A 60,983-nucleotide genomic window follows, 5' to 3' on the forward strand; every position below is an offset into this window, starting at 1 on the left:
ACCTTAATAGGAGAGGAAGTGCCTTGATACACCATCAAGTTACTACTGTAATTTGATATACCATGGCTGGTTAATATCCAGGGGAGGTCTGAAGAGAAAAGAAGGAGGAATGGAGGCTGGGGGAAGAAGGGGCAGTGTGGGAAGGGTGAAGAGGAGAGAGGGAAAACTGTGGTCAGGATGTAAAAACAACAAATAATGAAATAAATAAATACAAAAACAAAGAAATAAAAATATTAGTACAGAAGCACTTAGACTAGACGGTCCAAAGGTCACTATACAATAGGGACCCTGATTCAATGTGGTAAACAGGGAAAATCTACTACTGAAAGTTGTCTTTCAACTTCCACAGGAATGAAACATGTATGTACCCATGCATTCCCACACTCCCACATGCATATACATACAAAATATATAAATTATATAAGAAACTTTCCAGTATATTTAGAGGTCAGAAGTTGTGTTTTCTTCAGTTCTTCTCTGGCCCCTCATTAGCTCTATGTTGGGGAATATTATTTTAAGGTATATTACTTTTGTTTATATTGCATTTATTTTTAACTCTGTGAAGCTGTGTTATTGTGCCTGTCTAAAACACCTGATGGTCTAATAGATTGAACAGCCAATAGCAGTTCAGGAGAAAGGACAGGCAGGGCTGGCAGGCAGAGAGAATATATAGAAGGAGAAATCTGGGAGGAAAGAAGAAGCAGCCAGAGAAGGAGGAGGACCCATGGGCCAAGCCATTCAGCTACACAGCAAGGTATGGAGTAAGACTAAGATTTACAGAAGTAAGAGAATGGGAAAAGCCCAGAGGCAAAAGATAGATGGGGTAAGTTAAGGTAAGGAAATCTGGCAAGAAACAAACCAAGCAAAGTCCAGATATTTGTTGCTTGGGCCAAAGAATACCCTCTGGGGAGGGGAAGAGAAGGTGTGGCATCAAGGACACAGACATGGGGAATCAGGTGAAAGGTAACCGGCAGACTTGTGTATTCAGTAGTGAGGAAAGCCTTATACACCCTCCTTCCAGCATTCAGGCTGTATCTCAATCTGGTGACATTGTGTGGTCATCCCTCACTGGCTGGGCATGATCCAGAGCTCCGACAGTGCCTATTGCTAGGCCCTCAGGCAGACTCCAGGTTGGCTCATAAGGAAGTACATATGTGCATGCCTTTGCAGCTGGTTTGAGCCAATTTCCTTGATCCTATGGGCCTGTTCTACTACAGACATTTATAATTAAGAATAAGCTTTTATGTGTGACTTATTTGGGAGGTGGGTTGCAGGCCCCCAAAGAGATGAAGAACAAAAACAAACAAGTTTGATGTACCAACATACGGCTCAAATATCCCTAATGCCTGAAAAAGTTAAAAATTTGGGAGGGGGATGGAACACAGCTCCTTTATGAAAACCTGCTGTACAGTAGAGCACTTAAACAACTTTTTCCAAGCTAAATAAAAACAAAAAAAATAAGTAAAAAAATGCCTGCCACAGTACAGGTCACCAGCATTCTATAGCTGGGAAGTTGAATGTGGTTCCAGATCAAACAAAACTCAAACTGGGCCACAAGCTTTAGGCTTAGCTCTTAAGAACCTAGAAGTAACTGGGTGGTGGTGACACACGCCTTTAATCCTAGCACTTGAGAGGTAGAGGCAGGCAGATCTTTGTGAGTTCGAGGCCAGCCTAGTCTACAGAGTGAGATCCAGGAAAGGCACAAAGATACACAGAGAAACCCTGTCTCAAAAAACATAAATAAATAAGTAAATAAATAAATAAATTAATTAATTAATTTAATTAAATTAAATTAAAAGAACCTAGAAGCAGGCAAAGCCAGCCAAAGAGGGCCATGCAGAGGACCCAGGTGCACCTTAGCAGTCTAAAGTTTACTTGTGTGGTTTAAAAAAAAAAAAAGTTAAAAGATATGAAGTAAAGCAGGTTCAGATGAAAAAAACCCTCTAAAAAGTTCCAGTGTGCATAACAATGATGTAGGCTTAAGAAAGCAAAAAAAATGAGTATAGTCATAGAAAGAAGTAAATAGTTTAAAAGTAATAAAATAACATCTTTAAAAAGAGAAGTAAAATAATAATAAAAAGAATAAGCCATGTAAAGATGAATAATACACAGGGAGTCTGAATCTTGTATGTTATTGTGTTGATTTGGAATTTTTTGAATGCTAATGAGCAAATAACAGCTGCTGGCAGACATGAGCTTGTGAACAGAATTGCTAAATTGAACAAATCTAGATACTTTAGGAATGGCTTAACATTCAAAAAGAAGACAAAAAATATATTTGTCAAATGGAAATCAAAAATGCTTTGGAGTTTTATTCCCACAGGAGGTAAGAGCTGTGCATTCCTTAAGGAGTAATACGAAACAGGTTTGATTAGGGAAGACTTCCTAAACCTTGACAGGTGATATCTATCAACAAAGATTATAACTGGTCTTCCCAGGACTTGGCCATTATCTCAAAATTTTCTCAGGGACCCATTAAAAAGATGCCTCTGCCTACAGACAGCAGGAAGCAAGTCTAGAGAAATCTATGCTCACATTCCCAAGAGTTAGCAAGTGTGGGTGGTCTTTGGTTATTTTGTGGGTTATGGATGTTTGTTATCATTTAGGGCAATGTAGTGTATTGATACAAATTTAAAGTTATTTTTGTTATATTGTATTTGTTTCTACTCTTGTTTAAAGGATTTTTGTATATTGATAAAAATTTAAGGTCATTTTTGTTACAACACATTGTATGTATATTTCTATTTTTGTTTGAGGTATTGTGTCTATGCAGTTCATTTGAAAATGTAGGGTGAAGTTCTAGTTTTTAAAAGCTATTAGTGGTAGTCATTTATAACAATCAAAATTGTAGATATGTTAGGTATGCTCTCCAGATTATATAGAGATATATATTTAGATAGATAGATGGTCTTCAAAACTTTCTAAGACTTACAGAATTTGGCATTTAAAACGTTTTGTTAATTTAAGGTTTTTCTGGACAATCAGACACATCTGCTCCTGGCAGCAACTATTTACTTCAGAGATGATAAGCATCAAAGAAACTCCTTATGGAATTTGCTTTCAATGTGGCAAGGCTAGCCATTTGGGTAAGAAATTGTTTTTGCCTGGACTGCTTGACAGTATGTTGTATAAACTGGACATGCAGAACCCACAGAAATGTCACCACTGAACTTGGCCCAAACAAGGCAGGATGATCCTTCAGAGTTCTTGCTTCACAGAAGAAACTGCCATACATTCTGCAGGACACAGAGGAAAGTGACTGACAAACTTTACCAATACAGGTGGGACAATCTTTCAAATTTCCTGCTTCATTGAAAAGTCTACCAGATACTATGGGCCTGTAGGCTGAAGATAAATGCCCCAATGTTGCAGAGAAACTTTGGGTGACTGTCTAGGCAGTCAGATGTCTCTGTCATTTCTAGAGATTTTGGAAGTTGTTTGCAGTGCACATTTTGTTTACTTAAGTAATATTATATCCTTCTAGGGCCTTTGATGGAGTTGAAGACTAGATAGTTATAGTTTCACTTTTTTCTTAGATATAATAGAAAGTAAATTAGGTATAAAATTTTGGATTTATTAAGATAGGATAGGTTATGGGGTATTTTCTTTAAATTTGCCAGACAGAAATGAATTGGAATTCAATGCATTGTGAATGTAATCTTTACTTGATAATTATTCTTATTGTATAAGTCTTCCTATGTTAAAGTTAAAATATTTAATTTTTGTTTAGAAAAAAAGGAGGAAATGTTGAGGAACATTATTTTAAGGTGTGTTACTTTTGTTTATGTTGCATTAATTTTAACTCTGTGAGGCTGTGTTACTGAGCTTGTCTAAAACATCTGACGCTCTAATAAAGAACTGAACAGCCAATAGTAATTCAGGAGAAAGGATAGGCATGACTGGCAGGCAGAGAGAATATATAGAAGGAGAAAACTGGGAGAAAAGAAGTAGCCAGATAAGGAGGAGGACCCAGGGACACAGCAAGCCATGGAGCAAGAGTAAGATTTACAGAAGTAAGAGAATGGGAAAATCCCAGAGGCAAAAGATAGATGAGATAAGCTAAGGTAAGGAAAGTTGGCAAGGAACAAGCCAAGCTAAGGCCAGGCATTTATAAGTAAGAGCTGGGTGGTGGGCCTCCCCAAAGACTAAAAAACAAACAATAACAGCTCTATATTGTCTTTCCTTACAATTGCTTCAGGTACTGAGTTGTTCTTTTATTTTAATCCTATACAAATTTTAAGACTGCTTTCTCTATTTCCATAAATAATTACATTATCATCTTGATTATTATAACTTTGATTCACATGCATCTTCTAACATTATTAGTCCTTGTAATCCACTAGCATTAAAGATCCTTCTCTTTGCTGTGTCCCCTTAAGCTTTTTTCATTAATGTTTGATAGGTATCAGTGTGCTGACCTCTCCTGTATGTGGGTAAATATATCCCTAAATACTTTATTTTATTTTGTGTAATAAAATGTTAGACATGAAAATCCTTGGTTCCTGATCAAAGATCTGACAAAGGTGGTGTAATAAGGAAAACTTGTCAAAAACATGAGGAAAATGATGAGTGAAGCCATCACTGAATTTCTGTAGATGTTTAATGGCTTTTAGAACAAATTAAGGAGTTTTAAAAATTTCAGAATTTCTAGGCTTCTGGTGAAAGCACACAGTTTTTGTTTTGTTTTGTTTTGTTTTTTGAGTTATCGCCAAAATGTTTGGTGGATTATAAAGTTTATGAATAAAATCAACATGTGAATTTCTAGGTCCATATTGTGAATGAATATCCCATACTTAAGGAGAACAACCTTTCAATACTATGTCTAAAACATCCCCACCACCCACGAGTTACTCCATGAGCATCTCTCCAAGTATAGCCCTCAGAATCTTAGTTGTAACCACTCTTGAGGTGACTGTGATGTAAGAAACACTGGTTTCCATATCCTTTCACGTCCTTTCAGCTCTCACCTTGTGACTCCAAGGTATATGATATTTCTACTCCTAAGATGTTTTCCTATTTGCCTTATTTTAATTTTTCAAAAGAGATTTATTAGGCATGCGGGGCAGAGATGATATTAGTCTAGTCATTTTATAATTTATCAACAGGTGAATTATCAGAATTATCAGGCTGTATATACTAAACACATACAACACAGTACATGCATTTGTGTAAGTGGCTACAAGAGGATATTGTTTATTATATATATATATATGAAGGACAGCTCAGAGAATGCCACAGAGAAGGCAGAAAATACACAGGTATTCTGAGACTACACAAACCTGAGATAACAAAGCCTTCTGAGGCCCTTGTTCATTTAAAATATGAATTTATAAGAGGGCAGCCATTATCCTGTTCTATCTCATAGTTATTACCATATATACATTGTTTTAAGCATCTCCAGACCAGTTTGATTGCCCACTTTGGGAATGAACTCTTCCTCATAGGTACCTTGAGAACTGGAACAGAAATGTGGAAGACGTTGGGAGTTTCCAAATAATGAGACAACATTGGATTGGCCTCAGAAAAGGGATATTAAGCACAAGTGATCTTGCCTGGTGTCCACTTCCTTAGAGTTGTAAAGTGGATGCTCAACAAACTTGTCACCTTTCATGTGCTGACCTATGTAGCTGAAGAGCTTTTCTCTCCGGTCCCGCCAAGTCCCGTAGCTCACATATAAAATAAACACACAGACACTTACATTATTTAAACTGCTTGGCCATTAGCTCAGGCCTATCATTGTCTAGTTCTTACTCTTATATTTAGCCCATTTCTATTAATCTATACTTTGCCATGTGGCTCGTGGCTTACTGCTACCTTACATCTTGCTTGTCCTGGCAGCTCCAAGCAGTCTCCTGCTCCGCCTTCCTGTTCCTTCAATTCTCTTTTCTTTTAGTCCCGCCTATACTTCCTGTCTGGCTACCGGCCAATCAGTGTTTATTCATACAGAGCAATATCCACAGCAGACCTAGGCAGGTGAAAACAGTGGTCATTCTTGAAAAAGCAGAGTTTACATACATTGATCTTTTTGTTTGTTTGTTTAAAGGTTCTGAGTGGTGCATCAGGCACAGCATGCACAGGACCTTCTTGGGCAGACCCTGTGATGTGACTCTGTTAGCCACATAAGTCTCTGCAGTTATCCAGAGCCAGGCCGTTCAGAAGGCAGTCCAGCACCTGTCAGAAAGACAGCCTGACCCATGAGGGCCAGCACTTGTCTGCACATTCTCAGGCTGTTTGTCAAATTATGTTATAGAAACACCTTCAGCCATTTCCCTGATAAATATAAATTTCTTCATTGGCTACATTTACAGTGGTGATTTAGAGCCTTTATAAATAATCACCTGGGGCAAATGGCCCGATAGTTGATGTCTTAATCATCTTCTGAAGCTAGCACTACACACTATGCGTGCTTTGGCTTCCTGCCTCAGCTCAGAAACATCACTACTAACACAAGCATGATTTACAGGTGATCTCTCTTTAATAGGTGGGAGACTGTGGTATAATTGAGGCCTTGGACTGTGGGTCAAAGGAGACTGCTTTGCTCTCAACGGTGTTGTAAATTAGTTGTGGCAGCTCAATCATTATTGCAACTGCTCCAGCCTCAGTTTCCTTGTCTATAAAGGGAGGAAGTTGCAAGATGTAGGTCACCTATCAACTCTGATTTCAACATTTCCATGGGTGCCTTCTCTTCACAGATAGTGCAACACCCATCCAAAGTTGTTGTTTCTTATCTGTTCAAAGAGAAAAAAAGACCATGAAGATTTCTTATATTCTAATTCACTGATATATCCTAACATGAAGTATCATATTTTTAAAACATGCAGAGGGCCAAGAAAATCAATTCATGTGTACATATCTATATGGAAATATATACATATATGTCACACACATACTGGTGTATAGTTTTCTGATTGCTTTCTTTCCTCCTTGGTTTCTCTTTATGAACATAACCCCGAAAGCACCCTTTCTCTTTGGAGTACTGTTTCTGAGACATCCCATACTTGTACCCATTTACATGGTTTCCTATAAATTATTTTTCCATACTTTTTTGTTTCTAAAGAAAATTTTGGTGTTAGAAACTGAAATCCAAATACATTTAAGGTAAACATTCTGTAGGCAGAGACTACTTTGTGCTCTGTTTACTGTATATTCAGCTCCTAGAATAGTGTCTGAAACTTATAAGGGGTTCCACAAATTTTGCTGAATGAAACGTATGATTTAGTCATGTTTATAAAGAAAGGAAAAGAAAAAAAAGTGAGTAGCATATCAGGTCACCTATGCTGGATTCAGGTCTCTGACATTGGGCTCCTGTCAGCTGACTTCCTCCGTGAGGAATGGGCTGCCATAAACTGTCCCTGGCCGCTGGGCGATGCCCTATGAGTTATTATAGGGCAGAGATTTCTCCATCACCGTGTGTCTGCTCAGCTGAGAATCCTTTATGGATTAAGCAGCCTATGATAACCTTAACATGATGGACAGCTGACTATTACAAACCATCATATTGACACAGAGTAGGATAGAAATGGAACTAACTTTAGCAAAGCATAAGGGAAAGTCCAGGGAAGTTATGTTTTCTTTCTTTCTACATTATTGTATGAAAACTCTTCTGGAAGACATTGTGACTTTGTTCAGAAAAACAAAATGTAAGGAAGTAATATAAAGCATGGGAAATCAATCAAAGGAACAAAATTTGAGAGTTCAACCTCTCTGGAAACAACACAGACACTGTGAAGATGTGGGGTGGGGCTGGATGTGGTTCTATGGTAGAGTGCTTGTCTAGGATGTACAAAGAATGTGCTAAATAAAGTAACCAGAGCTGGAAAGACAAAAAAGTGTATCTTTGCAAATACAACTTGAACATTTTCCATAAAAATAATATATCCAGAATTTTGTTTGGAAGTTTTTTTAAGAAGTACATATTTATTTATTTTTAGATTCTGACTTCTGAATATCAAGAATTTTGTTTGGAACTTTAAAAAAATACTGTGGTGATACTTTAATTGTGCTGAAATGTGATTTTATTTGTATGTTAATAAATAAAGTTTGCCTGGAGATCAGAGGTCATAGTGAGCCAGGGACAGCAGTTAGGTGGTGGTAGCCCATACCCTTAATCTGATCACATGACAGGCAGAGTCTCTGTGTGGTCAAGGACACAACCAAGCATGGTGACACAAACCTTTAATCTCAGTACCAACCATAGAGACCTGGAGGTCTATTTAGACAGGCAGTGATGAGGAAGTCATGTGGTTGGGCTTAGAGCCAATGAGAAAGCAGAACAGGAAAGCAATATAAACACAAGCCAGACATTAGAAGGTCTCTCTTTGGGGGAAGCTACTTCTGGTGGTAAGCTAAAGCTAGGTGGCTCTTGCTCTGATCTCTATAGCTTTAACTCTGTATTTGGCTCTGTGTTTCTTATTTAATAAGACTGTTTAGAAATTTGTCTACAAAATACTATTTGTTTGTTTGCTTGCTTTTAGAACCCTACCTCTGTTTACCTCCTTTCTCTCCTCTTAGTCCTTGCCCTCCATCTTCTCTCTGCCCTCATGTTCACTCCTCCTGTTTCTATTCGAGGAGGGCAGGCCTCCCGTGGATATCAACTAGCCGTGGTATATCATGTTGAAGGCCGGACAATACAGCCTAGTATGAGGATAAGGGTCCCCAAAACCAGTAAAAGAGTCAGAGACAGTCCCTGCTCCCACTGTTAGGAGTCCCAGAAGACTACCAAGCTATACACATGTAACATATGTTCAGAGGACCTAAATCTGTCCCACACAGGCTCCCTGGTTGTCCAGTCGGTCTCTGTGAGCTCCTATGAGCCCAGGTTAGTTGATTCTGTGTTTTTTTTTTTGTGTGTGTGTTTTCCTTGACCCCCTGACTCCTACAATCCTTCCTCCCACTCTTCTGCAGGATTCCCTGTGGTCCTCCTACTGTTTAACTATTAGTCTCTGCTTCTGTTTCTATCAGTTGTTGGATGAAGCCTGTCTGATGACCATTGGGCTAGGCAGGGATCAATCTATGAATACAGCAGAATATCATTAGGAATAATTGCATTTCACTGACTTTTTTTTTTTTTTTTTGCCAGTTGTGTTTGGTTCCAGCCTAGACCTCAGGGATATCCCACCTCTGCTTCCTGGCCCTCCAGTCATTGTCATGGGTGAGCTCCCTCTCATAGTATGGGTCTCACGATGGACCTGTCATTGGTTGGCCACTCCTACAATTTCTGTATCACCTATACCCCAACACATCTTGTAGGCAGAGCAAATTGTAGGTTGAAAGTTATGTGACTGAGTTGGTGTCCGAGTCCCTCCACTGGAAGTCTTGCCTGGTTCCAGGAGATGGCCAGTTCAGGCTCCATATCCCCCATTGCTAGGAGTCTTAGCTAGGATCAGCTTCAAAGATTCCTAGTAATTTCCATTGCCATTGGTTCCTAGTTCATCCCCTAGATGACCCCCGATTTCAGTTGTCTCTCCTGTCCTCTCAACCTCCATACTTCCCACACCTGATTGCTCCTGTTCACATCCTCCTCACCCCTCCTCCACTTACAATGTTTATTCTATTTCCCCTTCCCAAGGAGATTTGTATGTTCCCCTGATGAGTTCTCCTTATTACTTAGCTTCTCTAGGTCTGTGGATTGTAGCATGATTATCCTTCAACATACAGCTAATATCCACTTATAAGTGAGTACGTACTATTGTCTTTTTGGGTCTGGGTTACCTCACTTAGGATTTTTTTTCTCTTGCTTTATCCATTTGCCTGCAAATTTTGTAATATCATTGTTTGTAATAGCTGAGTAGTACTCCACTACGTAAAGGTACCACAATTTCTTTTTCCATTCTTTTGTTGAGATACATTGAAGTTGTTTCCAGTTTCTGGCTATTATAAATAAAGCTGGCTGGGCAGTGGTGGCACATGCCTTTAATCCCAGTACTTGGGAGGCAGAGGCAGGTGAATCTTTGTGAGTTCAAGGCCAGCCTGGTCTACAGAGTGAGACCCAGGAAAGGCGCAAAGCTACACAGAGAAACCCTGTCTCGAAAAACCAATATATATATTGGTTCATTATATATGGTTCATATATATATGAATGAAGCTGCTTGCTATGATCATAGTCAAGCAATTGTCTGTGTGGTATGATGGAGCATCCTTTGGGTATATGCACAGGAGTGTTATAGCTGGGTGTTGAAGTAGACTCCCAATTTTCTGAGAAACTGCCATATTGATTTCCAAAGTTGATATACAAATTTTCAGTCACACCAACAATGGAGAAGTGTTGCCCTTTCTCCACATCCTTTCAAGCATGAGCTGTCATTCTGACAGATGTAAGATCATATGGTAGTTTAAATGTAGTTGACCCCCCATAATCTCACAGGGAGTGGCACTATTAGGAGGTGTGGCTTTGTTGGAGTCGGTGTAACCTTGTTAAAGGAATTGTGTTACTGTGTGGGCAGGCTTTGAGTTTTCCTATGCTCAGGATGCCATCCAGTGAGACCATCGACTTCCATTTGCCTGCAAAATATAGCACTGTTTGCTCCAGCACCGTGTCTGCCTGCAAAACACAATGCTCCCCATCATAATAATGTACTGAACCTCAGGAGCTGTAAGTGAGCTACCCCAATTAACTGTTTTCTTTATGAGTTGCCATGGTCATGGTGTCTCTTCACAGCAATAGGAAACCCTAACTGAGACAGATGGAATCCCAGAGTCATTTTGACTTACATTTCCCTGATGGCCAAGGATGTTGAACATTTCTTCCAATGCCATTTGAGATGCCTCTGTTGGGAATTCTCTGTTTATATCTGTACCCCATTTTAAAATAGGATTATTTTGTTTTTTGATGTCTAGTTTCTTGAGTTCTTTATATATTTTAGAAATTAACCCTCTGTCTGATGTGGGGATAGTGAAGATCTTTTTCCATTCTGTAGGCTTCATTTTGTCCTATTGATGGTGTCCTTTGCCTTACAGAAGCTTTTTGGTTTCACGAGGTCCCATTAACTGTTGATCTCAGTGCCTGGGCTATTGGGGTTCTGTTCAGGAAGTTGACCCCTGTGCCAGTGCATTTAAGGCTATTCCTCACTTTCTCTTGAATCAGGTTCAGTGTATCTGGTTTTATGTTGAGGTCTTCGATCCACTTGGAATTAAATTTTGTTCAGAGTGGTAGATATGGATCTATTTGCATTCTTCTACATGTTGTTAGACCAGGACCATTTGTTGAAGATGCTTTCTTTTTTTCCACATTGTATAATGTTGGCTTTTTTGCCAAAAATCATGTGTCCATAAGTGTGTGGATTTAAGTGTGTTTTTGATTAGATTCCATCAATCCCTCTGTTTGTTTTAGTCCTGTTGGGAATTTTATATTTTGTACTTTTTACAGAATAATATAGTGTTTTAATTAAGAATAATCAGGATACTTTAACTGCACGTTTCTGTCTTAATTATAGTTTATGGCATACATGTATATCTCAGTCCCTGATTGTGTGACAGCACTCTCTATCTTTCCATTCAGCATGCTTCTAAGATACTAATGTGCTTCTTCTGATAGTGGGGCAGAATACAGAGTCTCTGGCTCATCCTTGGGTTTGGAAAATTAGACAGTCTCCCCATGCCCTGCAGCTTGAGTTGTCTCTAAGAAGAATTTGCTCCCATGTGACTTCTATTCCTTCAGAGCTTTATGGCAGACAGGCCCTGGACCTTGAGGCCAGCTCTGCAAACCTCAGTCCTGTATGTTTACCTGGAATACCTCCCCCTGTCACCAATATCTCCTACCAGACTCCTTTAAAGAATCTTAGAAGTAACGTTCATTAGGACTTGATTTTGGCATCACCTCAGGATGTTTCTCTGCCTCCCCTCCATGATCAGGGTCCTCCTTAAGACCCAGGTCAAAGGTGGATACTCAGCATGTCCCCAGTTCTTCCTAGTACACTTGTCTTGCCTTAGGATATGGAGACAAGAGCTGTGGTTATCAATGAAGATGCTAGAACCATGGCAGCAAAGATTGAACTCTGCCTGGGAATTTTCTGCTGCAGGAAACTAGCGAGTTACTAAGTGATTCTGTGCCTTTCTTCACAATATAACCTTCAAAAGAGGGAAGTGAGGGCTGAATGAAAATATGGGACATGTGAAGGTAGTTTATGAATGCTGGTAACGGCGGTTCAGGAAGCAGGAAGGACACCCTTGCCCAATGATTACACGGAAAGAACACCTGCATGATTTGTGAAGAACATGACCTAGTTAAGGATAATAAATGGTGCATTATTTATTAGCAAGAAAGGTTCTCAAAATGTACCTTCTTAATTACTCCTTTCGAGACTGGCATTAACATTAGACTTAATAGAACCTTTATAAGTTCATGGGAGAGTGATTTTCTTAAATGAAAAATGATAAAATAAATGTAAACAATTAAGATCCCCTGAGCAAGATAAACCTTTGGCAGCCATTCTTTTAAGGCCACATTATTTCAAGATGAAAGTTGCTAAAATTTTCACCAATTTCTAAAATTTCACCTTCTATGAACATGATGCATGAACAATAATTATTTATTTATAGAATTGATAAGTATGGCTGACATCAATAATCAGTAGATCATTTTAGGTAGATAATGTACCTCTAAAAAGAAGGCCAGATGTTTCTGTACCTAGAATATTAAAATAGAACTCTTTCCATCCCAAAGAATACCTCATCTCTGGAGCTGGCGACATGAATGTCCTTACAGAGCTAAGGGCAGGCAGGCTAAAACTGTGTACTGAACGTTTTCAGCTTCAAAGTCAGATTGTCATATGGAATACTGATAACAATTAGCTTCAAATTTCACATAAACAAGGAACATTTTACTGAGGAAATACTTATCAGCTATTGAAAAGTTTTTAAATAAGTGTGCTCCTAATACTGGATATTTTTAATGTCAGTATATCTCAAATATTTAAGGGGACATATTTATAGTCAAATCTTATTCATTACTTATTTTGAATTTCAAATTGAACTGGGCCTCTTGTATATTTATTTGCCAAATCTAGAGTCCTACTCCAAAAGTCAAATTTCTCTTTCACAGGCTCTTTCTGTTAAGTTTCCTTCTATGACCCAACTGGTTTGGAATACTTGAAGATACATTGGGTATGTAATTCTCTGGCCCATTCTTAGGCAAAATCCAGTCTCTGCTGTACTTCTCCCTCTCTTCATTCTTCCTCACACAGCTTTTAACTATCTGTGATCCTTAACTCAATTCCCAGTCATATAGTTTAATAATCAAAACACATAGTCACTCCACACTCATTTCACCTGCAAACCACACTCATCTTTTCTACAACCCTCACCCTTCCTCCCTCAGCATTCCCTATTTCTAAAATGCACTCTGTGATTTCTGATCCTCGGACTTGCTCAACCACAGTGACACCAGTCTGCCCTTGACCTTTCTAGCAGCAGGCACATCTATGCAGTTTCTTCACTTTTTTTTTTTTTTTTTTTTTTTTTTTACCTTTCCAAACTATTATTTAGCCTACCCTTTACTTTGCCAAACCATAGAGTCTTGGGAATCTTCCACCACCCCATCGTTTTCCTAATATCTCTATCTTTCTTCCTAAATTCAGGAACTCATGAAGAGGATAATGTCTCTAAATTACATGATTTTCTGACAAAAAGAAAGGTGGATAGCCCAGCAAAAAAAAAAAAAAAAAAAAAAAAAAAAAAAAAAAAAAAAACTCTTCATGAAAAATTATCAAGGAAAAATAGCTAACAAAAACCACAAATACTGACTGAATAGTATGTTATAAGTATAAAAAGAGATAGAGAAAGTCACAGAAATGTTTAGGTAGGACCCATACTGTAAATGTGTCCCAATTTAGTTGTGTATTAGTGCCAATTTTGTATAACTATTTTTATATGCACACAACACCTTTACATGAATATGAAAAACAGATGGAGAATCTTGAGAGGTGTTTACATGACTTGCTTTAGGTAAAGAGTGAGTTCTTATGTGAATCAGAAGGAAAGGTAAATAAAGTACCTATTTTATGCTATATCATTGAGTCCCTCTTTGTTTACAAACTAATAAGTAGTTAGATTCTGCCAGATGCCTTCAGTCTGTTTTCTTGACCTGATTTAGCACCATCCCCTATAAAAACATTTCTTTCCAGACCAACCTTATTATGTTAAGTATGTTTTCCATTACTGTGCAAAATACCAGAGATAAACTACTTAGATGAGGAAAGATTCATTTTAGCTCATGGCTTCTGAGACTTCAGTCTGGGGTCATTTCAGTCAAACAAATGATAATCTGTTTCTGGCTCTGTGATGAGACAGGACATCACAGTGGAGGTCTGGGGCAGAAGAGAAAAACTTCTCAGAGCAGAATGAAGTAAAAAGAGAACTTCTGTTATAAAAAAAATGCCTAGTAATCAACATATTAATCAACTCAAGAGATGTGATCCCTTGTGATCTAACCACCCTGCCCAAAGCCTCATGTCTGAGCATTGGAGACCAAACCCTCAACACATGAGCTGTTAAGAATCCCAACCACAACACCTGTCTTTTCCAATCATCCTGGGTTTCCTCATGGACCCACATTACACTTGACATCCACCCTCACAGGGCTAATTGTCCCAACTTTTTCCAGCTACTCCTGTGAAGCCTTCGTCGGCTTTCACTTGGCTCACAAAGAGTTCCGTGCTCACTTTGGTCTTGCTTTTATATTTGTCTCCTGTAACAGTACAGACCAATTGCTACAGTGCTCATTCATTAAATGCCTGTGTGAGCACTCCAGCACATATGCGAAGAACATTTCTTTGGCCACTGGGCCTAACCAAGTCAGTCTGGGATACCTTGGAGAGTGCTGGGTGATATCCTTAGCCTTAGTCTCCCAATTCAATTTAATTCTCATATTCTGAGACCATATACTCCCCCCCCCTTTAATTTAAGCCTCACTTACTAGATCCCACTTTTTATAGTATGAAGGAATGACAAAAGCTTCCTACCTATCTGGAATTGCTCTTACCCCACCCATCTCTTCACTTTTCTTGTTGCCTAGTTGCCTGAGCTCCTGATCTTTTCTTTTGCCAGCTGTACACTGAAGACAATTGGTGCAGTTCCTATGAATTCTAGGTGGGAATTAGTGATGTTCATTGCTCTTGGTGACAACTTGCCCCCTGCTGGGCACCATGTTTAGCATATTACACACAAGTAACATGAAAGCAAGGCTTTCTGGTGAGCCTTTCACTCATTATGGTGAAGAGAGATAAGAGACAGAATAGTGGCTGCCATAGGTTCAATGTTTCCATTACCTCCGAATTCTTCAATTGAAATGCACTATCAGTCAGTCCCACGATGTCTGGGAGTTAGTCCAGTGGGAGACAACTACAAAGATGAGGTGAATAAGGTACAAACAAGGCTTGGCAACCTGCAACTCAAAAGGGGGCCCTAAAGGAACCAACTCTGCTAGGATCTTCACCTCCGAGTTTCAGCCTCAAGCATTATAAACAATAACTCTTTGCTTTTAATAAACCACTCCATGTATGGCTTTTAATAATTGCAGTGTAAACTAATGACATGTAAAAGTCAGGTTCTCAGCTGCCAAAATCTATGTTTTGTTCCATGACTCTCCTTGAGGGAGAACAAGCTTCAACTGCAAAGTCAAGATCAAGAACAAAGAGCAACAGTAGGCTGGTGTTGAAGAGGCATAAGCACAAAGTATCCTTGGTAAATACAACCAGAGCTCATGGGAATCCCTATGAGGACAGTAGTGGGAGTCATTCCACGTCTTTCTTCACCTCAGGTGAAATCTTCTGCAACTCACTTAGAGCTCACTTGAAATCCTTTTATGTGTTCTTGCCAGCATTTACTCCCAATCTTGAATTTTTCTTTATGCCTAAATATCTTTTTATCATATTCCTAAGACCTTTGTGCCTATATTTCTGCAAATCACACTTCTAGCATCTTCCATAATCTTCTGTATCTAGTTGCTCCCAGGGTCTAATTTCTACTCAGAGGGACAGTACACTCACTCTGGAAACTGCCAATGAGCTCGTGTTTCCTTATGATTTTTGTTCTATGTAAAATTATCTGCTTACCCTTTGATCAAAAGAGCACACAGACCAAAAATGCCCCTGTGGAGAAGGGTCTGCCCTTGTCTTTATGGAGCATCCCCTGACTTTAGCTCCCCTGGACATTTCAGAGAGGAAAACCTACTGCCCATTGGGCCAGCTTTCCTTTCACTTTCCCAATAGGGATGGTATCTCTGAGCTGTGGTTTTCACACATGCCCAGCATGCTGCCAGCAGGGATCAAAGAGAGAGTCAAAAGAGGCAGAAAGAGCAAAAATCCAATTCTGATGCCTTTGCAGCTGGCAGTCATTTAACATTTCATCTCCATGAGTTTCCCAGGGTGCATGCTGGGGCTGGCTGCGTTGAAACCTTGACCCTTCCCTGCTTGTTGTCTTCCTTCCCTCTGGAGCATGTAGAGATGTACACTATCAGTCAAAGAGACACGTGTGGGTGACAGAGAACTCGGCAATCAACTCGGTACCTAGCCAAATTGTTTTCAATTATTTCAGACTGAAAATTACCTTTTCTCTGTCCCTTTGCTGTCCTCACCTTGTCTTGCCCCTTCAGCAACTCTGGTTTCCATTCTAGCTTGATGAGGTCAAAATACCACAAAAATCATCCATTCTCACCTAAGTCCTATCTATTTTTTTTTCTTGAAATATCAAAGAATTCAGTTTGCTCTCAGAAGCATGGCATATCAAGAGTCTGGGTTCCGTGGTTCTCATTTGAACTTTCCGAGGCTCCTGCAACACAGGCTTCCAGTTCAGTCAGTTTGATGTGATGACTTTGAGTTTGGCGTTTAAGGAGCTATGAAATAAACATCAATACAATGCTGGCTCTTGTTTCATTTGAACTACTTAGCCCTCTAGGGCAGATTCTGGCAAATCTAGAAATTCAAGTTTCACTGATAACTGAACTTTAAAGGACTTGAGGTTATGGATTAAGGAAGTCTCAGTCGCAAAAAAAAAAAAACTGTTTCAAATTCAAAGTAAACAGCACGGGCTGCTCATCAGCCTTGCCTGAGCCATTTCTGGTTACAAGTTGGCCCCACTGGAAGTCACTCTACAGCCTGTGTCTATTCTTCCAGAATTACAAGTTGCCATGGTTACAGTGGCTTCTGGAAATGAACTTTATAATTGCTGCATATTGCATATAAACAGCTGGATTCCCTCTTTCAATTTCACTCTGAAACAATGAAGGGCCCAGAAAATAGCCTTGCATTTGAATCATTGACATGTTAAAGACCATTATCCCAGGAGCAAAGCATCATGGCAGAGGAAGCCTTGAAGAAATGATAAGTCACACCCAGAGACCCTTTACACACAGAAGAATGTAAAATATGTGTTTGTAGTTCCACATACACAGAACTAGAATACAGGAGAAGCTGAGCATGTCCTGTTTTTGAAGACGCATCAGTCTAAAGCCTGTTATCCAGGGTACAAAACAGAAGCACACAGGTTGAGTGTTACCTTCAGAAGGTCCAGTAGACAGGCAGGTGCAAGGTATGGCAAAGAGAGCAACTTGGTGTTGTGGCCACTGCTGCAGCTTGAATGCAAAGCCTGGGCTAGAATCCTGATTCTGTAAGGAGCCAGAAATGTGGCCTCTAAGTGTCAACTATTCTAGAACTCATTCAATTGTCTATGGATTAAGGAGTTGTTTAGAAAAGTCTTTCATTCTCATAGAGTTTTCTGTCTACATTACTGATTGTTACTTAGAAGTCAGAACTAATGGCCAGGTATCCTCTGAACATCTACTGAACAAGTCCTTCATAGACTTCTAAGATTACCACATCCGTTGCACTTCAGAAAAGTACAATGAGCCTGATTGTTAGAGTAAAGTTACTGCAAGGCAGGTGAAAGGCGAATGCTCAGACAATTGGCTAAGGAGAAAGGGTTGCTCCAAACAGGAAGGAAGCTTGAAGGGAGAGCATGTTTGGTGGATTTGCAGGAAACCCAGGCCAACAGTGAGTGATCAGGTGGTGGAAAGAAGAAAAGCAGGGAGAAGTATGGACAGGCCAAGTTCCACCACACATCAAGAGTGTGTCTTCGGTGTTTCCCATTCATCCACACAGTCTTCTCTTCCTACAAAAGAAACCTCAGAATGCTCCCAGGAAAAGTTACATGCTGAATGACAAGGTGCTAAGGTCGTAATTAAAAAATCAGACAGAGCATTTGACCATACACAGATCTTAACAGAGGACTATTTCTCTGTCCTGCTTGGAGCTTGCTCTGGCAACATCCTGGTTCTGCATATAAAACTGTAGAGGTCACCCTCCTTGCTCTTAAGGACTGAGCTGTCTGCCCTTTCTCTCTCTCTCTGCACAGGAAGGTTTGATCTTGCACAAGGTGAGCCTGTTGTGAAATATAGCGTGTAATAAGAAGGCTTCATTCTCTTCCTTGGAACCAGAGTTTGTTTTCAGACAAGAATTGTTATCCAGAAGTCTTGAAGAGATGATTTAATACAGCACACCGTGCACTCATTCTAAGAATGAACAATACTTTTTAAAAATAACTAAATGGAGTTGGAGACGCAGCTCAGTTTTTAGAGTGCTTGCTTAGCATGCATGAAGCCTGTGTTCAGTCTTCAGCATCACATTAAAAAACAGATGTGGCGGCACACAGGCCTATAATCTTCCAAATACAGGATGTACTTTAAGGGGAACAACTGGGACCCTTCAAGGATCAAATTCTCCAAAGCTCTTTGTTGACGTTTGATATGCCTCAGAATTTTGGATTAAAATTTGGATGCAAGTTACTAATTTGTCAATATTTTAGACTGTGAATCTATCGAATGTTGGGATTTTTCTGTCATGTGTATGTGCACCTCTGTGTGTGTGTGTGTGTGTGTGTGTGTGTGTGTGTGTGTGTGTGAGAGAGAGAGGGGGGGGGAGGGAGTTTGCGTGTGTGTGAAGGCTAGAGATCAATGTCATGAGTTTTTCTTATTTTTCTGAGACAGTTTCTCACTGAACCTGGAGCTTACCAATTTGTTTAGACTGGCTAGTGAGTGAGTTCCCAGGACCTTCCTATGTTAGCCTCTGCAGGGATTACAGGTGTGTAATGCTGTAGTTGGTTTGGGAATTTTTACAAGCAATAAACTTGTTTCCTTAAAGTGTCTTTGATTCAGTAACAAAAAATAAATTAAACTAAAACCAGATACATCTCAAAGATGAATGATTTGCCAGCAGTAGAAATGTTAGCTTCTGCCTTGATGGTCTGTGACATCAAGATTGTGAATTCTCTGAATTTTGATTTCTGTTTGCATGTAGGAAGTTTCTGGGGCTGCTGGAGGAAATTACCTCTTGGAGATATTAAAATGAGTTTTTATAATCTCTATTTTCAAAGCCTAACCAAGGAACAGAAAGATCTACAGGTAGAGAACTGGGGCTGGGGAGATGACTCAGTCAGTAAAGTGATTCACAAACCTAAGAGCCTGAGTCTGACCCAACACCCATAAAGACGTTTGGGCATGATGGTGAGTGCTTTTATTCCTTTTTTTATTCCTTTTTTTTTTCTTTTGGTTTTTTGAGACAGGGTTTTTCTGTGTAGTTTTGCGCCTTTCCTGGAACTCACTCTGTAGCCCAGGCTGGCCTCGAACTCACAGAGATCTGCCTGCCTCTGCTTTTAATCTCTGTACTGGTGAAAAAGGAATAACAAGAGATTCCCTCATACTTCCTGGCCATCCAAACTAGACAAGTCTACAAGTTCCAGGCCAGTGAGAGACCTTGTCTCAAGAAACACAGTGACCAACTTCTTAGCTAGAGCAACCAAGTTAGTTTTCTGACCACCACATGCACATGCATATACATGTATGCGTAACCCCCCACACACATGTTCACACACATATTCACATACATGTTCACACACACACACACACACACACACACACACACACACACACACACTTTCTAAAACAGTTTCTCCCACTTCATTGTAGGAAAATAAGAGCTGCCTCTGTCCCAGACAAGCCAGAAGATTGCTGGAGGGTGTGAACATTGATAGAGAGGAGCGTATGGGACAGAACTCTTCATGACAGAACTCTCTATTTCCTTGTCTTACATAATCTTTATCCACTCATCCGGGGCTGTCATTCCTGCCTCTTACCCTCAAGAGCAAATGCAGCCGGCACAGTGACATTTTAATAATAATACTTTGTACTTATACAGCACCTGTCAGCCAATGATCTCGAAGTACTTTCCCTGAGATTAAGTCATTAATCCTCACAAGGGTAAGTGACTTTCCCAAGGTCACAGAACAGTGAATGTCAGGGGCGGTCGAGCACTCTGAGTTCCTCACTCTTATCCAAGTTCCTAAGACTATCTGCCTGCTTGCCCTCCAAAAACCCTCCTTTGACATTGCCCAAACTCACACATCTGTGGGGAGTTTGATTGCACCTTAGGGTCTTCCGGCAGGATCTTCAACTTCCAAGTCAAGCGGGCAGACATCTCTGTTTTGAGTACCCCTCTCTACAGCCTTGTTCAGGATACCAAATACTCTACCATCAGCTCCCAATAGTTGAGTCTTGGCTAGAAAAAACAGTGACTGCAAAATCTCTTGCATCTATTCGTGAGGGAAAGTAATTATTTCTTGGAGGGTCAGAGCATCTTAAGTTTTCCTCGAATTCTTAAAGACTTCTTCATAAACTAATACTGGAAAGTACCTTTAGACAGGAAAGATATGGGAAAGGAAGATAGAGAAGTGTGCAGTCAGTCACTCTCAGTCGTGTGAGATGTACAGGCTCTGTGTCCGTGAAAAATAAGTAACAATGTGTGGTAATTACCTGAGAAATATTTTTAAGTGAATAAGAATATTTCAAAAGAGGTTGGAAAGATTGCTTAGTTACTTACAAGCATTGGCTACTCCTCCAGAGGATCTGGGTTAGATTCCCAGAGACCACATGGCAGGTCAGAATCTTCTGTTACTCCAGTTTCACGGTCCCTATGCCCTGCTCTGGCCTCTAAGAGTGCCAGGCATGTAAATGTTACACAGACATATATACAGGCAAAGCACACACACTCGTTAAAAAGAAAATGAAATAATTTTTAAAAGACTGTATTAAGGGAGATAAAAGTTATTGTTATCAGAAAAGCCTCATGGAGTCAGTAAAATGCAAGCATAGCTTTCATGGGTGTGTTGTCTGCATTAGATACAGCAAACGGAAGCTTGATAATCAAAGTTGTATTTTAACCTCTTACTGCCATGGACAAGACATTGCACATTTTCATACATTTGCCCCCAAATGTATATAGCAGAAAAGTGAAGGGATTACTATCCTCATCTTAAAGCTGATGAAGTGTACTCAGAAATATATTAAATGATTAGGTAACAGAATACAGTGAGTGAGCAGAAGACACAATATTTAAACTTGTCAGTCCAATACCTTCTGGTTTTTGCTAACTGTGTCATACATTATCTTTCCAAATATAAAATGTTGTATTAAAATAAGAGATATCAGATGCAAAGTGCACTGCACGGTATGGGATCTTTACCAGAAATGCTTTAAGAAGGATTTAGAGAAGAATCAATAGGTGTGAGGTGGAAGTTGTGGCTGTACAGGGCTTGGCATTGAATGATTAACATATGGGTTTGCATTCATGGGTACAGAGGTTGTCAAACAGTTTTAATGGATGGGAGAAATCTCCAGAAAGTTCTGGAGGGTACTTATCTAGCAATATTGTAGACTATTACTGTGGAGAATGAGAATACTGAGAGAAGACCAGGGTCATTGTCCCAGGTATGGGAAAACCTGGACAAACCTGAAGCAACCACGGCAAGAGGAGAGTCACAGAAGAAGATTTGAAAATTCTGTTGAAGAGTTTGTGACCCTAAGGAACCACCATCCCCAGACCAAAGGAATTCTGAGGGTTTGAGGATCAGGAGGGTTGCAAGACATTTTATTTGATCCTTTGAGGAGAAGAAACTAGCCTGGGAAACACAACATTTTTTTTTTTTTGAGGATATCTGAGAACAGAAGCCCCCACCCTGTTTTTTCAACATGCCCCTGGAGACCTGGTTGGCATCTGTGACTGGGGATATCTGACCTTGTCTCACCACAACCGTACAGCTCTCACTTAAACATTCTTTTCCACTCATTAAGAGCTGACCCACCAGGGAGCTTTAACACAGCATTAGGTAGTGTTTTGTAATCTAGCTTCCAGAAAGCCCTTGGGAAGAAGACGCTGTTCAACTCTACATGTTTCTCAGGGAATCTGCGTGTATCTAGGGGGAGAGATTTACTGTAGCACGGGAGGGAGGAGAGAGAACAGAGTCCAATGAGGAGTAGTCTACAGCTGCCCCTCTGTGTCACAGGGACACTGGCTTATCAACTGTCCTCACTACATGAGGTTTACAGCCTCATTCTGTTTTCTTAAGCTCCTAATCTCCTTACTCCTGTTCATTTGCTCTTAGGAGAAAGTGGGGGCATTTTCATATTAAAGGGACCAGGTTCTCCCCACCTCTGCTCTCCCTTCTCTAGGCTTTAACTGTGGAAATGCAGCAAGAACTAAGGGGCCTAGGTTCATGTGTTGTCTCCGTGTGCATGGTTAACATGCGTGCATGTGTGTTTGCCCCTGTGTGTGCCCGTGTGCCCCCTCGTAGGTGTGTGTGTGTGTGTGTGTGTGTGTGTGTGTGCAATTGTGTGAATGCATGCATATTTGTGTGCCAGGACTTAGATCTCCTTCAGCCTTTTATCACAGATTTAAACATATTATCACAGATTCAAACCAAACCAAACAAACAGACAAAAAACCTACCACCACCACCACCACCAACAACAACAACAACAACAACAAAATCTCACCACCTGGAGATTCTGGTGACACAGAGGGCTAGGGTGAAAGATTAAACACAACACATTTTGGAGATGATGGCACGGTCCAGCTGTAGGCCTTGGTAATTCTACTGGAGAGGATGAGATAATGTTGATGACCCTCAACAGTTAGTATTAAAGTCACAGCTTATGTGAGCTGTGAAGGCATGACACTGTATTTTCTCACTAGAAGAAGAGGAAATCCCCTCCTAGAGCGCCTGTGCCCCATTTTCTCAGACAGGATGGTCCAACAGGTGGGGCCCTGCATATGTCTGAGTCTCTGCTTTCGCATTTTAATAGGACAGGTTTGGAAACAGTTCCTCCCACCAGAATGCGCGCCACTTTATGACGCTGAGCAAAAGCCGAGGAGTTTCATGAACCTTCCTGGCCAACTGGAGAATGAAAAAGCAGCTAAGAAACCCAGCAACCCTGCCGGAGATCATACAACACCTACCTTCGCTTCACTCCCCTGCCACAAAAGCTGCAGCTCCCATTGAGGCCAAGGAGCTGTCACCAGCTTGTACAATTGCCTCATTACCAGAGAGAAGAGCTGTGCACTGGGAACCTTCTCAGCCTCCCTGGGGCACAGAGACCCAGGATAACAGCGTGCCGATGCACTCCCTGCTGGCTTTTATTGTATGCTAATGTAATGGGACCATCAGTCTGAAGGCTGTCTGTGCATAGAAACTGGATTTCTTTTTGTCTAGTTGGAGCAGTCATTTCAAATTCCAGCAACGGAGAAAGGAGTGTGAGTCTTAACAGGAAGAAAGGAAAAAGAACAGACAGGAGGAGAGAGAAGTAGATTAAAAATTCCACGTGGGAAAATGAGGAATTCAGAGAGGTTTCCGCTTTAAGGGGATGTAACTAAAAAAGCAGGGTGATGGGCTAACCTGTATTTCTCATCACAGATCACAAAAAAAAAGTACGGAAGGGACCTGTGTTGCATTAAAGCATCAAGCCCAAGGTCAACCATGGTCCAGGGAGTAGGAAGCAGAGAGGGGGCATCTCAGAGTGAGTTTCCGTAGGGAAGACTTTGCCATCTCCATGCCCTTTTTAGGAATGACATTCTCCTCAAAGAAGGTAGTAGTATCCAGGCTGCCTTGGAAACACTTTTCACAGAGGCCTGTTTCCAGCAGTGACTTGGTAATGTGTAAATATAGGAAAAGGGGGGGATGCATGAAACAAGCAAAAGAGAATGGAGATAAGAAAGTAGAGAAAGGGAAGGGAAAATGGACAAAGGGAAGGAAGAGAAAGGTTGATTTAATGATGTTGAGCCATATTTGGTACCAACCGGAAATTTTATTTTGATTCTTATCTCAAGCCCATTAGGTGCCTCTTACCCTCTTCAAGAAGTCAGGACACACCCCTCTACTGCTGCTGAGTCTCTGAGACAGAAAGCTGGTCAGAAAATGGGCTGTGGTGTGTGGTCATGTAGCCCCTCTTGCTTCTGTTACAAGATATTTAAGGGTCTTACTTACAGCCAGTTTCCATGTCCCTTAGCATGTAAGCTAGGCCAGTTTAGATCACATGGAATCAGGCTGACCAGGCCTCTAAAATCCTCTGTGAGTCAGAAAGTGTCTTTGTTCTGGGTATTGAATGGGAAGGCTCTCTCTTCCTTTCAGGACCACACCATGCTGCTGATCACATGATGCTCTGTCTCTTCCAATGCCCTACTGCTTACAGATCCAATCACAGCTGCATGGTTAGAAGGCCTTCTCTTCTAATACACTCATTGGGAAGGGTAATTTTGGCTCAGCTGCTCTACTGGACCTGCTGCTTATCTTTTAAGTTACAATAAGGCCTGAAATGGAACCTACACAAAATATTATGTAAACTCAACCAGTGAATTGGCATTTCAGCTTTGCTTCATTCCTTTACCTGGGATCTGCTCCACACTCCTAGTCTCTGAAGGCCACAGCTGGGCTCATCTGTTCTCCATCATCAGAGCTGTTCTCAGAAGAAAACAAAGAATGTAAGTCAGGATCCTGAGCACGGTTCTCGAACTTCTATATACTTCCTTGGTAACATGATCCCTATGAACACAGAACAGGTTTTCAGTGCATATTTGTAAGAATACATAGTTTAAAGCATAATGCAGTAGCTGAGGTTTTGCTCTGTCATCAGAAGAAACACTATGTTGTAGAATCTTTTTCACAATTGAAAAGTATCCAGTGTCAATGAGCCTTTCATGCATACACCTGCCTTTCAGGTGCATCAGTACCATAGATGGTATCAAGGCCACTTGCTACTAAGGAACAAAGCCATAAGATGAGCTCTACCAGGACATCAGGCAGGAGAATCAGAGTCAGGATTTCTTCACTTCTGATCAAAAGCTAGGTACCTTCCTTGTGAGTTCATTGTATTGAGCCATTTTGCTGTACTAAAGATTCCAGAGTGGTCTCATGTGCTCACCTGGACCACCTTCCATGGGGCGTGGGTCATAGGGAGTCAGGATTGAAAGGAATTAACAAGGCAGATGGAAAACAGCTCTGGGACCTCAGTGGACACTATGATAGAAGGCAAGTGTCAAACTGTGATCCCTTATTTGTACCTTGGTTTTTTTTTTTTTCCTGTGAAACAAGAATGTGAACTAGTAAAAAAAAAATCTAAAGATATTTAGCCTCCATAATCTACATTTAATCTTTTAGCTTCACATTAAGAACTTCAATTCTGGATCCTTTTAGGACCTGTCTACATTAGCACCTTGGTTCCTTTGAGTGTCTTGAAGCTGCTTTGTCTTACACAGGATTTTAATCCTCATGTCCAACAAGGTCAAAGAGAGTCAGATTCTGAACTCGGAAGATTAATGTTGCAATGGATGGGAGAGAAAGCACAGGGAGCCTGTTACCCAAGCATGAGAATTCTATCTTGTAGACTTTTTTTCCCTCCATCGCAAATAAGGTTTATGGATTGCAATGAAGAGACAGTGGCATTAAAATAAGTCTTTTTACAGTATTTTCCCATTTAAGCCTTGCACAGGCAGCATGCTGGATTGGGCCCCGAAAGTCAGACTCACTAGTTTTTCAATTTAGTTTGTTAATAGCCTGCCTTTCATAAAAGCATCAGGCACAATCACCCCAATCCCTAAATCAATAGGATGATGCGGCAATGCCTCAAAGAAATGATATTTTTGAAATAAATATATACCATTCCACCAGGCCCGTTTGACATCAAATTTATATACTCAATAAGAAAGCACAATTAATGGTCCCGAACTGTATTTTCCTTCACCTATTTCACATTTCAAGAGGCACGGAATTTCTTAAGAGAAAAGAAAATCATAAAAGAAAGAAAGAAAAAGAGCAAACAAGCCTTCTGTTCATCAATAGAGTGAAGGTAATAAAAGCAGTCGTGGCTGGTGGGTGCCTCCTTAGAACCAGTTCTTGTCCAGTCCCATTTCTCTTTTTTTCTGTTCTTTGCTCTGTTACTGCTTCAGTTGAAAGGACTTGCACAGCTTTAGTGAAGATCTCATCCCCCTTCCACTCTGTCTATCCTATTATTCAACACCCCCCGTGATGTATTATGTGTTTACTGTCTCTTCTCCCTGACACATGTCATCTCCCTAGGGACAGGATTCGTGGTGCTGTGTTCAACACTCGTACCTCCTTTTGGTAAATATCCGAAATAATTTTGCTCTCTCCTTGTTGCTGTGGTTTATTGTCAGTTCCTTCATACAGGGTTGCCTTATGTAGCTTAAGCTAACCTTGAACTTGTGATATTCTTCCTCCAGTTTTCCAAGCAGCTAGGAAAAGGGGTGGACATGGTTGTATATGAACAAAATAATTTCTTCAGTAAATAAATTGAATCAGTGAATGAACGAATAGATCTGCTACTTCCTCTCCAAGTGGTGTTGACCATGGAGCTGTGTAATAATATTTATTAAATAAAAAAAGAAAAGCTGTAGAGATTGCTCTAGAACCACTTTTTTATGTCAGAGAACTCTGGTTCAACTCCTACCACCCCCATAGTGGATCACAACTGTCCATAACTCCAGTTCCAGGGGATTTGATACTCTTTTCTGATTTCCGTGGTCACCAGCTATACAAATGATCCACAAAACTCACATGTGAGCAAAGCATTCATAACAAAAAATAAAATAAATAGAAAAATAAAAATTAAAAAATAGGAAGAATATGTAACTTCCATTTACACAGTAAATCAATTGATCAGCAGACAAAACACCCTCCACGTGTTCTTCAAACATGTGTGTGACACCCAGGGAGTGGAAGAGACTCAAACACAGAGAGAGCAGTGAGCAGAGCACTAGAAAGCAGGGAGGAGGGCAAGAAGAGAGACAAGAGAGGAGAGAGGGAAGTGAGAGAAGAAAGAGATAACATGAGCAGAGCAAGACAGAGAAGAGAAAGACAGACAGAGGTGTGAATAGTGAGAGAGAGGGGAAAGAATTAAAGAGAACAGAGAGCTACTAAGAGAAGAAGAAAAGATTAAGAGGGCATGGTAACTGGAGAAAGCTGCCTAGGTTATCTTTCTCTCAGTATCCTTTTTTGCCAGGGTAATTTTTACCTTGACTTTCATAGGCCTTCTATTTTTCTACTTTCTAATTAATGATTTTCTCTAATAATAATCTTGTTTATATTGATAGTGCAGAAGAGAAGTTTATGAACTGTTGTTCTGAGATGCTAAGGGAACTATTTCCATGTATTCTAGAACTTCCATTCAAGACAGTCTTCTAGGTCAGTTACCCTTGGTTGCTGAGCTGTGACTCCAACATGAAGACTGATTGCAAAGACCACAAGGCATGCTAGAACTTGGTGTGGTGTACTTTGGAAAGACTTCGCACAGTGCAAACACCAGCTCTCCCCTTGGAGAATCATCTTATTAAACAGTGCCAAGAGTTACATCTTACGGTGAGCACCTATGTGGGTGTATGGCACTGTGCTGAGTTCTCCTGGCGTTTGAGTAGCACATAAGCTGTCACTGCTGTTGGGCTGTGACAGCTAGACAGATTGCAAAAGTATTCTGACTGTAGTAATGGTAGATTTAGAGGAAAACACATTGTGCAGGAATGAATGTTTCAGAGCAGCCTGCTTTATGTAAATCAGATCAACTGAAGAAGTGGAAAAACATCTCTGAGCTCTATATCCAAGCAGATAGCAGACTTTCTGCCTAAATGTTTCTAGGCATCTACTTTCTGAAGGTATTTCCCCTTTGGAGGCTGGGAGAACTGGTGAGGGTTGAGGCTTATCACAGGTTATTGTTTTTTATGCTAGGACTGAGTCAGTTTTGGAAGTTCTAGTTTGGGCTTTATGTAGACATAATAGCAGCAGCAGAACTATGAAGAAGTAAAGGTAACTGTGATGGATCTGACCCTACAAGCAAGACTAAGCCAAGTTCTGTGCTGAAATAACCTGTCTTCCCCATATAGATCCATGAAGCTACTATGCTCTTAACTAAAGACTGGTACCCCAGAACGGTAGCTGATTGGCAGCATCTAATGGGGAATTGAAAGGAGTGATGTGTATCCACTTTGTCGAAGGGAGTCCTGTCAAATAGTGCAGCAAAAGCAATGAACACGTCATGGCTCTTCATTCTAGGAAAGAAAATGTCTAAGCAAGGAAGTATGTCCTCAGTCAAAGGTAACATAGAAAGCCAGGCTAGTAATCACCAAGTTTGGATGTTTAAGCAAGTAACAAGCAGGGATAGGCCCGAGTCTGCTATTGCTGTAGGTTTATTTATAAGAATGAAATAAAGTTGGAATCAAGCCAATTGTCCTAAAGATGTACTATAGTTTCATGGTGGAACTTCTTCTAGTTCATTAAAAAATTAGCTCTCACTGCTTTGTTGATAAGTTATCATTTTTATCCAGAACCAACCACTATGATGAGGGGAATACAGAACTATGACAAAGTTATGGAAGGTCCCAACATTCAAAACAGAAAAAAAGAACAACCAACCAACCAGACAAACAAACAAAACATTCTCTACAGGGCCCATCTTTTATTTCTCACTTTGAACTTAAATCTTTCTAAAGAATAAGGAAGAAATATAGTCAAGTATAGGGATGATGATGTTTCAGGAGGATCCTTAGAGCCCAGGAGTTCAATATAACTGTTGGGAACATAGTAAGAAACTCCATGTTTCATCAGGTTAGGGACAGAAAGAAGGAAGAAACAAGAGAAGGAAGGGTTGAATGTGAGTTGGATGTGAGAAGACTGTTTTTTGTTATGCACATACATAGTATGATGGTGGTTCTTTGGTTCTTTTTTTCCTTTGTGCCACATGACTGATCACAGGAGTTTATGAGAACGAAGAGGAGGCCCTATGGGAAAAAACAAAAGGGGAGCTGCTAAGACTTCACCAGGAAGTGATGGAGGCAACAGGCACAGAGGAGGCAAAGGGACTATTACAGAGAGAATCTTTGAAAATAGAGATAAATGAACATTCTCCTCAGCCTGTATGTGATTTCCTTTGTCTTTTGTCTACATACTCCTGTGTGCACACACACACACACACATATGTTCAGGTGTATATGGAGGTCTAAAGTCAATGTCAGATATCTTCCTTAATCATTTCATCTTATATTTTTAAGAAGGGGACTAGTACTCTGAATTTAAAGTTTACAAGTTTGGCTACTTGCCTCTCTGGCACTAAGATTATAGGTACATATTGCCACCATACCCAACTTTTGACATGGGTGTTGAGTATCCAAATTTAAGTCTTCTTGCTTGTATTATAAACACATTACCCTCTGAGCATCTTCTCAGCACCTCAGATTCCCATCTTGCACAACACTAAGAGATGTATATTCCTAATTGCATTCAACAGATAGGTAACAAACTATTCAAACCCTTGAGTACTTACTCTGAGGTAGAGAGCTTTCTGAAAGCCAAGATAAGTTATGAATTTGTTTTATATAATTCCAGAAATTATCCTTATAACAAATGTCATTCTACATTCTTCACACTTCTAATATTTTGGTATGAAGTTTAAAAGACCAATTAACTAGCTATCATTACTCATTTTCAAAGGCATGTTAACTGACCTTTCTGCTGGTTCCTGAGGCTTTGATGGAGGTGGAATATAAACATATACATGAATGCCATGTAACAAACCAGCTACATTTTCCAAGCCATGGTACTATAGGGCTGAGTCTCCTGAATATTCAAGACTTTGATAGTATCTTTGATTTTTATTTGCTATTATATCAAGTATGATTTTTTTTCTATTCCACTGACCTGAGTGCAAGAAAGATGAACTAGGGCACAAGAGGAGGGTGCAATTTAATTTAGAGTTTATTTCTGAGCAACATAGGAGCTTGGCTAGTCTTTATGTTGTGGAATATTCTACTTAGTATATTCATCTGTGCATTGTTAAACTTAAGATCCTCGTCCTCTGAAGAGAGAACTCTGTGCTGGAGTCAACACTTAGAATTTGGATGGAGATTAAAAAGAAGAAGAAAAACCCTGAGACTTATAAATCTTGTGTATTCACTGGAAGACAAGCAAGGCTGCAGATCTATCTGCTGTGAAGGGCAGGTACTCCTTGATGGCCATGCTTGTAATGAAGGGAAATGGTTAAGAGGTCAGCTCTAAATATAACCTCAGAGTCTTCTGGGTGACTCATCTCCATAGATCCTGTCACCAGAAAGTAGATCAGAATCTACAACAAAAGATACATCAATGCTGCTCTTCATTTTGAGGGAATTTAAAAATATAAGTTCAAAATGTTCCTCACTATATCAAGGAAGCTGTTAGTGTCCAGATTGCTCTGTGGACAAGATGTCATGACCTCTGAATCAAACAGAGCTAATTTTTAAGCTGCATCCCTGCCCCTTTTCCCCTTGTGGATGCAGGTTGCAGATTTGGTCCAGATCTTATCTCACGGTGTATATAATGTGCTAGCTGTTATAGCTTCCTCATCCAGTCTTGCCATATTAACTCTTATATTATTAATTCTTATTGGGGACATGAGGAATCTTCCAGGTGAGCAAAATCTCTAATCATCATTCATAAGTTGTTTTAAGCTTATTACTTCGATGGTAAGGTTCTTTACACACATGTGAACACACATACACACCTGGCACAGTGGATCAGGATACTATCACATAATTCTGGATGATAGAGGCACACTCTATTGGTCTGTTCTGGTTTCTCTATGAACCCTGAGATCTGTGCATGCCCGCACCAGGAGAGAGAGGTGAGTCAGCTGTACACTTTTCGAATACACAAGCTTACAACGTTAGGGAGCTGTTCATCACATCAAGACTAAGATCTTGTGAAAGTCACTCAGCTATGTCACCATCTAGGCCTTCTTCATAGTCCTCTTCATTCAATAATTGCCACCAATATCTGTGACACCATTATATCCTGCAAATGTCTTCCACAGATAGAATCTGATCTCCAAACAGAATACTTTCCCCAAATCATTACTGATGCTTAATTTTGTCAGCTTTAAAGGGTACAAAATCACCTAGCAGCCAAGTCTTTGAGGATGCTGGAAGGATTATATAAGTTGGCATAACAGAAATGATCAGGTCTACCTTAATTGTGAGGGGTGCTGTTCCATGGTCTGGGGTCTTGACTGAATAGCAGAAGCAGCTTAGCTGAGCATGAAGACTCATCACTTTCAGAAGATCATGAATGTGGCCATCTGTCTGTCTCCTGCCGCTATGCCTTCCCCGCATGATGGAATGTATCCTCAAACTGTGAGCCAAGATAAACCGGTCTGTAAGTTGTTATTGTCAGGGTATTGGATCACAGTGATACAAAGTAAGTATTATATATTTCCTTTGGTCATTGCTGTTCTTAACTCTAGAACTAAAAACATAGATGCAAATATTTAGAAAGTGGCTCCGAAAGGAAGATATAGCGGAGCAGAGCTTTAACTTGGATTTTGAGACATTTAGCATTGGCTCTCTGTGTGCTTGCCCATGAAATACCTGACTCAGGCATGCACCTAGAACATCCTTCATGTCAACGTTAAATTTACTCCAGCCTCCTCTTTTAGTCGCTCTGTTTCCACAGCCAACTATATTTTCATTTTGGATTTTAACTTTTTTTTTATTTTTTTGAGACAAGTTCTCACTGTTCTATATAGTTCAGGCTGAACTCAAATGTGTACAACTCTCCTGCCTGGGCATCCTGAGTGCTGTGATAAATGTCATGTACTGCCATGCCTGGCTTTCTTTTTATCTTCTACTCTGCCAAAGAGAAAGTGTTTGAACTAACTTCCATAACTTTTAGCAAGCTTGTTTATAGCAAGTAGAGTGGATAATGTCTAAAATGCAGAAGCCCTTTCAGTATATTTTCATTTAGATATAAAATTGAGGAAAGCCCAATAGATGGTAGAATTGGATACCATAATAATAACTAGATTGGGCAGATTTACTGTGCATTCTGCAGCTTCCCAAGAATGTGTATTTGTGGAATCTCTTTGTTGGATGTATCTTTGCTTAGTGTAACTTAAGCTAAAACTGAAGTTGAAAAATAGATGACAGCATTGTTCAGTGAAGTTCCTCTCAGTCACAATCCTTCATGAAGTTACCTGCTAAAGGTATGCCATTAATAATTTGTTCATTTAGATTACACATTTCTGCCTTCATATGTCTCTTTCAAAGTAGAAAATACTCAGAGAAAAAGATCCAGTAAGCACCTTCCAGTGTCTAATACTCCATGACAAGTAAAATTGCAATTTTTTTGCCACAGAACACACCCAAGAAAAATTGTAGAGACTGCAACTGTCCTCATTTCTCTACCCAGAGAACTGGGACCAAGTATAACAGATGCCTCAGGGATCACTAAAACAGAGGGTCTGTGTGCACTTTCTTGTAGGTTGATGTTCACTTTCATATGGCCTATGATTCCTTTCTACCTATGATTTCGTCCTTCGCTCTTTCCTTTCCTTTCTTTTTCTTCCTTCCTTCCATCTGTCTGTCTGTCTTTCCCTGTGTATGCTGTGTGTATGTGTGTTCATGTGTGTGTGTGTGTGTGTGTGTGTGTGTGTGTGTGTGTGTGTGTTTCTGTGTGTTGTGCTGGTATGTCCACCTGTCTGTTTCCATGTGGAGGCCAGAAGTCAACTCCAGTATCTCTCTCTTTGACTCTCTACCTTATTTTTCGAAACAGAGTGTCTCGCTGAACACAGAATACACCCTGTGGGCTAGACTAGTTAGTTATCGAGTCCTGGAATATCTGTCTCCACACCAATAGAACTGGCATATTAGGTATGCCTGGCTTTTGCATAGGGTTGGGGGTCTGAACTCAGTTCTTCGTGCTTCAAATTGACCTACAACTCCCTTTCTTTATTTTTAGTTTGGTGATAAGTTAAAAAAAATTAGTTATTGAGGCCTCAGCTTTCTTATTTAAAAATAATATGTATATGTCATATTTCATTGATGATCATAACAATTAAATAAAATGAATCTATGTATATAATAAAGTGTACATAGTATATAATCATAAGACATTCATTAAAATTAGAATAAAATTGTAATTCCTATATAGGTGCAAATTGTTTCATATCTGCAAAGGACCAGAATACCTTAAGCTCAGCAGGTAGCACCTGCTGCTACATGACATGCTACCTTCTCCACTGGTGTCAAGATATCTTCAGCTTTGCCTAAGCCTGGGAGCTTCCAGAGTAATCCCAGATTTATGAATCAAATCTATGACACAGTCATGAGACTAAATCATATTCCCATAACCTCACTTCTTCAGGCGGTAGAAAAGGAGGAGCACTTCCGTGCAGTCCTGAATATATTAACAATAGTACCATAAAAACTGGGTGATCTCAACATGCACACTTTCTCTTTCTATCCATTTATCTGACTTCCCATGATCCTCCAGGCTGGTCTGTTTTAAGCTGTCTGTTATAGCATTAGCATCCCTTGACAAGATCTAGAAAATAGATGGTGAAGAGCCCAGGAGTAGAATTTCAGGCTCATGGATAAAATACACACGATGCTCATGGAAGCTATATTCTGGGAAAAAAACAAAAAACAAAAACAAAACCTCTGTCTATTAAGTTGTCAAATGACTGGGGTTAATCTACATTTATTGCTGTGATTGCATTATTTTAATATTTTGCTCTGATTATCTTGATAACATTTCTTCTAAATTAAACAACAGAACAGTAACAAAAATAATGTGAATGGGTTTATAACGGGTGAATGGGTGTATAACGTGTCCAATGTCTGCTTCTTACCTGGAGTCCTAGTTCCACTTATGCCGACGAGGCTGCTGCCATTGTCTGATTGTGGTCATGCCTGGGACTTGTACTTGTCTGGTGTTATGTAAGAGAATAGGCTATTGCTATTTCCATGCTTAAGCTGCTTTTATGGTCCACAGGGAGTACATTAAGAAGTGAGTATCTAGTGACCAAGTGGCTGGAGCCCCCATTCTCTTTATAGTGTGCCTCGGGTGGTTAGGCAGATGTGGAGAACCCTAACTCTGTCTTATAGAGATGATATCATAAAGGATAGCACTGGGGCTTTTTACCTGGACAACGCTTTCTTCATCAATATGTCCTGAGGAGACTGAGATGGACTCTGACTGCACACTGATTCATCAGGAGCTCATTCATTCCTCACAGTGGCTAACTTGCTCTCTCTGCTACGGCAGGCCCAATCTCCACACACATTCTTCGTAGCTAGATTCTTCTTCCTTGCTTCAATTCTTTTTTCCCCCCTCCCCTCGCTTCAATTCTTGAACTGGGTTTTCTTCTGCTCTTTTTGACATGGGGCAGGTACCATTGTCAACCTATTCTGCAGCCATGTAGCTCACTCTCTATCTTAGATCTTGAATATGGTTCCAACATCCAGCCTCATGCTCAAAATCTCAGACTGGATCAACTTTCACGGGGAATGTTGGATAATTTTAACACGACCATACAACTCTATCTCAGAATATCCAACTCTTTTATCTACTGTATTGTTTATGATTTTATTTTTAAATATTGGAATGTATACATGGTTATTAGGTGTCCCGGACCTGGAGCTACAGGTAGCTCTGAACTGTTATACAGGAATACTGGGAACTAAACCCCAGTTCTCTTCAGGAAGGGCAGTCAATCTCAGCCACTGGGCCACGCCTCTAACTCCTTACCTACCATATTCCTAAATTTTTGTTTTTATATTTCTCTCCCTATGCCTTGACCAAAGGTTCTGGTTTATTTTATAATGAACACAACCTTCAAAAATGTAAATTTCATGCATTATCAAGTATGTATACCTCCTTATAAGTGAAAAATTCACATTTAGACATTATTTTAAAGTACATCTCAAAGTTCAGCATATAAAGTTAAAAGAATGAGAATGTAACTCTTGGATAGAGCTCAGAAAATCACTCAAAAGAAGGAAATGAAAGCTTGGCTCCCGAGGATATAACACCTTCTCAAACTTGGGGAGGGTTTGCACTCTGTGGCACTTTCTCCATGAACTACAATTGCTGTCACAAAATATTTTGATAGGTGCTCACTCCTGCTTGAATCTTGGTAATAAATATTTGTCCAGAACCTAACACTTAAGTCCAAAGTTTACAATGCACATATTGCATAAATATATGTTGATAAATAAACTTGGTAGCTGGTGTATGAAATGCATGTAAACTCTCTTTTTTTAAGCAAGATTTGAATTTTATAGACTGTAAAATATGGATATTGCTCTATTTATCTTGATGTACCTCTGTAAGAAGGTGACTGCTGTGATTGGAAAGGCATACCATATAACTGAAATAAGGCACTTTATTTGGGGTTTAGGATATCCCCTGACCAATATGTATAACCATAACTACCTTGAGAAATTAGTTGTTCATTGCATAAATATTTTCAAGAGGCCTGGCTAGAAATGCTGAAGTGTTTTATAAACACTGCAGGAGAAGAGGGACTGGTTAGTGCTCTGAACAAAAGGCTCAGTGCTGGTTGACTGTTGTAAGAAAGGAGTCCTTGTTTAATGAGAAATGTATAGGACACTAGGATAACATGATGTACAATGTTACATGTACTTATTACTCATTAGGAAAAGTTATTTTTAAAATTATATTGTAGATCATCAATAACAAGATTCCTATGACTTTTTCAGACACATTTACCCTCTCCTTCTTCTGCATTTATCTCCCTTCTAGACCCAAATTAGAGCTGCCTGCTTTCCCATTTCTCTGATCAGAATACCTGTATACTGTTATTCTCCTCTCAATTATCCCTCAGCAAACTATAAAACATATAAGTCTGGGTATAAATATACATGCACAGTTGAAGTGAAATTTTCTCATCTGGGCTGGCAATGCTCCCCTCAAAAGCCAAAGGTCTAACAAATCCCAACTTAAGGAATAAGAAGCCCACTTTCGAACTGTTGGTGGGAATTTTCCAATAGAGTCTCAAAACATTACAGTTTATTGCTGTTGCCACTGGTTGCCTCATAGAGGCAGAAGGTAAGTCTCTGTTCTGAAGGCATCATGCACTTCATATACAGACCCAAAGACCCCTGAGCTGGAACTGACATGAGAGCCTCATTCCAGAGAACTGACTTTCATGGAACCATAGGTATCATGCTGACTTCTAAAGGAGGAAAGTAACCAAGAATCCTCCCTAGCTATGACATCTATAAACCAATACCTCTCTAGTCAGACCCAAGATCCCCTTAACAAGAAGAAAAGCTGTCAACTAGCCATGGCTAGTATAGGCTTAGGTATTGGAGAATAACTTACAATTGTCTTACTAAACAGGCAAAATCACAAACTACATTTTAAATATTTGTCCTTACACTCACAGTTCACTCAAGTTCTCACCTCTTATCAAGGAAATTTCTTTTTGTAACAGACAGAGACTATTACAGAAAACCACAACCAGTCAAAATGCAGAGTTTTGGTGTCTAGTCCTAATAAATACATCTACAAAGCCCTCACACATCTAAGGCTCAGGGAGCATTTCAGAAGAAGGGGCCAGAAAGATTGTAAGGATCAGGAAGTTTGCTGTGAGACTGATTATGTCTCTTAATCTTTCAGAAGTTATACCCATAAAGTCTTACTGCATGACTGCCTAAACATGAGCTGAACAAGGATAGCTATAGATATGCTAATGTAGATGGGGATAGCTCAGGAGGTTTCAACTTTACATAAAGAACCACGGCATCTAAGGAATGCTGAAAGTGGAGAAGTAATCTTACCCAAAGGTAGAACACACCAAACTGGCTATCCCACACAAAATGATCAGCCTTGAAAATGTACATATGAGTAGCATTATACACACTGTTTTGGGGACTATTTATGTGTTCAGGAATATTTGTGCATATACGTATATGTATATAACAACAATTAATTTAAAAATAGGCCATGAATTTGAAAGAAAGCAAGGAAGAGTACATGGGAGACTTTGGAGGGAGGAAAGGGAAGGGGGGGGAATGATGTAACTATGGTATAATCTCAGAAAACAAGGCAAATAGTTACAGAGCATGTTGTAAATGCCATGAGTAATGCAAAGGAATTAGGCTTTGGTTGCACATACCTCTCCTTTTACTTATTCATTTATTCACTTCCAAAAAAAATCATGGATGGGACTTGGGAGATGGCTCCGTGGCTAAGAGTCATTGTTGTACAAGCACAAGGATCTGAATGCAGTTCTCATCACTGACCTAAAAACCTGGATCTGACCTCCATCCTCTAGACAGCAGCACTGTGGGCAGGTAGAAACCAAAGCATTTCAGGTGCTTACAGACTAGAAATTCTTGGGAATACCAATTAGATATTTGGATATCCCTGCACTAGGTTCAGTGTGAAGCCTTATTTTAAAAGAATAAGGCAGAGGAACAGAGTAGGATACCAAACATCGTCCTCTGGTCTCTGCAAGCATGCACACATACACACCACATGCTCATGCACACACAAAACACTTACATCATAGTCACACAACTACACACATAAGGCAAAGGATATTCACTTCCATTTGGATTTCAACATGAGATGTTCCCACAGGTTCACGGAATGAGGCATGGTCCCAGCTGATGGCAGTTATTTCGAGAGATGCTGGAAACCTTAGGAGATGGGATCTATCTGAAAAAAAGTAGCTCAAGGGGAAGTGTGTGTCCTTGAAGGGAATATCATATCCATAGCCCTTTTCAGTGTACCTCCCTTCTCCTAATTCACCCTAGAAGAATAATATTGTACTACTTTGGCTTGTATCATGATGTCCTGCCTGAATGGGACATCAACCCAGAAAGAATGGAGTCAAATTCCTATTGACTGAGATCTCTCTAACCATGAGCCAAAGGAAGTTTTCCTTTTGTAAGTTTTTCTTTTTCTTGAGGTGTTATTCACAGTGGGGGTCTGCATCTCAGGCAGGCTATCTCCCACACTACATCTCAGGAACCTTCTCCATGATAGACATGTTGTGCTAAACCACCACATTTAAAATCAGTCCAAATGGGTGCCTGAGCAGTTGAGTTTCTGGAGGTGCTAGGGATTTGCTGACTATGCTTTCTCTCTACAGTCTTGGATAGCTCTGAGGCAGCCAGAGAGAGCAGAGAAGTTATTGGGAATACAGATTAGATATTTGGATATCCCTGCTTGGAGAATCCCAAACACTTTCAGCAAATTAATGAAAATATGCAGTTATCAAAAAACGGTCAGACTTTATATGAACAAGAAGAACAGTCTCTAGCAAGCTGATAGCCTGCACATTTTGTCTATAGTGCTACCATGTTCAGCCTCCCATGTGGAACTCTGCTTCTTATCTCCTGCTTGCACGATGTCATGGGTAGAAATGGTTTCCAATGTGTTTGTTTCCTTCCTGCCCCAGTTTGACTAGACCAAGAGTGTTTATCTGCTTAGACCAGGATAACCGTACAAGTTTCCTAAATGGCTCCCCTGAAGGCTCTTTTTAGTCTGCCCTCTCTGTCCCCACTAGCCACCTCAGATAGCCCAAGTTTTGTAATTACTTTGCTTTGACGTTGTTGCTCCCTTTTCTCAGTGACCCGAATTCAATTCCCTACATTCAGCCATCGATCAGATATTTATGATGCCCAGCTTTCGATGTGCTGAATGTTGCAAGATCCCAGCTGTGTGTTGGAATCTCTGCCTCTAATGGATGAGATAAGACAGTGACAATGCAACTGAAATGTGACAAGAGCCATTTCAGTAGTGTCTACGAAGTTCAAAAGTGCGTCTAGAGAAAATCCCTGCCTGGCAAGGTTTGGAAAGGTAGGGAAAAAAAAACTAAGAATTTACTCAGTTGAACTGGTGTAGATAAGACAGTGTAGTTAAGAGAAGACATATGCAGAGGGTTAAGGGTAGAAAAACGTAATGTTTAATTTGAAAAGTATGGCCATGTAAGTTTCTTATGTAACATAGAATAAATTTGAGGAGTGTGTTAAGTGAAGTCCTCAGATGGTTTGGAACACTAGGCCAATGTATTTGAATTATGCACAGCTGACTTTGGAGAAATGCCAGTGTGTTTTGAAGTTCACATACCATATTATGAGCTGGGTAAATTTTTGCTTCCCCAGTCATGATGTCATGGGAGAATGCTGAACTAAGAGTCAGGAAAAATGCAGTTTCAAATTCCTGATTGCTCCTTCTGTTCCTTCTTTTTGGACTACCAATGAAACAAATTACCAGGAACAAAGAATCACTTGGCATTTGTGATGCTGAAGTCTGCACGGACTATGGAATATAGGAAAAGTACAGTGGGAAGATTGGAAAGTGAGAAGAAAAATTGAGTGTGGGATTTCTATAACCATAAGATACCATGAAGTTGTGTTGAGCAATATTAGAAAATATGAAAGTATTTGTCTTTACCCTTTTTTAAATTAATATTGCACCGCACAACTCATGAACATCCTCATATCAGATTAAGACATACTTCTAGAAGGGAAGTTATTCTTCCGTTGTTTGTAGCAACACCCTGGCTTTAAAAAAAAAAACACCTAGTAGATTCTTCTTAAATGAATAATCTCTAAAATCCTATCTCTACTACAGAGGAATAGCTGTGACTAAATGCATGGTAAAGAAGGTATGGTTATCTATGTACCATAAGGGATTTTCTTAACTAGATCCAGATCCAGAACAGTTTATAGTCAAACATGTACTAGTTGGATCACAGTCCATTTGGAAGAGGAGAGACTATTTAAAGAACCATGGTGGTTTTTGAAGCATGACCCTTTGGGGGACATTAGGAGGACTCCAGATTCCTGCCTGGGAGCTGAATCTTCTGGCTTTTGCTATGACATTACATCTATCTTAACTCCACTTGCTGTGCCTTCCCAGGCTGATAGACAGAGAGGGCTCATGAAAAGCTTGGTCATCAGACTCTGGATGTAGCACTAGAATTTTCAGACTGTGAAGGAAGTCTTAGCCTACTTCAGTTTCAAGAGTCATCACCTTGTTGTGTTCAGTGTACAGCATCACCTGGCTGTGTCCAGTGTGCAGCACCACCTGGCTGTGTCCAGTGCATGACTTCTTTTTCCTTACTAACTGCCTCAAAACAGAGTCACTTACCATTTGGCTTGTGTGCTCTCTGCTCAGTGGGACAGCAGCTGTGCTAGGTCAATTCTTCCACACTTAAGAGTTACTGTGCCTGATTTTCAGTTTGACTTCTTTAATTACATGCCTACTATTAGCAGCTTAAAGAAATCAAACATCACTAATGGACGTGATCACATATATACTAAGAGGAGGGGAATGCCACAACTCTGCTAGGTCAGTATCTGAAATTTGTGCAGAGGTACCCATATTCAAATTAGTTACCCCATACTAATGTTAAATGTTCTGTGGATGCACTTCTCTATGGTTATAAACGTAAACACTTTTCATGGTAGTTTAATACTGTGTTCATTTGTCAGATTAACTACAGTAGGTGATTCCCAAGGCCCTGTGAACTTCATTTTGTAGAAGATGGTGATTAATACAGAGATCCACAGCTGGTCAATGAACAAAGAATACAAGACTGTGGGTGTCCATCCTTAAATGTGACATCTATATTGCGTCTCTATTCCCCAAAACTCAGGGGTCTTCTCATAGTAGGTGACAGAAAGATTGTAAGCGCATAGTATCCAGATTTTGTCCTACATATGAAGAGAGACATTTTGGTAAGAAGACAGTGGCAATGACAGTAAATCCAAATATCACAATGCTACAAACTGGTCAAACTGAAAATCAGTTTATCATTTATATTTTACTTGGCAGGGAAAAACGAGTGTACTAATCAAAACAACCATGGTCTCCAATAACAGAAACTTAATTCATCTTTCCTAAGACAAAAGTTTGTAAAGGATTAAGTGCTTCCCAGAGCAGAGAACAATGGATTGGTCACCTGCCTGGCAATTCCCACAGCACTTTCAGAGATTCTTTCTCCTTCCAGTGCTTGCCTAACATCTTCTTGTGTAGTGGATAGAGGACATGGTCGATTTCAGAACAAGCTCCCATTTGAGATATGTCTTTACCAAAATGTGCCAAAATGTACCAAAATTCATATTCTATGAATATGGTAACTTACAGCAACAGAAATATATTATTTGTCAGGTGTTAAGGTTAGAAGTTCTGATGACTCTTAGTAGACTCACGTCAGTGTCCTGGCAGGACTGCACTCCTCTGTGTGGTATTGGGGGGTACCTACCCTTGTTTTCACTCTGCTTCAGAAAGGGGCTGATATCAATTGGCTTCTGACACCTCCTTCTATCTTCAAAGCATCTACATCATTCTGACCACTATTTCTTTGTTCACTTTTTACTTTGTTCATTCACTAAAAAGTCTTGTGAGTTGAATACACTGTATTTTACAATGCAGGGTGATCCTCCCATCTTAATATTAGTTTCAAAAAGCATTTTTATTATTTTTATTTCTTATGGATTGAGAACCTCATAAAATTAATATATTTTAATAAAAAAATCCTTCTTCCCTTCCTCTCATTCCCTCCATTATCCCACCCCAACTTCATGTGTTCTCTTTCTCTTTGTTTTGTTTAAATTCCCTGGGGTCCATTTGGCACGTATATGGGCATGATTGTGTGACCATCTACTGGAGCATGGGATAGTGACTCAGGAGTGGGAATATTGAAGAATCACTCCTTAATCAGTCATCAATTGACAATATCTAATTCACTAAGTGTGAGATTTTATGAACCCCTTCCCCATCATCCATGCTGGTTTTTTGTCTGGCTTGATTCTGTGCATGTCTTCTGCATGTAGTCACAATCACTTTAAATTCATATGTGAAAAGTTTCTGTCATGTCTGGAAAACACTGCTTCACTGCAGACGTCCACTACCTCAAGCTGTTACAGTCTTTCTGCCCCTAATTGAGAATACACTTGAGTCTTGGGGAGAAGTGTGTCATAGATGTCCCATTTAGGGATAGATGCTGAAGAGTCTTCTACTCTCTGTGCACTGACCAGCTTTGGGTCTCCGTATTTATCACCTTCCTCTGCAAAATGAAGTTCACAGACCCTACAGAAGAGCTACTATAGTTCTGCTAAATGGACAGAGTATTGTACTGACACATAAGCACTTAACTTTATAACCATAGATTAATGCAATTCTCAGCCATATTAAAATTGTTAACTAAACAGCGGCTGCAAAGTCCATGTTATCATACGAGGTACTCCTGTGATTTGTATACACAGTATACCCTTAAATACTCACTTTATGAGTGCTGAGGCCCCAATCCACCAGCTGTTCACAGCAAGGAAGCCAGTCTCCTATGGGATGAAATCTTTTAAACCAAAAGATAAAATAAGTTTTCATCCTTTATTTTTTTTTTCTCTCAGGTGTTTGCCACAGTACTAAAACACTAAGAAATACATGAGGGATTGGATTCCCAGGGACGGGGCAGCTGCCTCTCTCCCTGCCCCCAGTCAAAAAAAAAAAAAAAGAGCCCCCTGAAACACTAGTGAAAACTGGATTTATAAGCCCAGCCTGCACCGATTAAGAACAGGTAAAGCCCCATCTCTGGATTGGGCAGAACAGGTCCCTAGCCCCTAGGCCCTGAGGGCACATTCCGTGCCCCTCCTCCAAGCCATTGGAGCCCCAGGGACCAGAACTGCCTCTCCTCCTTCCCCTTCAACAAGAAAACCATCACCTGTAACACCAGCAACCACCGGAGTCATAAGCCCACCTTGCACCGATTGGGAATAACTGCTCCCTGAGACAGAGCCCACTAGTGCCCACTGGACTAAGAGCTGCTCCCTGAGACACAGAATCCATCAGCACCGATTGGACCAGGACCCCGGGAATAGACCAAGAATAACCTCCTGTATTTTATTGGACCACCATGGCTTAAAGTTAGATTTCAACAACAACAAAAATTACAGAAAGCCTACAATCACATGGAAACTGAAAAATGCCCAAATGAATCAATCACCAATGCATCAAGATAGAAATAAAGAAAGAAATTAAAGATTTCCTAGAATTCAGCCGGGTGGTGGTGGTGGTGGCGGCGGCGGCGGCGGCGGCGGCGGCGGCGGCGGCGGCGGCGGCGGCGACGCACGCCTTTAATCCCAGCACTCGGGAGTCAGAGGCAGGCAGATCTCTGTGAGTTCGAGGCCAGCCTGGGCTACCAAGTGAGTCCCAGGAAAGGCGCAAAGCTACACAGAGAAACCCTGCCTCGAAAAACCAAAAAAAAAAAAAAAACCAAAAAAAAAAAAAAAAAAAAAGATTTCCTAGAATTCAATGAAAATGAAAGTACAACATATCCAAACTTATAAGACACTAGAAAGCAGTGCTAAGAGGAAAATTCATAGCCCTAAATGCCCATATAAAGAAGTTGGAGAAATCTGACACTAGTGATTTAACAGCACAACTGAAAGCTCTAGAACAAAAAGAAGCAAACTCACCCAGGAGAAACAGATGCCAGGAAATAATCAAATTGAGGGATGAAATCAATAAAATAGAAACAAAGAGAACAGTACAAAGAATCAACGAAACAAAGAGTTGGTTCTTTAAAAAAATCAACAAGATAGACAAGCCCCTATCCAAATTAACCAAAAGGCAGGGAGAGAGAATCCAAATTAACAAAATCAAAAATGAAAAGGGAGCCATAACAACAGACAACAAGGAAATCCAGAGAATCATGAGGTCATACTTCAAAAACCTGTACTTCACAAAATTGGAAAATCTGAAAGAAATGGACAATTTTCTGGATAGTTACCACATACCAAAGTTAAATCAAGACCTAATAAACTGTTTAAATGGACCAATAACCCCTAATGAAATAGAAACAGTCATTAAAAGTCTCCCAACCAAAAAAAAAAACAAAAAACAAAAAACAAAAAACAAAAAAGCCCAGGACCAGATGGTTTCAGCACAGAATTCTACCAGATTTTCAAAGAAGAGCTAACTCCAATACTCTTCAAATTGTTCCACACAATAGAAACAGAAGGAACATTACCAAACTCTTTTTTATGAAGCTACAGTTACCCTGATACCCAAACCACACGAAGATGCAACAAAGAAAGAGTGGTTCAACATACGAAAATCTGTCAATATAATACACCATATAAATGAAATGAAAGAAAAAAAAACACATGATCATCTCATTAGATGTTGAAAAAGCCTTTGACAAAATCCAACACCCCTTCATGATAAAGGTTCTAGAGAGATCAGGAATATAAGGAACATACCTAAATATAATAAATGCAATTTACAGCAAGCCAACAACCAACATCATATTAAATGGAGAGAAACTCAAAGGAACTCCACTAAAATCAGAAATAAGAGAAGGATGTCCATTCTCCCCATTTTTATTCAATATAATACTTGAAGTTCTAGCTAGAGCAATAAGACAACAAAAGGAGATCAAAGGGATAGAAATTGGAAAGGAAGAAGTCAAACTTTTACTATGTGCAGATGATATGACAGTGTACATAAGTGACCCCAAAAATTCTACCAGGGAACTCCTACAGCTGATAAACTCCTTCAGTTATGTGGCAGGATACAAGATTAACTCAAAAAAATCAATAGCTCTCTTATATACAAATGATAAAAGGGCTGAGAAAGAAATCAGAGAAACATCACCCTTTACAAATAATGTAAAATACCTAGGAGTAACTCTAACTAAGCAAGTGAAGGACCTGTATGATAAGAACTTTAAGTCTCTGAAGAAAGAAATAGAAGATATCAGGAAATGAAAAGGTCTCCCATCCTCATGGATAGGTAGAATTAACATAATAAAAAGGGCAATTTTACCAAAAGCAATCTACAGATTCAATGCAACCCTCATCAAAATCCCAACACAATTCTTCACAGTCTTGGAAAGAACAATACTCAACTTCATTTAACATAGTAAAAATGGCAATTTTACCAAAAGCAATCTACAGATTCAGTGCAATCCTCATCAAAATCCCAACACAATTCTTCACGGTCTTGGAAAGAACAATACTCAACTTCATATGGAAAAACAAAAAACCCAGAATAGCTATAAGAATCCTGTACAATAAAGCAACCTCTGGAGGCATTACAATCCCTGACTTCAAGCTCTACTATGGAGCTATAGTAATAAAAAACAGCTTGGTACTGGCATAAAAAAACTGACATGTAGACCAACGGAATTGAATTGAAGACCCTGACATTAATACACACAATTACACACACCTGATTTTTGACAAAGAAGCCAAAATTCTACAATAAAAAAGAAAGCATCTTCAACAAATAGTGCTGGCATAACTGGATGTCAATATGTAGAGGACTGCAAATAGATCCATATCTGTCACCGTGCACAAAATTCAAGTATAAGTGGATCAAAGACCTCAACATAAATTCATTTACACTGAACCTGATAGAAAGAAAGTAGGAAGTAGTCTTTAATGCATTGGCATAGGAGATCATTTCCTAAATATAACACCAGTAGCACAGACACTGAGAGCAACAATTAGTAAATGCAACCTCTTAAAACTGAGAAGCTTTTGTAGGGCAAAGGACACAGTCAATAAGACAAAACAACAGCCTACAGAAAAGGAAAAGATCTTCACCAACCCCACATCTGACAGAGGGTTGATCTCCAAAGTATATAAAGAACTCAAGAAACTAGACATCAAAATACCTAACAATCCAATTTAAAAAATGGGCTACAGAGCTAAACAGAGAATTATCAACAGAAGAATCTCAAATGGCCAAAAGACATTTAAGGAATTGCTCGACATCCTTAGCCATAAGGGAAATACAAATCAAAATGACTCTGAGATACCATCTTACACCTGTGAGAATGGCTAAGATCAAAAACACTGAAGACAGCTTATGTTGGAGAGAATGTGGATCAAGGGGAATACTTCTGCACTGTTGGTGTGAGTGCAAACTTGTATAGCTATTTTGGAAATCAGTATGGCGGTTTCTCAGAAAATTAGGAATCAATCTTCCTCAAGACCCAGCTATACTACTCTTGGGCATATACTCAAAAAGTGCTCAATCATACCACAAGGACACATGCTCATCTATGTTTATAGTAGCATTATTCATAATAGCCAGAACTTGGAAACAACCTAGATGACCCTCAACTGAAAAATGGATAAAGAACATGTGGTACATATACACAATGGAGTACAACTCAGCAGAGAAAAACAATGACATCATGAAATTTGCAGGCAAATGGATGGAACTAGAAAATATCATCCTGAGTGAGGTAACCCAGACTCAGAAGGGCAATCATGGTAGGTACTCACTCATAAGTGGATACTATGGTTACTAGATATAAAGCAAAGGATAACCAGATTACAACCCACAGATTCTGAGAAGCTAGTTAGCAGGGAGGACCCTAGGAAGGATGCTTGGGTCAACCAGCAAAGGAGAAATAGATGAGATTTGCATGAGCAAACTGAAGTGAGGGAGGTAATTAAGGCAAGGGATGGGGGATGAGAACATAAGGGAACAGGAGGTTCAAGCTGGAACAGGGACAGAGTGGGAGAGCAAGGAAAGAGATACCACGATAAATGAAGACATCATGGGAATATGGAGAAACAGAGTGCTAGGAAAGTTCCCAGGAATCCACAAGAGTGACCCCACCTCAGACTAATGGCAATAGTTGAGAGGATGCCTGAATTGGCCTACTCCAGTAATCAGATGGTTGAATACCCTAACTGTCATCATAGAGCCCTCATCCAGTGACTGATGAAATCAGATGCAGAGACCCATGGCTGGGTGCCAGGCCGAGCTCCAGGAATCCAATTGATGAAAGAGAGGAGGGTTTCTATGAGCAAGGGACATCAAGATCATGATGGGGAAACCTACAGAGACAACCAAACCAAACTAGTGGGAACTCAGGGACTTTACTTTTTATTTTTTGAGACAGGGTTTTTCTGTGTAGCTGTGCACCTTTCCTAGAGCTCCCTCTGCAGGCCAGGCTGGCCTTGAACTCACAGAGATCTGCCTGCCTCTGCCTCCCAAGTCCTGGGATTAAAGGCGTGCACCACCACCGCCTGGCAGAACTCATGAACTTTAGACCAACAGCTGTGGAGCCTCTATGGTACTGGACTAGGCCCTCTGGATAGTCAACACAGTTGTTTAACTTGAACTGTTTAGGGGGCTCCCAGGCAATGGTATCGGGACCTGTCCCTGGTACATAGGCCAGTGTTTTGGTGCCTACTGCCTATGGTGGGACACTTTGCACAGCCTTGGTACAGGGAGGAGGGGCCTGGACCTGCCTCAACTGAATGTACCAGGCTCTGCTGACTCCCCATGGGAGACCTTGCCTTGGAGGAAGTGGGAATTGGGGGGGGGGGGGTTGGGGAGAGGAGTATAGTAGGTTGCTGTTCCAGCTTTGACCTGGAAGTACTACCCCCATTGAGGCTTCTGGCAACTGTCACGCCTATGAGGTAGGGCCTACATGGGAGCCTTTAAGACCGGAGACCCAGATGTGCCCATCTCTTGGTTCCTGGATCCTGGATGCTGGATGTAGACCAAGCAGAGTTCTCCAGAGAACATTGCTGGACTATACTTCACCTCTCCCGGACCCTGTAAATCTATCCCTTTACTTGTAAATTAACCTCCAAAATATACCTCCCTTTCAAGTACATGGAGTTGGCTTAGTACTTCCACCAATAGGGGAGGCCTAGGGGGCGGGAGGAGGGAGGAGAGGGGAATCAGTGGTTAGTATGAAAAATGAATAGAAAATCTCTTAATAATAAAAAAAATGAAAAAAAAAAGAAATACACAAAGAAATAACTCCCTTATTTTGTTAATCTTAGTTTGTTCCTGGTTCTGTCTCTTCCATCAGGCAGCCTCTGTACATAGGATAATGTCTAACTTGGTCTGCACCAAGCAAAAGAGCAAGAATGAAAATTTTGGTCCATTCATATTATAAAGAACAGTGTGTGTGTGTGTGTGTGTGTGTGTGTGTGTGTGTGTGTGTGTGAAGAATGGAGTTTTTCTTACCAGAGCACGGCAAGGGCTTCTGTAATAAAAGAAGTAAGGCACCTATATATATTGCTGAGGAAAGGGAGGGAACTGGGTGTATTGGCCTAGTACTTGACTCCTTCCTGTGAAAAAGATACCATATATTTAGCATAGATCATCATAGAATTCTCCTTAAAACGTAAGCAACTTAAGGCTAGATGTAGCTAAGTACTACAGTTTCATCACACATCATACACTTTTTTTTTTTATTTCTAGTAGATTTTAGCGGTATTTTTTATGAGGGAATGCAGATCTCGCTTCTTTATTTAACTTTTTTAAAAATTTTTTTATTTTTATTTTGCAATACAATTCAGTTCTACATATCAGCCATGGATTCCCTTGTTCTCCCTCCTCCCAGGCCGAGCCAAGCGACCCTTCATAGGCCCCAGGTTTCAAACAGCCGACTCATGCAATGAGCACAGGACCCGGTCCCACTGCCTGGATGCCTCCCAAACAGATCAAGCCAATCAACTGTCTCAGCCATTCAGAGGGCCTGATCCAGTTGGTGACTCCTCAGCCATTGGTTCATAGTTCATGTGTTTCCATTCGTTTGGCTATTTGTCCCTGTGCTTTATCCAACCTTGGTCTCAACAATTCTCGTTCATATAAACCCTCCTCATTCTCACTAATTGGACTCCCAGAGATCCACCCGGGGCCTAGTCATGGATCTCTGCATCCAGATCCCTCAGTAGTTGGATGAGGTTTCTAGCTCGACAATTAGGGTGTTTGGCCATCCCATCACCAGAGTAGGTCAGTTCGGGCTGTCTCTCGACCATTGCCAGCAGTCTGTTGTGGGAGTATTTTTAATTATATATTTTATGAATTTTTTAACATTTTCACAAATATATTATTACAGCAGCAATGTGAAGTGGTACAATTTTTCCAAATTCTTTCTTTTTTTAAGTTTTCTCTTATTGAAAATAGATTCTTTTCTCACAGAATATATCCTGATTATGACTTTCCTCCCTCTACTCTTTTCAGTTTCTCCCACCTCCCATCCCACTTGGGTCCACTCTCCTTATGTTTCTCATTAGAAAAGAACAGACTTCTAATAGATAATGCTAAAATATAACAAAATAAAATGTAGGATAAAAAAACTATCACATCAGTGTTGAACAAGACAAACCAACAGCAGGAAAACACCCCAAGAGAAGGCACAAGAATTAAGGACCCACTCATTTGCACACCCAGGAATCGCCTAAAAACACTAAACTGAAAGCCATAATACACACACAGATAATCTGGTTCAGATGCTCACAGGCCCTGTATGCTGCTTCAGTCTCTATGATTTCATGGGAGTTTAGCTTGTGTTGATTTAGAGGACCTTGTTGTCTTGGTGACCTCTATTCACTCTGGCTCTTACACCCTATCTGCCTCCTCTTCTGCTGGGTCCCTGAGCCCTGATGGGAGAGATTTCATAGAAACATCCCATTTAGGGCTGAGTGTTCCAAGGTATGTATGTATGTATGTATGTATGTATGTATGTATGTATGTATCTATCTATCTATCTATCTATCTATCTATCTATCTATCTATCTATATCTCACTATGGATTAAAGGGTTTGTGGCTAGTTTGGTGGCAAAATTTCTCTTTTGTTAGCACGCAGAGTATCTTCCTGTAGTAAAGACACTAGCACACAGGGGTGAAGACTCTAGGTGAGCACCAACTAGACTTCTCTATTTTCAGTGAGTTGTATAGGTATTGCTTGCATCAGTGGGGCCTTGCTGTCAGTTTGGGGAGGACAACATTTTGGGCTTACAACAACCTAGGTTGTTTGGGGCTCCACATGGCAATCCTTTGGCGAACAATTCAATTAGATGTAACTCAGTCCAAGTACTAGAAACTTCTTTGGGTGACAAGAGACAACCAGCTAAAGACTCTGTCTCTGGCATTATTTGGCAATTTCATTTAGAGTACCTTCCATATGAGTTGATATTTTGGGTGTTACTACTGTATTATCTCTCCATAGCATCCTTCCAATGCCCCTTCATTTTAGCCATGTCTCCTCATATTCCCTCCATCAGCCTCCTCCACCTAACTGAGCCTCCCATTCCAGCACCCTCCATACATCCATAATTATCTATGCTATTTCCTTTTTCTAAGATCCATCTGTACCTCTAGTCCCTTACTCTATGGCTACCCTCTGTGGTTATACAGATTGTAGCTTTGTTATCATCGGCTTCACACCTAATAAATGCATATAAGTAAATACATATCATATTTTTCTTTCTGCATCTGGGATACTTCACTCAGGATGATTTTTCAAGTTCCATTCATTCACCTGCAAATTTTGTGATGTCATCTTTTAATAAGTGAGCAATTTGTAAATGTACTACACTATTTTTTTTTAATCTATTCTTCTGTTGAGGGACAGGTAGGATCCTCCCCATCCCCCAGCTTCTGGCTATTGTGAATAGAACACCAGTGAACACAGTTGAGCAAATGTCTTTGTGGTGGGATGAAAAATCTTTTAGGTATATGTCCAAGCATAGTATTGCTGGATCTTGAAGTAGATCTATTTGCAGCCTCTTGGGGAATTGCCATTCTGATTGCCATAGTGGCTGTATGAGTTTGCAATCCCACCAGTGTAGCAGGAAACTTAGAAGGTCTTATTAATAAAAACAAACTTGAGGCCAGTTATTGGGGTGAATGCTGGAAGATCAGAGAAGCAGAACAAGCCACAGCTACCTCACCTCGACAATTCCTCAGCTGATCCTGTTTCCTCAGACTGGATGCCTCTCAGCTGAACTGTACTGCTAGAAGCCTAAAAGCTTAACCAGCCAAAAGCTTAACCAGCCAAATGCTTCTAGTTCCTGGTCTTCACCCCTTATATACCTTCCTGCTATCTGCCATCACTCCCTGGGATTAAAGGTTCACTTCTTGGGATTAAAGGCACGTGTCACCATGCCTGGCTGTTTCCAATGTGGCCTTGAACTCACAGAGATCTGCCTGCCTCTGCCTCCTGAGTGCTGGGATTAAAGGCGTGAGTGCCACCATTTTCTGGCCTCTGTATCTAGTGGCTGTTCTGTTCTTTGACCCCAGATAAGTTTATTAGGGTGCACAATATTTTGGGGAACCACCACAAACCAGCAATGGGCTAGTGTCCCCTTTATCCCACATTATCATCAGCATGGGCTGTCACTTATTGTATTGATCTTAGCCATTCTGACAGATATAAGATGAAATCTCATAGTAGTTTTGATTTGCATCTCCCTCTTGGTTAAAGATGTTGAATCTTTCTGTAAGGGTTTCTCAGCCATTTGAGCATCCTCTCTTGAGAATTCTGTGTATATCTGTACTCCATTTTAGCTGGATTATTTATTTTCTTGATGTCCAGTTTTTAGGTTCTTAATATATTTTGAATATTAGTCCTCTATAAGATGTATAGCTGGTAAAAAATCTTTCCCCATTTTGTAGGCAACCACTTCACCTGAATGACAGTGCCCTTTCTGTACAGAAGCTTCTCAGTTTCACGAGGTCCCAAATATTAAGTGTTGATCTTAGTGCCTGTGCTAATGGTGTTCTGTACAGGAACTCTTCTCCCGTGCTGATGAGTTCAAGGCTATTCCCCATTCTCTCTTCTCCAGGTTCAGTGTCTCTAGTTTTATGTTGAGGTCTTTGTTTAACAAACTCTTAGTTTCTATTCTGGCATTGCCTGAGAAAAACATAAAAATAAGAGGGCTTGAAACTGAGATGTCTCTAAAAACTTCTATAAGATACTAGTTACTTCTCTGATGCTGTGATATAACACCTTGACAAAAAACAAGTTCCAGAGGTGGCACAGTCTATCGTGGTGGCAGGGAATGCATTATAACAAACATACAGTGCCAGCCTGGCAGTCAGGAAGAAGACTGACCACATTTAATCACACACAGGAAACAGAAAGAAAGAAAAGGAAGTGAGGCCAGGCTGTAAAACCCCATAGCCCACACCTGAAGCATACCTCCTTCAGTTAAGCTTGACATCCTATACATGCCATAACCTTCCCAAACTCCTTGCAACCCAGTGTTCAAACACATGAGCCTATGTGAGAAATTTCACTTCCCAAACACAACACAAGGAAAGCCAAGGATTTTAAGAGTTTGTCTCTCCCCTTGCAACCTGACTCCATTCAGGTTATAGTTTTTATTGCATCACGAAATATATGCACTTGACAGATGGACCAATCTTAGAAGGATGGGAGGTTATTTTCCCTATTCATCTACTCACCTATCCCTTCCTCAGTGCCGCTTCCTCCAGGAAACTATTCACAGTATTTTTCCCTAGAAAATTCTGTCTCTTATGCCTGAAAGAGAGCATGATCTGTGTCTCTGGCCCCAACAGAAAGCCAGTTTATGGGCAAATACATCCCTCCAAGGTCAGTAGCTCTTTACATATGAGCATTAATTTATAATCAAACACTGATGAATCATGCTATTTTACTGAAAAGCACAGTCCTTAAGTCAACTACCTAATCTAAAGCAAGAAATTAAACTCTAAACCAACATAAACACATTACAAGTCATTAGTGTAATTAAAAAGGAATGTATAATTAAAACATTTGTGTATTTTAGCTCAAATTCATCTGCGGTCGGAAATTTTAATGAACTGTTCATCAAAGAAGTCTCCGGAGTCTGGGATAAGTTTAGCATAACAAGAAACTGAATGTTTTCTTTCCTCGACTTCAGGAGCTCTGTTCCCTCTGGTTTCTAAAAAGTGAGCTGTCATTGGTTCCACCAAACTAATAAGGATTCTAACTGGTTATGATTGCTTCCATGTTTTAGACTGATGTTATCTTTTTATCCCTTAAGAATCGTGTTTTTCATAATTACTTCTCTTTTGTCCTTTCCTTAAGACAAATGATTTTGTAATTAGTGATGAAGGAAGGAGTCGTCACTCCAAGACATCTGTCAAGTTGTCAGAAGTATGCCTCCCTGCAGCTATATTTAAACTTCCTGTTTAATAGCCTCTTGCTTTATTTCCCAAGAACATCTCTGAGGAATCATGCCCAGGATCCCCTAATGATCAGGTTCTATAAAGCAGAGCAATTAGATTGTAAGAAATATGGCTCCCCAGTACCTCCTTCCTATTCACAATGTTCACCCTTTTCTCCTAACATTCTCTTCATCCAACATCCCACCCACAAGGAGGTGTGTGCTCTGAGGGTTCTGATTTCAAATTCTAACCCATGAGATAGCTGAATATGTCAACAATTAGGCTGACATTTCCCCCCAACTTCAGCATTCAGTTTTAACAATGTTCTCTGCCTACAAATGAGTGGCAAGCTATTGTGAAGAATAGAATGAGTTCCCCTGAGGAGAGTCAAGCAGCATCAGCTCTGTGCTGTTCCCCCATACCCTGCAGAGAGATGATGTACATGCTAACATGCTTGCTGTTCTGTGTCATCTGCCTTTAGGGGCAGCCTCCTGGTGACTCATAAAGCCCCACTGTTCAGAGCAGAACCCAGAATGACAAGAACATACTGTGGCATGCTGAGGAATACAGACAGTCCATTTCATGACTGATTCAAGATTACCAATGATCTACAATTCGGATGCTATTCTGTCTATAACAGAGACTCTAGATTTCATCAAATTCTCACTCTGCTGTAATCAATCTTTATTCTCCTTTAGTCTCTTTAACCTATGACTCCTGTTCTTTGTAAAGCAATGTCTGAGGAAGCCCAGAATGTTCACTGATTTCCTAGGACTTATACAAAAAGGCCAGAGAGAACCAGGGTTAGCAAATCTTAGCCCAATACTGACTTTCCTCTTACCTTGGTAAAGACAGACAGGAATGACCACACTGAATGAGCAGAAATGTTAATGTATTGACTACCTCCTGAAGAGATGTCTTTGTGTATGCTTCTGGCTTCCCCTCCTTCAGAACACCCACACAGCTGGCCTGGAATCCAAAGCACTTGTAAGCCTTGGAATTATTTGAACATTGGGATAAAGAATACTATTGCTTAAAGTACTTTCCCTCACAGGTGTGTTTGCATTAAGGGCAGATATTCTAAAATAGAAAGTGCCCAGGATCCAACACACACACACACACACACACACACACACACACACACACACACACACACACACACACACAGAGGAAACATGGCCAGCACTTTAATCCACTCTTTAAGGAGTCAGAGTGCTCTGAAAGCAGTAGTAGAATTTTGATGGGGCTAGCAGCCTAGTCCTGGGTCCCTCTCATCGAATCCTACGTTAAGTGCTTAGGTGCACGAGCATTGTACAGGACTAAGGCAGAAATGAAACAGACGCGGCAGGAATGGTAGGGGCAGTAATGAGCCCTCTTGCTTACTTCTGTGGTTACGTTCCCTCTTTCTCCCTTCCTGGAGCTTGTGCCTTGTGATTATATTTAGGATGAAAGAAATTCCCAGATCTCTCTCAGCTGCACTTACTTTCTTTCCTATTTCAATGCCACTTCCCATTTGTGGTGACTGTCACGCTCCTTAAGCATCTTTTTTTAGACAATTGTTCATATCTGTGTCAGAATGATCATTGTGAACTTCTGACTGCCTTCTCGAACCGCCTTGTCAAAAGGTTCAAAAGTCTCCATGATGCCTCCTTTGGGGTTATTCCATGGCTTTGTTTCACCTGACTTTATGTCTTCAATCACTGATGACCATCTTCCATTAATAAACAGTCTGAGCTTTTAACCCTTTGACTCACTTGCTTCTGCTCCACCCATTCTGGCTTAATTGCTGTTGGACAAGCTTATGGGAGATATTGCAGATAGAATAAATGTCAAGAAGGTATACAATGTTGACCCAAACCTTGGAGTTGTCTGGAGAACCTTGGTCTATTTACTTGGTAATTTCTTTCAAATGAGAGTACTGACCCACGTCAGCTTTATTTTTTAATTAAGGAATTTTTTTATTCATTTTACATATGAACCACAGATCCCCCTCTCTTCCCTCCTCCCACCCCCCCCAGTCCTCCCTCCCAACCCAACCCCCATTCCCTCTGCCAACAAGGCATGGCCTCCCATAGAGAGTCAGCAGAGCCTGGTACAAGTCAGCCTTTTTTATGTCCATGTTGATTACCAGCAGCTCAATGAAAGAATTCAGCAACTAGTTTTATCTATTTCACAGGCGATTCTTCTCTCCTGTCCACACTACTGTTTTTCACTTTTATGCATTTGCTTGGTGAAAATACTGTACCAGATGCCCTGGGATTTGAAAGTATTGGATTTAAATGATAAAACTACCATTTGAAGCTCCTATTCTGAAGAGGCTATCCCACATCCACCCATCATATTTATAACTAATCCCATTTTCTCTCAGAGGTCAAATGAGAAATCATCGTGCGAGCAAATAGTCATGTCTCCTCCCTACTATTCCACTTGCCTCTGGTCAATGACTGATCTAGACTTAAGTGGTTCACAACCATTTGCATGGACTATAAACATACAGAGGCAGAGCTTGAGTACAGAAAAGTAATGTTTCTGAAGCCATGGAAATAAAATAGTTGCAGGTTCAATAATGAGTGAATAAATGGAATCATAAGCCAATGGTGAAAATTGAACATTTGGGAAAGAACAGGTGAAGCTAAGACAATGTGAGAGATGTATAAACAGATGAAAATCTACTTGGATGAAAACCCAACTTGTCATGTCACATACGTTAACATCATGTATACTGAAGTTTGTTTGTTTGTTTGTTTTTAAGTAATATACAACATGTAGATAGTGTACCTTTTGATGCTTATCAGCCCCATACCTTGATGCCATATTATTTGAGAATTAAGGAGATACTAGAATATGTATTTTAAAAACTTAAATGTTTAGGGGGCAAGAGAAACCATGGAATTTGAGAGGAAAATCTTATTTTAAAATAGTGGTGAGCTGCAACTGCAAGGAAAGAAGAATTGGGGAAAGAGAGACTTTCTAGTCACTGAAAGATGGGTGCAGAATTTGTACCGCATGCAGAAACTTAGAGACTACAAAGCTCAACAATGTAAATCATGACCCCAAAGCATTGCAGGAATACTGCCTGTGAGTAATGTGTGAGTAGCAGAATCTCTGAAGCATGGGGAGAGACAGTCTCTGTAGGAACCTATCTGGACTGATCAAGGCCTAGAGGCGTACTTATCTGTGGTGTTTTGTCACTGTATAATCCCTAGTGAACTGAGACCAAGCTTTTATGAGAAGAAAGCAAGGAAACTGATTTGATTAACATTCTGAAGATTGAGAATTTGAAATCTAAATGGAGTTTAATTATAGAAGAAGGAGCTTATCCATCTTGCATATTTCAGTTGTAGATTGAAATTTAAAGCAACGTCGTATCCCTTCCTTCAAAGTGTTAGTGGCCCCATGGCCCTGGAAGTTGGCAGATGGTCAGAGTTACTACAGATCACTACTATCTCTCTCCATCCTCCTCCTCCTCATCACCTCTAATTCACACACACACAAAAAAAGATAACAGAGATTCAAGTCGCTATCTAATAGTACTAGTATTTCACATCAAAATAGAAAGAAGTCCTAACACAAGGATGTGGATATGCCTTTTGATAGTTTACCAGAAGAATGTTTTCATTTACTGCATCCAGCACTGAAACGTGGAAGCCTCTCTTAATTGATCTTTCAGGTCAGGCCTGGTCCCCATAAGACTTTCTCTTAAGAAGAACTCCATATGGGGGAATTACACAGTAAATCCCTGGTACTCTAACAGAAAAATAAACATGATGTTACCATTTGAATGGGATACGAGGTTTTAGAAAACTGAGAATTTGAGGGGTGTGTGTCAAGCAAACCTAAAGGAGAAAAAGAGAACAGGTCTTATGCAAGCCATGGGCAGTTTCAGTTGTTATTACTTATTTACGAGTATAGGAATAATCTTAGACCTTTTTTGTTTGTTTATTTGTTGGTTTTGTTTTGTTTTGTTTTTACAGCTATGTCCATTTAATTTGTGACAAAGGAGGCAAAAATATACATTGGAAAACAGCCTGTTAGATAAATGATACTAGCAAAACTGGGTATCTTCTTGCAGAAGAGTGAATTAAATTCATATCTTACACATTGCACAAAAATTATTTCTAACTGAATAAAAAATCTTAATTTAAAGCCTGAAATATTGAAACATCTAGAAGAATATGTGGGGAAATCTCTTTAAGTTATTGTGATAAGTAAGAAGTCCTCAATACACACCAATAACACAGGAACTACCCCAAAGTATCAGCTGATGAGACTACATGAAAACAAAAAGTTTCAGCACAGCCAGTCATCAGAGCAAATGGATAGTTCAAAGAATGGGAGAAAATCTCTGCCAGTCACACTTCAGACAAGGGAATAATATCCAGTCATACTTCAGACAAGGGAATAATATCCAGTCACACTTCAGACAAGGGAATAATATCCAGAGATTACAAAGAACTCCCTGTTTTGAATGTATTTTGTTATGTTTCTGTTCTGAAGTCCTATTTGTACTCTGGATTCCCCTGTAGGAAAAAGAGCAATTCATTTCCTGAAAGTGTCGCCGTGATGATTATCTACATACCCCTCCACATCTGCATACATGGCAGGCATTGTGGCCTCCAGTGGAATGACTGTGTGTGGAAGAAAACCTCTATAAAGTAAGTATCCTAGAATTTGGATGCCATGTTCATTAACATTTCTTGACAATGGTAAGAATTGGCCTAATGATGCCAGATTTGGCTATATTTATGACATTTCACTTTTCACAGGCACTTCAAGGATTTTTTTTTAATTATTTATTTTGTATACAGTGTTCTGCCTGCCTGCCAGAAGGGGGCGCCAGTTCTCATTACAGATGGTTGGGAGCCACCATGTGGTTGCTGGGAATTGAACTCAGGACCTCTGTAAGAACAGCCAGTGCTCTTAACCACTGAGCCATCTCTCCAGCCCACATGTCAAGGATTTTTAAATGCCAGCATATGAATGGAAGAGGTTAAAAACATACAAAGGAAGAAAGACACTCAAAAGTAATAAGATGGGTTTCATATTACAACTGCAGAAGGCTTCTCTAATGATTTCAGCTTTTTAGCACTGTAATTTAAACTCCCAATCAGTGGTAACATCTATGATTCAAAGAAGCTGTTCTTTTAACTCTCTCCAGCTAGTAGGTAATAAGAATGCTGATCTAACATCTTAGTCTTCCTGTTAAGCCCAAATATCTCTTCTTTTCCTGTCCCATTCCATGTGCAGAGTACATCTTAATGATAGCTTTCACATACTACAGCAGTTCTTCGGCCTCCAGGCAGTACATACTTTCCTTGAACATGCATGCATGCATGCCTCCTAACATACATGTCCATACTGACACTTTTAGAATGATCTCATATTAACATGGTGGAAATTTACACAAACTGGATCTGTCAGAGTAAATGATTTCAAGTTGTCTCTAATGGCCATGATTTCCATCAAGCTTTCTATTTGATATAATTAATCCTGTGTTTGCACAGAAAAGGGAAATATGACAAACTCTAGAACATAAATCTTGCTGTGAAAATTCCACCCCAGAAGCTGTAAGAAGATGTAAGAAGCATAATGACTACCACTATCTTGGCAATGACTCCTGAAATGTATTCATGAATTTTGGGTTTCACAATCTTAAGGATAAGAAAAACTTAATTGTAACAATAGATATTTACTTTTATAAACCTGGACACAATTATATATACTATTATTTGAGAATCATACTATCTAATGAAGTAAGATACTATACACATACTAATAAAAATGAGATGCCTCACAAAGTGAGCATCAAAATAAAAAGAATATCACAAAAGAGACTGAGAAAAAATAAAACAGAAATATTAAAATGCACTCAGATGAATTGAAGACAGAAAATATGTCTAGAAAGCAGAAGACAAAAGAATATAAAAGTAATAAGATAAGTCCATCTGTAGAATGTTATATCATAAATGTGATCGGATTTAGAGAAAATAAAATTAGTCAAAATGCAGATAAATTTACCAAAAGAAAAATGCAATAAAACTTCCAAGAGATGAATGATATGTTTCTAAAATTAAAAAAAAAAGGTTGCCGAGATAAATATACCATGGTTGTGAACAGACACTTAGGCAAGGACCTCACTGTAAAATTATAGATGTGTGGGCTGAACAAAAAACCCACAGTGTCAATAGTAAAACAAGTGAACAAACAGAAATCTAACCAACAAACGAAGCCAGCAGAAGTCTCAGAATCACAGGCATAGTTCATTTATAGAATGGAAACACTGAGCTATCTGAAGCTGAAAAGATGGAGAAAATTACTCAGATACATAAAGAAACCAATCTTCTGCTTGCAATTTTATGCCTAGGCAAACTCAATCAAATATAAATGGAAAATGAAGAATAAAGACAAGTTCATACCTGTTGACTGTCAAAACCACATCTGCAAGCCCTTTCTCAGATGGCTACTAATGCTTTTTTATTTCAACAGGAAAAATGGAGATGTGTGAGACAGAGTATCTGACTTCAACAGAGAAGGGGAAATAGAATTCTCAGATAGGTGGCAAAGGAAGTCAACTGTGATCAGCATTTCCATATTCCACAGTGATGTTAACAATAAGCTTTGAGAGAAACCTCAAATGGACAGTTTAGTAGAGGAGGGGAAAGTGTCCTCTGTGAGAAGTATGTGTATGTGTGTACAGCATATATTATTATCAACATCTATCTATCTATCTATCTATCTATCTATCTATCTATCTATCTATCTATCATCTATTTTATATAATACATAATGTATATGTAATATATTTGTAAATGATAGATATCAATCTTTAATCTGTCTATATAGCATCAGTATATATAATAGATACATAGAGAGATAGATATTTACCATCTATCTAGCAGCTATATATACAACATCTATATAAATAGATGATAAATATATTGATAGAGGCATCATATATACATAGCATCTATATAAATAGGTGATAGATAGATAGATAGATATGATATATAGATATATGATAGAGATATCATAACCAAAGAGAAATAATGACTTTACATAGAATCAGATTGGAAAGGAAAAAGAAGTAAAATACCCTCATATACATGTATCCTTCTATAGAATATGGAAATCACATATGGTTAGTCTATTAAGGTAAAGGCCAAGCAAAGATAAGAGCCAAATTTTGTTGTTCATCTCTTTTATTTCTCTGTCTAGGAATATTCCTCAATGTCACTGACTTGGCCAGACAGCTCAGATGCACACTGGAGCGTCAGAGGAGGATCCGGGAAGGTCACTCATGGTTTTCACGCCTATAATAATCCTTCATGACCGCTTTTAAGTTGCTGGCCTCTGCTGCCTTCCTCTAGTCTTACAATTTTCCATGGTTCTCTAACTGGAAACAGATACTCTCACCATAAAGATTCCTAATATGTGTCATATTGGTTTGCAAACATGCCATCCAATCACTGTGGTACTATGCTCTGTCACTTCATATTACAGTTGTAATGTGTGTGTATGTTCCTGTATGTCTCTTTTTTCCCATCAAAAGCAGTAGCTTTGGGAAAAGTATGGCATCCAGCAGTGGACAAAGTTCCAGTAGAAAACCAAGGCAATGAGCAAACCTTACCATCACTCACACTCAGGTCTAAGCAGGAAGAAATCTGCCTGAGAGCCAGCACACAAGAAGTTGGGGTGGAGGAGCAAGTAATATCTATGAAAAGATCCATACTGTAAAAACAGGAAACATTGTAACAGGCTGTTCCTGGAGCTGAAATGTACCTGCTGCTGTTCTAATTTCCTTATGTGCCTGTATGCACTCAATGATTAAAACCACCCGCTGTTATGAGGTCCATTTTTTATAGATGAGAAAATTGGGGCATGATGAGGTGCCGTAGGATTTAGGCTCTTGCTTTCTTAGGCAGGCTTG

General features: G+C 39.9%; 1 long non-coding RNA gene across 1 annotated transcript; it reads left to right on the top strand.

Moving 5' to 3' along the window:
* The first annotated feature begins 27,515 nt into the window (after positions 1-27,515).
* On the top strand, positions 27,516-60,493 carry LOC131896063 (uncharacterized). The gene is made up of 3 exons (XR_009375353.1): positions 27,516-27,690; positions 57,583-57,711; positions 60,272-60,493. It is a non-coding gene; the product is annotated as an uncharacterized LOC131896063 (long non-coding RNA).
* The last annotated feature ends 490 nt before the right edge of the window (positions 60,494-60,983 follow it).

Source organism: Peromyscus eremicus, chromosome 19, assembly GCF_949786415.1.
Source record: "Peromyscus eremicus chromosome 19, PerEre_H2_v1, whole genome shotgun sequence".
Taxonomy (NCBI): Eukaryota; Metazoa; Chordata; class Mammalia; order Rodentia; family Cricetidae; genus Peromyscus; species Peromyscus eremicus.